This window comes from Thalia democratica, chromosome 3 (assembly GCF_965202585.1).
Source record: "Thalia democratica chromosome 3, ktThaDemo2.hap1.1, whole genome shotgun sequence".
Taxonomy (NCBI): Eukaryota; Metazoa; Chordata; class Thaliacea; order Salpida; family Salpidae; genus Thalia; species Thalia democratica.
The window spans coordinates 28,046,879-28,107,826 of NC_139167.1; the positions used below are offsets into that span (position 1 = coordinate 28,046,879).

General features: G+C 26.1%; 2 protein-coding genes across 3 annotated transcripts; one reads left to right on the top strand and one right to left on the bottom strand.

The window, feature by feature from the left end:
* Window positions 1-5,326: 5,326 nt before the first annotated feature.
* On the top strand, window positions 5,327-11,192 carry LOC145832144 (ectoderm-neural cortex protein 1-like). The gene is made up of 2 exons (XM_082939500.1): window positions 5,327-5,381; window positions 10,303-11,192. Exons 1-2 carry the CDS (start codon window positions 5,327-5,329, stop codon window positions 11,190-11,192), a joined length of 945 nt encoding a protein of 314 aa, XP_082795626.1.
* A 2,004-nt stretch (window positions 11,193-13,196) lies between these two features.
* Window positions 13,197-60,173, bottom strand: LOC145831528 (rho GTPase-activating protein 18-like). Of its 2 annotated transcripts, XM_082938807.1 has the most exons (20): window positions 59,979-60,173; window positions 53,994-54,082; window positions 50,415-50,507; window positions 49,170-49,315; window positions 46,818-46,886; window positions 46,232-46,354; window positions 45,390-45,553; window positions 44,929-45,104; window positions 44,548-44,565; window positions 39,678-39,742; window positions 38,660-38,751; window positions 37,591-37,712; window positions 34,098-34,288; window positions 32,166-32,322; window positions 17,699-17,898; window positions 16,998-17,114; window positions 15,746-15,799; window positions 15,194-15,277; window positions 14,765-14,919; window positions 13,197-13,886 (listed from the first exon to the last, which is right to left on the bottom strand). In XM_082938807.1, the coding sequence occupies exons 1-20, from the start codon at window positions 60,161-60,163 to the stop codon at window positions 13,739-13,741; spliced, it is 2,448 nt and encodes an 815-aa protein (XP_082794933.1). In that variant the 5' UTR covers window positions 60,164-60,173; the 3' UTR covers window positions 13,197-13,738. The 2 variants fall into 2 exon arrangements, with proteins under 2 accessions (XP_082794933.1, XP_082794934.1); XM_082938808.1 differs by lacking the exon at window positions 44,548-44,565.
* Between the last annotated feature and the right edge of the window lie 775 nt (window positions 60,174-60,948).

Genomic DNA, 60,948 nt, shown 5'->3' on the forward strand with positions numbered 1-60,948 from the left:
ACGAAGTGATAGAAAACACAAGTATTTTATCGTTCATTTTTATTTGTATACTTTCTTTCAAAATGGCAATGCTTAATTATTTTAAAAAAGCAACAAAATTAAATTAAGTTTTGTATGACATTTAGAAATGCAGTTAGTTGGAAAACTATCAAAACATTGAAACAAAAAAATTGTAAAATATAGTTATGTTTAAGTTAATTTTAAATATTATGACGTTAATTAATATATGACGTTATTTATGACATAATGATTTTTATTAATTATTTTTGGTTTCAGATACAAACATGTAAACAACTAATTACATACAAGTTAATTATACCGCTTATTACTCTAGTCTTATTAAATTGGTAAAACTTATCAAAAATGTTATGTTAAAAAACATTAAAAGAATGTTTATTCTAGTAAAACATTTAGATTAGTTTTCAATTAGGATAAACCTTACCTGTTACACCAACATCTTGATACATTTGCAAAATGTTTTCTTCACCTACAGAATTCTGTTTACACAAATTCACAAAACTATTATCAGTACTGAGTGTAGAATTGACACCAGAATTGAGTAGTTTTGTATTGACATGTTCAAATTTCATTTTCTTTGAAATGCTTTTGTTTGCATAATTTTCGACATCTAATCTGTTTGAACTCATATTGCTCATGTTTCGAACTGTTTATAAACCTGAGAAATACCATGTGTAAAAATGCTTATAACCATATTAAATTTAGATATTTAATTTTCTAAAAGTTTAGCATACTTAATAAGTTTAGGAGCTTTTGAACTTTATTTTTACAAATAATATTCTATAAACATCTTTAATTCTATATTAAATATTAGATAGAAATAACTAACTTATTTTTGAAATTAACTTCTAGGGGTCTAACATTTTGTATCACTATAAATTTTAAATGGCTCATAAAGGTTTTACTACATAAAATTATATTATATTTTAATCATACTAAACTTAATTCATCCATCCTAAATATAAAAAACTTGTCATAACTAATAATAAATAATGATCTTTTATCACATATTAAAAAAAAATTGAGACAAGTTTCATTCAAACAAATTGTTTTTCAGTAAACAAGTAAAACATATTACAGCTAACCCTTTTTGTGAGCAACTAAGTTTAGAATAAATATTTAGTAAGTAAACAGTTATAGGTTTCGTCAGTAAATAGTCAATTATTAAAATTAGGCAAAATCAGTTAAGATAGATTAACAGTTTAAAATTCCAAATTATAAATTAATTAGTAATTTAACTTAGATTAGCATACGTAAAAAATAAAAACTAAAACATACAATAAGTTAAATGAGTTAAGCTACAAATAACACTCATAACAACTTATTAAGATTATATTTATAAACATAATGTTGCTTGCATAAATTAGGTATTAACATTTTTATTCCAATATTTAATTAATAATTAATAAGTAAATATTCTAAAGCGCTTAGATGATAATCATTACGTGCTTTGCTTATATAATATATTTAACTAACTCACTTGAAATAATATACAGTTTCTAAAAACTTATACTTTTTTTAACCTTAAAAAGTTAAAATAAACTAATTATCTTTTTGTAAACTCTTAGTAAACAGAAAACTGAAAAGTAAATTAAAAGTTTAAAGTAGAATAAATATAAAAGAAACTCACTTTTTGACCGTTTCAACTGTTTAAATATTAATACTAGAATGACAAACATTTATTTTAACAACATTGTTTTTAATCGTTATGTAACTGTTTTTCTAATTTAAAGTAATTTACATTGTCAGTTTACATTTTTCAAAGTTAGTTAATACCTATACATTTGCTTTTCAATATTATTCAAGTTTATTATGTTTAAATTTTTTTTCGATTTTTTACATCTATTGACCAATTATTATAAGTTAGAACACAAATAATATGTTTAAAATTTAAGTAATGTATAAAAAATGTAGTTATACAAATAGTTTGCACTTTGTCACGGAATGAGGCTTGTTTGTTTTTTTTTCTTTAAATTCTTTTAAGTTTTTGCATTTTTGAATTTTACTTTTATCCCTAACCCTTACCCTTATTCGTTTTTTTATTACTTACATTAATTATTAATTTACTTATTAACTAATACTCTCTTTTTTTACTATAACTGTTACCCCTAATTCTTACCTTTGGTCGGTATTTTTTTGTTTATTTTTTCTACCATCTCACCCCTACCTTTTGTCGGTATAGGAAAATTAATTGAAGTTCAAAAGCTTGAATTGAAAAAAAGCAGACCAACACCAGATATTACTATTACTCAAGATTGCAGTTCAAGTGGTATGAAATTTCAATTTCTAGTTTTGTTTATACTTCAGATCTTCTTCAATTGTTACGATTTATTTTTACAGTTTTATATTGTAATATAGGTAAAAATTTAAAAGTTAAAAAAACTAGCTCTTTAGATTTCTTCTACAAAAAATTAAAACATTTAAAACTTTCAATTTTAATACTGAAGATTTAATATTTTTATGTAAAAGATAAAGATAGTATATTAAAAGCTGCAACAAACTAAAAGTATGAGTTATTTTGATTTTAATACCATTCCTTTTTGTTGATATAAATAGATATTGAACATTATTTAGAAATTGCACAGAGAAAAAATGTTTTGAGGTATAAATTGTTATACTTAGTTGACTATTTATTTGTAATTTAAGGCCATAGGAGGGGGGGTAAGCCATGTTTTTTAGAAATTGATCTTATTTAAAAAACTTTTTTAAGCTTAAAGATACTTTTATTGTTTTAAAAATTCGAGTCACTTTTAGAGATATGACCAGTCAAAGTCGGGCCGCATAACAGGTTACCTATGGGAAGGAAAAACTAAAACAGCGAAAAAAAGCTAGTTTGTTTAAAATCTATCTCCTTTTACATTTTTCAAGAAATCTTCTGCAAACTTTAACAGTTTAATCTATATACAGTAACAAAAAAACATTACTTGTGAATTTAAAAATTTGTGGTAAAACTTTTTTTTTTGATAAAAAAAGACTTTTTTTTAATTTTTTTTTTTTAAATTTTTATTTATTTTAATTTTCTAAATTCATAAGTAACGTTTTTCTCTTGTAATGTAAGGAACATTTTCTAAAATTTGATTGAGATTGCTTGAAAAATGAAGTAGGAGATAGATTTTTAGTAACTTTTTAAACTTCCTAGAAAATTTACCCCGAAAATTTTGCGGCCAAACAGTTTTGATTTAGGTGATTTTTTGAGAAAATTCTTGCGCACCCCCTGACCAAAATACCACGCTACGCCACTTGTTTGTACTTAAAATAGTTCAAAGCTGCCTTTAAAACAAGACTAAAACGTATAGAGTTTGAAGATTAGCATCGATTGATATCATATTATCGTAGTTATAATCTGAAACTTGTACATATTTTCTTTCAAAAATTAATAATTTTACCCTCTAGAGGCTTTTTGATGAATCGAATCCTAGTTTAGAGTTTTAGTCAAAAAGTTTTTCTATATAAATAAAAAGTAAACTAGTTAATTTAAAATAAGTTATATGGCTATCATAAATTTAATTTATGTGTTTTCAAAGTTTAAAATTACAATATAATTTTCTATGCCACTAAAACTTACAATTTTCCTTAATATTATTTAAAACTTGTTCGATATCAAAATAAAAAGAAAGCTTTAAATAAAAAGATTAATATAACATATATTCTAAATTCATTATGACTGTTGAAGCAATAATAATCAAAAACTTTCTATTTTCGATTTTTACTTAATGAGTAAAGTAATATTATGTTTAAATACATTTTCACAGTACGAACGATCATTTGATAAAAATTATATTTCTAAAAAGTATGATTAAATTTAACTAATGTTATATTTAGTCGTGTAACTTTGACTTATACAATTCGGTAATCTAAAAATATCTTGTTCAATATCACAGTTTTTTTAGATAAGTTTCATGAAATAATACTTTTTATCAGCTTAAAGTTTTAACTTTATAAAAATAAAAACAACAAAAAAGTTGTACTTCAATAAGTTCTTGAGATTAAAAAATCAAAGAAATTTTTATTTTGTTTACAAAACATATAAAACCTAAGTTAAAGGTGTACTAATAAGCTGAAACATAAACATTCAAAACTAATTAGTCTAGTTACTAGCTCTATTAGATCTGTTTTTAAATGTTATGTAATTTAGAACATATAATCATATTGCTCCTGAACATATTCTTTTATGTTTTATGATATTCTTTAATTTTGACTGATGAGTTTTACGTTTAATTGTTTTTTTCCTAATTTTAGTTTTCAAACACAAAAGTATAAAAACATTTAGAAATTAAAAGCTGTGTATCAAACTTTAAAGATAACAAATATATTTGATTTTAAAATTTTCTAATAAATCAAAATGAAATATAGTTAATATATTTCAAAACATAATTTAAAATAAAACAAAATTAAAAACGATTAAGTCCAATTTTTGGATAATAAATGAATATTTTCTATTAAATTTATTAAACTACTGTAAAAGGTTTGAAAAGAAAATAAATTTTATAAATCACTTATATTTTATTTACAATTAATTTGAGATACAATATAAAAAAATGACAATGTGTATCAAAACATAATACCAAGTGTATAAAAACTTAATAAAATAAGATAATTATAAATACACAAAAAACTTAATTTAAATTATATTAGTTTTATATGTAGTTTACAAACATTTAACACTGTATGGTATATTTGTTATATAAACTATTTGATATAGTTAACTTACAAAAAGTTCATAATCTAAGTTAAAAGAAACAGATAAATTTTACAAACTTATTTTAAACTATTCTAAATTGTTAGGAATGTATTACAGCTCACTATATTTGTCTTAAATTAAACTAGTTCAGTTAAATTTATGTATCGTTTGACAAATATATTCAATTGTTCTAATAATGAAACTTAACTTGATCTAAAAAAACAAGTACAGCTCACTTTAGGTTTCATATGAGTTCTAAAAGTCAATTGTTTTCTACTACGGTACTAAAAGTTTTGTATGAAAACAGATATTGTGATTAGATAGATTTCAGTATATTGGTTTGTGGAGGAAAAGACAAATGTTTTAAGCGTATGAATCAAGTTTTGAAAATCAAAGTTCCTAGTTTTGAAGTTACTGAGTTTCCATCTATGGAAAACTACAATGATATACATAATATAGCTACTTTTAATTCAGATATTTGTGCTAGTGTTGACAGTGTAGGTAGACACATATGCGCTTTACCAAAAAACTTGTACACTTGTTGAAATTTACTTGGATAAAACTAAAACTTCGAGGCAATGTTTCTTTAAATTTTAAGAACGATATTTTTACAGCTTATTTATGTTCATGAATAAGTTGTACGTGATCGGAGGATGGAATAAAAGCGATAATGAAAGTCTTTGTTTGTGTTATAACTACAATGTTGTTAATAATATAGATAATAATGTAGCAGATTTAAATCAAAGAAGGTATGGTGCACCTTGTACAGTTTTTGAAGGTAAAATTGTTGTTGCTGGAGCAGCTGAAAATTGTGACTTAAAATCAGTAGAAGCATTTGATTTCAATTAAAATACATGGGTTTATTTACCTGATATGATTGAAGAAAGATGCAGTAATGCTTCAGTTATTATAATAACCAGTTTTTTGTTTACAAAATAATTGAAACTTAAGATAAAAAGTCTGCTAAATAGCTTGAAGATGAACATACAAAACTAATTAGTCCAGTTCTGTCAGTTGTTTTTCAAAATGTTATGTAGTTGAGAACATTATGAAGTTTAATTTCAAACATTCAAAATTTAAAAGCTTTATTTCGTATTCTATCAAATTATAAGGATAACAAACACATTTTATTTCTTAATTTATATACGTAAATAAAATAGTTTCTAGTATAAAACTTTTTAAATATAATTTAAACTAAAACAAAAAAAACATAAAATAGGTTCTAACAATAAAAAACAATGCTTTATTTTTAAAATGGTTAAAGTTTTTGTAAATAGTTTTAAAAAAACCATATCTGATAAATGTATTTTATCATATTAATTCAACGATGCAAAATCATTAGAAAAATGACAATGTATATCCAGAATTTTGTACTAAGTATATAATAATGTTATAAAATTAGATAATTTATAAAACACTAAAAGTTTAAATTTAAATTATATGAGTATAATGTGTCATTTAAAAAAAACTAAGATTGTACGGTATATTTTTTATTTAGATATTTGATATATTAAAATAAAAAATAACTAATAAATTTTCATAGTCTAAGTTAAAGAAAAAAATAAATCTTACTTACTTTTATAAAACATTTCTAAATTATAAAAACGTTTCACAGCACACTGTATTTGTCCTAAAACCTGTTTAATATCAATTTGTTATGATTATGTATGAATTGAGAATATTATTTATTAGTTCCAGTAATAAAACTTAACTCTAAATAAAATAAAATTTCAGCACACTTTAGGTTTGATATGAGTTTAAAAAGTCAGTTGTTTTCTACAACTGTACCAATAGTTTTGTATGAAAAAAGATATTGTGATCAAGAACGTTTCAGTAAATTGGTTTGCTGAGGAATAGACAAAAGCTTTAAGCGTATGAATCAAGTTTTACAAATTAAAGTTCCTAGTTTTAAAGTTACTGAGTTTCCATCTATGGAAAATTACCACTATAACACTCTATCTTAAAACTTGAAAAAGATGAAAAATACACTTAAACCAACTATTAGTCTACAATCATTTATAACGTTTGTCTGCAACACAATAAAGTTTTAAACTACTGCTATGTAGTAGTTGTATAGTTGAGATCTACTGTGATGTGATAGTTGTATTGTTGCGATCTACTGCAATGAGATAATTAGAGTATTGCTATCTACTGTGATGTGATAGCTGTATTGTTGTGTTCTACTGTAATGTGATAGTCTTATTGTAGCGATGTACTGCACGGTGATAGTTTGAAGATTACACATTTCTGTGCCGTGATAGTTGTATCGTTGCAGTCAACTGTAGTGTGATAGTTGTATTGTTGAAATTTACTGTTATGTAATAGTTGTATTGTTGAGATCTACTGTGATGTGATATTTGTATCGTTGCAGTCAACTGTGATGTGATAGTTGTATCATTGCGACTTACTGTGATGTGATAGTCGTATCGTTGCAGTCAACTGTGATGTGATAGTTGTATCGTTGCAGTCTTATGTGATGTGATAGTTGTATTGTTAAGATCTAATGTGATGTGATACTTTTATCGTTATGATCAACTGGGATGTGATACTTTTATCTTTATGATCTTCTGTGATGTGATAGTTGTATTGTTGAGATCTACTGTGATGTGGTTAATGTAGTGTTTAGATCTACTGTGATAAGTGTGATCTACGTTGCGTACACTATTTTATGTTTAATACTTTTAGTTATAAACATTACTAAAAATTTAAACTAAAAAGTAATAAAACTTAAAAGTTTTAAATATAGTTGTATTACAGTTTTACAACTGCCCTTTACTAAGTTTTAAAAAATACGTATTAGATTAGAATAGGTCGTTTAGGTATTGTTTTAAGTTATAAATTAACTTAACAATAAAACAAGTTTAAGCAGTCTAAAATATTGTATATGACTGAAAACGTCCCTGCTTTTAGTTTGAATGAATTAACGTCTAATTTTGAATGTTGAACGTTTTGTGTTTCGTGCAAAATTTTTTTTTGACTTTTAATAGGCTAATGTTCCTATTATATTCATTAAACTACTTTTTTACTCTTTTCAATATAGCTTCTTAGGTTTTACAAATCTTTTTAAACAGCGTTTATAAAAAGTAGCTTTATTGTTTTTTTTTTTCAATTTATACGGTTAAAACAACAAAAAATAGCTGGTTCGTTACAAAATGAGAGTCTTAAATTGTACAGTTCTGCATAAAAGTTTTGAAAAACATTTGATCAAAAATTAAAAAAGAAGCTACGGTATTTCTAAATTATCAGTGAAAATAACAAATCATGGGAATTCTTAGTAATAATAAAGACTATTTTTTATTTTAAGGAAATATGATGATTAGTATTAATATAAAGGTATATTTATATCCTTAAACAACTTCTAATAATTCTTTTAATTATGCACCGTCAACTTATACTAAAAAACAATAAAAGTTCTTACCAATTGGGTGAAAAGTAATAATTGCAGCTAACTCACAAACATTGTTAAAATAAAATAAAATCGTCTTGAATACGTTAATTTTTTTTAAAGTAGCTTAACCGTATCAAATTTGGTATAAATATACCACGAAAATATGACGATCTCTCAAAACATGAACCGACACAGTTTATCATAACCTATAGTTATAAAGTGTTAATTATTTAACGTCTCAAAAATTAACTTAAGCTTGTAAAACTTTAAAAAGTATTTAAGTTATGTATCTTAAAAACGAAAGGATTTAAGAAAAAATATTAGTTCTAAATTGTACTGTGAATTCATGAACTCGTGGCAGACATGGTAAAAAGCAATTTTTGAAAATCACCAGTAGTAAGAATTGATTTAACTATAGAAAATGCTGTATAATAAAGAGAATATCTGGAGAACAATCAAATATAGTAAATGTTTTTCTTTTTTATTTCCTTATTTAGTGCACACTATAGCGCTTAAATTGTAAGCAGAAATGAAACAGTTGTAATTGTGATTTTACACTTATACCAATTATTATCCGTGGCACATAAAAGCTTAAATTATTTCAACTTGCTTAAATGACAAATAAAAACTTAACAAAAGCGTTCATGCTCACAAAACAGTCTGAAGTCTTTTAATTTTTAAACAGATGTCATTTACGAAAGTTGTATTATGGTATAGATTCAAAAAAAAATCAATAATGCTTACATCAATGGATTAAAAATGTGGTAGAATAATTTAAATAAAAATAGTGCTAAAAAAGATATTTAATACTACAATATACAAAAGTTCAACGAAATTCAAATTCAAATAAAAAAAAGCAATAAACATTTAAAAATTACTAGCAGAAAATATTTTGAAACACAATTACTAATAATTGATTGTAAGTAGTTGTATTTTGTTAAAACATAAAAAAATCAAAAGTAGATTAACTGCAGCTTTAAAAAAAACTTAATCCTATACAGGTATAAATTTTATATTAAACAAAGAATAATTATAGTAAAACGTTTATTGTTTTTAGTATGCAGTTTTAATAGTGTTTAATAGTATTAAGACTAAAAAGTAGTAACATTTTTCATATTGTTTAGTCATTAGTACATTAAAACTACTGAGCTGTTTTAGATTTTTTTCATATTTTCAAGATTTATACTTTATGCTAGTTTATAAAAAGTCTCTTTTAATAGCTTAGTAGAAATTAACATACTACTCATTAGCTTTTTATTGTTAGCTGTTTACTTATTAGCTTATTGCTTTATAGCTGAGTACTTATTAAGTTAATGCTTATAAGCTTAATTTTGTTTATTACTGGTTTTACTTTAATAAAAAGAAGAACTTTTTTTTTACTTTAATTTTTAAACAACTTAAACTGTGTTGACTTGTTTAGCTTTATTAAGGCAGTATGTTTTAAATAATGTTTTTATTACTTTGTCATAAGTAAACTTTTTATTAAAAAAATACGCATATGGCTTGTAAAAATTTACAATGTATACACTTAGTTTAAAAATATACAATTTTATATGCAATTGATATTAAATTTAAATGAAATTTTATAGTTAAACACTAACTTTACCGTTACAGATTGTAATTAAAACAGTTCTCAAAAAAAAATCATGCACAAAACGTTGACTGACAAAATTAAAATTCTTGAAAAAGAGAATTTAAAACTGACGGAAGAAAAAGATGCTTTTAAACAAGAAAACTTGCGTTTAAAACTAGAAATCAAACAATTAAAAGATGAGTGCAAGGATAAAAAAGATTCAGAAACACAAAATAAGAAAATTAATAAGAAATTCATATCAGAGTTAAGTGTTATCAAAGATATAAAACTACTAAATGTTAAAGAGTTTTCCAATGCAAGTTTGTATTTTTTTAATTTAATTTCAATCAATTATTTGTATAAAGATTTTGTTTTTATACTTACTTTCATTAAAAAATTTATATGTAAAATATTTATTTTAGTTTTTAACGAGTCCCTGGTCTTGGTCTGCCAAGATATATTGTCATACCATTAAAGAAATAAAACCTTTTTTTTACCTTATAAAACATGTAAATAAACTATTATTTACATCATAGTTATACTTATAAATTAACTTATAAGATGTGAACCACTACTCATTAAAACTTAAAAAAAAACTCGTTCAAAATTAAAAAAAAATTTTATGTTATAAATAAATCTTAGGTAATCAGATAAAACTGCCAGATTATAATGAAAGTAGAGCAGAATTAATTGTAGTTGTAGACGATCGTTATTATTCGAGCCCAAAGCACTACCAGTATTTGTTGAATAAGCGGAAATGGGTTGAAACTAGTGATTTGTTTAGTAAGCCTAAAATTCTCGATGGCAAAATAACTTGTATTCATGAATTTGAAAACGTCGTTTACGCAGTTGGTCCGTACGGAATTTCAACACTGAACAATGAGCTGTACGAATTTGATTCTGATGATTCTTATGAATACATTACGTCATGTGTGATAAGAAACAACATACTAGTCGTTCGTCAGCATGCTCAGACTGAAGGTACTTTAGAATTCAACGTACTAGACACAAAAAGTAAACAATTAAATGAGTTGATAATTGAAACGAGTAGATATGAATTTGCTGTTGTTGAGTTCCTTAATCAAATTTGGTTAATTGGTGGCTATGGGCACGAAGGAAACTCAAAGTTCGAACAACTCAAAACAGTACAAGTATACGATGTAGTTAGTAAAGGTCTTTTTATGCCAACCATTGAATTGGTGCAAGCGAGATCCGACTGCAAAGTCATCGTTTACGAAAACAAACAGTTCTTGTTTGGCGGACGTGTGGGTCATGATAAACCTCTGAGAAGTGTTGAAATGTACTCTGCCGAAGCAAACAGATTTGTTTTGATGACTCCGATGAAAATCGCTCGTTGGAGTTTTGGTTGCTGCAGAGTCGGTAATCTCGTTTACGTTATTGGTGGATTCAACGGTGAGTTTTTGAAATCCGTTGAAGTGTACAATCTCGATACAGATACTTGGACGGATGGAGTTGATTTACCTGAAGCTGCGTATGACCTGCACGCTTGTGCTGGTACCCACAAACTTTAGTACTAAATAGTTTTTTACTAATAAAACTAATGTTGTTCTCAATATAGCTTTTATTGCAAGTTAAACAACTATGTTACATTTATTTTTAAAAGTTCAAAACAGTTTGATAGTTTTTTATACAGTTTAGCTTAAATAAATATGAAATTTAAGTGAAAATATCTTTTCATTCAACTATTTAAGTAAAATTACAAAATAACCTAATCTCCTAAGTTTAGTAAGTTTTTGCATAGTAACTAAATGAAGAAGTTTCTATCGTTACCTTTTGCCTATATTAAAAACTTTTTGAACAGAAATAATTACAGTTTACCTTCTAGCTAAACTTAGTTTAAGTTTTTAACTAAAATATACAAAGTATTAGTTATTCATTGGTAGTTTCCTTGTTCTTGTTTTCCTTGTTTATCTATTGTTTCCCTGTTATCGTCAAATTACATTTGATGACTATACTACTCTTGATAACTAAACTACTTTTGATGGCTAACTTACCCATAAAAGTTAAGTTATCTTTATTTACTAACTTAACTTTGATAAATAATTTACTTTTGATAACCATTTCACTTTTGATGGGTATTTGAAAAAAAACATTTTGAATAATAAAATATGAATTCGTATTCTATTCTTATTTCAGTTTAAGATAGTTTTTAATAAAAATTTCAAAAATACGAGTTTGCATTTTGAACAAAATAATTTTTACTTAAAAGTTTGCAAACGGATTAATGCAATGTAATTATAGCAGTTCTTCTATACAATATAGCAATTCTACACAATTTTATTTCGTCAGCTATTATTATTATTTTTACTCTCACTGTTACCCCCAACCAACCCTTTGTCGGTAAGTAGTTCTCGGATTTGATCGGGTTAGAGAGCGTACCCCATGGCTTAATTTTCTAAGGTGCATTAAAAAAACGAGTTCAATGAGTTTTACAAAAAGTCAAAACAAATTTTAATATATTAAAAAGCCACGAAATGGGAAAACGCAAAAACTGAGATTTTTTACAAATAAATTTTTTGTTTTGGTTGTTACTTTAACGAGAAATATTGTTTACCTCCAAATGCCTTGTCTCTACAAGTTTGCTTGTAAGCTGTTTTGCTTTGCGCTGTACTTTGTTCATAGATAATTTTAACATAATTTAATATTTTTACAGTAGATTTAATTTATTGTAAGATATAATAAGTCAACAGTAGAGTTTTGTGAAAATTTTAAATGTTTATTACTTTACAATGCACATAACCTAATTTCTAAAAATCCGTTTAATTTTTTTTGCAACTTTTAAAGTCACTTGACCTAGCGTTAATTAAGTTTAATTGAAATTTAATTGCCAGCAAGATTTTAGATTTAAGCTTAGAATCACTGGAGAAAACTTTAAAAAACATTAGAATTTATTTGAAATATATTTTTTCATTAAACACTTTTAAAAGTCAGTTTTTAAGAGGAAATTACTTGGGTGCTGTATGATATTTAAACTATTAGAACCACAATATGAACAATAGTATAAAAGTGAAATCTTTATAAGATTGGGAGTTAAAATTGTTTAGGAATAAAAACTAATTTAAAAAAGGTTTTTTTAAAGTTCAACTGCTATTAGAACATTACATCTGAGGTTATGATTAACAAATGGTTTTTTTTATAAGCAATTAATATTTTTAAATAAATCAAAATCTAAATGAAATTACTACATGTACCGATGGTGTTTTTTATTCTTTAACAAATAAAATCAACAGGAATAATAAAAATACGAAAAAGTCAAAATAAAATATTTCAACAACGAATATCATTTTTTACATTCATGTTCAGTTTAAAATCCAGTTTAAAAATAAAACTTGGCAGGCAATTAGCTAAAAAATTTAATATAATATTTTTGTAACTTGGGTTTATTTTATAAAGTTCAAGTATTTCACGAACCTTAACTAAAAAAATAGAGCAATAAATTTTCACAGAAAATAAATTAAATGAAAAGAGCAAAAAACGACAAAAACGTTTTAAATAACAAAGACCTAATAATTAAACCTTCAAATAATTTATTCACTTGAAAAAAAAATGTTGTTTTAATATGTACTATAAGGTTAATTTTGTTCAAAAAAAAATTAAACATAATTTCTAAAAGACTTTTAGTTTAAGTTTGTAAACTTGTAACTTTGAAAATATAAATTTTTCTATACTCGCTATAAAATAATTTAAATGACTTTTTCTCATACAAGCAAAACCTTTAGTTTCAGTATTAATGTTTATTTAAATGAGCTGGCTTAAAATGTGTTTTACAAAAAAAATCTCACAAACTCTTTTTAAAATCACGTTATTAAGTTTTTTATAATCCATGGGTTCTTAATCCAAAATATAATATTCAATATTTTGTTTTCTTCTGAGCGCTATGATCAAACTTATACAAGTTCAAATATTAAAAACAAACTAAATTCGTCAAATAAAAGACAAGCTCGTTAAAACACAACAAAACGCGATAAAACTCGGTATTAAAATTTCAACCGCTACGTGGCGCAACAAATTCTCTCGCTTCTCTCATATACGAGAGAGTTCTCTCACATCACTTCTCTCACCTTCTTCTCTCGCACCTGAGTTCGAACCTGGTGTGGGGGTTGATGTTTTGTATTCCGTATATGCTCGCGTTGCTGCTCAACCTCCTCAACTGCAAGTTGCCGCCCACCTCGTACAAAAAGTGACATTCCTCGTTTATATAGTGTCTGCACAACAGTGTTCGGTTAATTGAAACAAGCAAAGTTAAGATTTGTGAGTACTAAGATTTAGATGTTATAAAGTGTGGGCAGCTTAGACCTTGGTATAAAGATGTTATAAAGTGTGCATAAAAAGTTTTTTGTCTTGGAGAAATTTAGGATATTAAAATATAATATTTCTTTAATTTCAAAGGTAACAAAAAATGAGCTTCGCCACACTTTAACAACAGTATCCGAGACAACCTACGACCGGTTTCGTCCTTATTACTTATAATTATCACTAAGTCCTTATTATTACTTATTATTACGATTAAGTCCTTATCAGGAGTCATCAGGCACTATGACTCGGATGCTGTTGTTCTTGGTCGTGATGAAGTTTTTATCATTATTATTAGTTTATTGAACGGCAAAATAAAAAAGCTCAAAATAGTTGGTCCTATGACCTGGTGCGCAACAACTTTTCGGTTATCGAGTCGTACACCAAGGACACCTTTTAAAATTAAAGTCTTGTTTAGGAAAATTTAATAATAAATAATCAAACTAGTTTTTTTTTTTTTTTGGTGCGAAACATCTCAACTTTATTCATGATAGCAAAAAAATAATTTAAAAGGTATTTTTATTTTATTTCTTGTTTAAAAAAAAGGTTTTGATTGTTAGAAACCATTTTATTAGATTATATTGAAGATAAAAACAAATTTAACTAGAATTATTGTTATATATTTTTTATTTTAATTTAAAACTTTGGGTTTCTAAAAAAATAAACAAAATATTCGAAGAAAATAAAAACACAAGCTTGAACACAAGCAAATCAAATAACTATTTCAATACTAGTACAAAATTTAATATATAATCTATACTTGAATAAAAAAATATCAAACATTACAAACTTTGTGTTAGCTTTTTCAATTTTCAGTTTGAACTGCTGAATAACGTCTTTCACTAATAAGTCAGCTTGTATTTTAACAGTGATTTGGGTAATTGGTAGTTTTAACGCTAATTCTTCGCTGGCGTGGATTTTGACCACTTTCTTTGTATAATCAACCTGTGAGAATGATTAAGTTTCAAGTAAGACTTCATTTATTCAAATTCCTACGATTGAATTTTTGTATTAAAAGATTTTTTTCAGTATTTACAGTGAAAATTTATAAAGTATCATTGTTAGAGTATTAGTCATGTTTAATTTAAATATACATACATTTTTGCTTTGTATTAGTTTTTTTTTTGAAAACATTATAACCTTAGCCACAATGTGTAAAAAGTTGTGTAAAGTAATCTATAGAAATTATGAAATATTTAAAATATAAGAACAAACTAACCCCTCCCTTGCTAAACTCAATGTGAGTTATTTCTTTCGGTTCTTTCGGAGTTTTGAAATTTGACATGAATTTTCCTATTTGGTTCTGTTTGAAAAAAAGTTTCAATAGAAAATGTTTTACCAACCAATATGGACTTACCAAGGGTTCAAGTGAATACTATTACTAAAATACTACTTTGTTACTTATAGTAAAAAAATATACAAACCTGTAACAAAAATTTTAGCAGGACTTGAAAAAGTTAAAATACTTGATAAAATAACTTCAACAAACATATTTTCCATTCTTATTAAATTTTACTTTTTAACTTAAATTTATTTATACTTAAATAACTCTATAAACTTGTTACAAAAACCAACCTTTTTAAATTGGAATAACTTATTTTTCAAACTTTTTAATTAAAGCTTTTTGAAAAGATTATTTTTCAAAACACTTGAAAAATATTTTTTTTTTAGTTGAGGCCAATTTGATAGTTTTACTTTATAAAAGCATAAAAAAAACTGTGTTTAGACTGACATTTAAAGTTAGACAAATATTAATTTTAATTATACAAACCTTATTAAACTGAGATAACTTTGTGTCTTTTGCTTCATCGTTCATTTTTCGTACCTGTTAATTTAAAAACACATATTTATCAAATATAAAATATACATTTTCTTTTCTAATTAACTTCATATAAGACTGAACAATTCTTTCCCTAAAAACATTCCCTAAAAACAAAAACTTTCCCCAAAAACACTGGAACATGAAAACACTAACTTACATACTAAGAAGTGCGTGAAACATCTAAATTTATAAACAACTGAAAAAAAAAATGAAAATAATTGTGTTTTTGCACAAACCATCGCATTTATTGGGCTTAAAATCTAAAATATATTCAAGACACGCTCAGTAACAACTAACTAAAAAAAGGAAAAGTTTTAAGTTAAAAAAAAAACATTTCAACATGTTGAAGCCGGTGAAATAGATCAAGTTCGGTTACACAACAATTGAAATATGAATTATTAATTCGGGGTAGAAACGTCATAACTTTTAAAAACTCCAAACTGTGACCTACATCCAGTTACAATATAACAACAACATTCATCTGAATTTCAACATACCTTAAAATATAAATTGGGAAATTTCAAAATGTCATAATTTGATGCTAAATGGTTTCCAATGGAGGTTTATTGCATAAAACATGTTTCATAACATTCAAACTGATCAGAATCTATGTTTGCGAATCTTAGAAGGTTTCATTAAATCGAAAGATTTATAAGGCAAGTGTTTGCTGTTATTTAGAAGTTATATAACAATTTAAAAATTATCTTCTATGGCTGCACAAAAATATTATTCTTATTAGTTGTATTGACTTCAACCACATCATTAATTGTATTGTTTTATCATAAACTAAATGTTTAGAAAACATTGGTTTTTCTAATCTGGATTATAAACTTTTGAGTGTAATACGCAAGTGGGCCTGAAACTTGGTTACTGTCATAACAAAAAGTACAAAGTTTTAAATAAATAATGCTGGTAACTTATGTATAAAACTAATCAGGGCAAAACATTTTTATCAATATTTACTAAAATTAGTTTGAAAAGTTCGAAACTACAAAACATGTAAGAAATACACGAAATGATAGTAGTAGACTGCTAAGTCGAAAACACACATTACCCCAAAAAATCCTAGCTGTAAAAAATCAAGACGACGACAGAACTTTTTCTCGAAAGTAGAAAAATCCTCAAATTAATCAAAATAACTTTTAAGATTACGTGAGGCAAATTCATGAATTTATACAAGAAATTTGAGTCAAAAGCGTACCTGCTTAAGTAGTGCGCTGGGCACAGTCCACAGTTCCTTGTGGTATTTGATCAGCATTCTTATAATGTTTGACAAATTTGCTGCTTGCTTCACGTCTCTCTGTTTTGCTTTCCTTGCCTGGATTATAATTTTTTATATCACTTAACTTTGAGATTAATATACTAATAACTGTAGTTTGATTTTTAATTACCACGTATTTAAAAAAGTATATTAAAAAATAAAGTTTTATTACTAACTAAAAATAAAATTTAATAATATAAACAAAATTAAATTAAATAAATTAATTTATGAAGTGAAACAAACAGATAAAATTGTATAATTTTAGTTTCACAAACGAAAGAAAAGAAATAAAGATAAAATTTTACGTGCTAAAAACGTAATTTTAATCAGGAAAGTCAAAAATAAAAAAGGAACAATTTAATACGTGATGGAAAAAAAAATTAAAAATCGTAATGAAAATTGAACAGTATAAAAAAAGTAAACATACTTAACCAGTAGACTAGAAAATGGCAACTGTTAAATTATAAGATGGATCTAATTTTAATTTTAGCAACTATATTGATTGGTAATAATAAAATTCAAATCCTAGCTAAGGACTTGGGTACGAACAGGATAGGGTACTTAAATAACTATTTTTTTATGTATTTTATATAAGTAAAGACATAAACGTTATTTATGCAATTTAAAATTTTAGTACAAACCTTAGCGGAGGACTTGGGTACGAAGAGGTTGGGAGCGATTATCATTGAAACATTGGTGAGCGACATCTTGTTGTGTTGTTCATTACTGACCACTAGTTGCAAGTAAGTGAGCAACCTGTACAACACGCTTCTGTGGGTGCTGTTCATCAGTATCACCAGCAAGTTCAGCACCTGCACCTGCACCAGTCTGTCCGGAATCTCTGTTAAAATGTTGTTTTTATTGTGACGTAATTATGTCATTAAATAGTTAGATTTTAAGATAAAATTTTCGATGGTGTAATTTCTTTTTCTAAATTATTAGCAAGTTAAATATTTGCACAAGTCTGTTTGGAACAAAATGGTTTTTATTGTGACGTCATAATATATTTAAAGCATCTTTTTTTAATTTTGTAAATTTCTTGAAATATTAGTTTTAATAATATACAATAAGTGATTACGATTTGCACTAATCTGTTCAAAACCTCTGTTTGGAAGATATCGTAACGTATAATATTTTTGAAGACAATATACATATATAAGTTTTTAATTGTTTAAATTGAATCTGTTTCTATTACGTTTAATTCTAACAATGATCAACACCAAGATACTACCGTCGGCTGGTATTGTTTATTTAACATATATATTTTACTTTTGATTCAAAGTATTTAAATTTAAGTTTTGGTCTAAACATTTTTTTTTCTAAACTGGAAAAATCTAAACAATAAATCGTAAGATTTAAGTTAGAACAACAGCTTCAATATTTAAAGAAAACAGGTAATATAGACAAACAATTGTTTATTGCCGACTGTAAAGAATCTAAAACTTAAAATTTAAAGGAATAAAAAGGTCCATCTTAACCAAGTTATTTTTGTGCAACAAGTTTTTACTAGTTAATTTATTAAACTGATGGTTCATAGTTTTTGAAAAAAACCAAAATTTAATTTTTAGTGAATTAAACTTTTCATTAATTGAAAATATAAAACATAAAACGCACAAGAAACAAAAATAGATTTTGAAATAGAAAAGTTTACCATTAAAAATATATGATTTACAGTTACCGGAAAATTTTTAAAGAAATCAAATGTTAAAAAATAATACTTATAATTTAGAATGAAATCATTAAAAGTGAAACAAACTTATTTTTAGAACGAGACAGAAAAACAATTGTTTATTGCCGACTGTAAAAACAATAAAATTTTGCAAAAAGTTGCAGAACAATTTTCAATCTATGTGACAATTAAATAGAAATCAATCTAAATTAAAAACACGCGATTATTTACAGATTATTAAAATTACTTTTACCAAAAGTGCTATTTATAAAATTTTAACTCGGTTTTTTTTTCAAACTAAGCTAAAACTAGTTGAATTTTTTATTATTTATTTATTTTATTAACTTGAAGGTTAAAAAAACACAGTATGTTAACTCAAGTTTATTTAAACTTTTTATCGCTAAAAGAGAAGCTTGGTGTTTTTTAATTTAAAACTCATTCAGATACAAAACTATTATGCTATAAACATAATTAAATTTATCGAGCTAATTTAAAGCTAGTTATAAATAAAAGGTTTCAACTTAGTTTAATGACGAAAAATTTTGCAATTTTTAACCTGTCTATACTTATTTCGGAAATTTTCTTAACACAATTTTTTTGAAAATATAATTTCTAGGAACAATTCAACATGATGAACGTATTTTTTGAACAACACACACTACAGCAACAATTTAATTTACTTAAAATGTAAATAAACTTATTACTAATTTATTTAATTTTTATTATCGCACTTAATGAAATCCTATAAGCCAACAAACATTACGAAAATGCAATAATACTAATATATATTTTTTCAACTATTATTAAAAGTTTATCCAGTCTTTACAAGGAAAAGCCTAAAATTTAAGTAAAAAATTTCCTGTGAAATAAACAAAATTACTTTTGTCTAATATATTTGTTTATTAGGTTGAAGCACTACATTTATTTTTTAAGTAATTTAAAATAAATAATATATTAAACATTTTATTATTTAAAATTTTAAACATATGTCTGCTAATTTTAATTTTTATACATAAAACAAGTCTTTTTCAACAACACATATATATTTCAACAATTTTCTTCAGTGTGATTACAATTGTAACAAGGTAAAACAAATTTTAAACTTATATAGCCTTTTTAATTATATGAGAAGTTATCAATCAATTAGCAAAAAAACCCTAAACTATAACAAAAAAAAATTAAAAACAACAAGGAAAACGTAATTAACTGTAACAATTTAAAACAAAACAAAATTAGTCTAATTTAAACAAGGATAATGAGTAATCAAATTCTCTTTGTTTGCATAATTCTGGCTTGTTTAAGTGAATATAAATAGCTTCCATTTTAATTAAATCAAAAATGTTCGTGCAACTTCTTAAAACTTTGAACTTTGTCTCACTGTAATAATTACCACATTTAGGATTTTTTACAAAGTGCTCTGAAGTTGATGATCTTTTTGTTGCGTTTAAGGTTGCATTACTCATTTTCTTCGGTTGATTTTTGATATGGTCTTTCACGCACTTAGGTACGTGCTCTTTTATTCTTGTTTCTAAATGCCTAGAAGTTTGTCCTATATAGCTGTTTGCGCAACAGCATTTATACGTGTATACCACGCAACTTTTGTGTTTGTAGGATATTAGATCTTTACCTCTAGGATTTAGGATAGCAGCAGATGTAAAAATTACTCTTGGTTTAGATGCATGGTAAACTTTTTCTGTCATATTCTTGATATCTCTTTCAACTTGTTTTGATTTTTCACCCACATAGGGCAAAATTAATAGAACAGGACATTTCTCTGGTCCATAAGGTTTTGTGTACTTTAGTCTTTTCAATTCAGTTTTGAATACCTTATCAATCAACGGATTAGGATATCCGTTCTTTATTAGTAATTCTTTTATAACTTTAAGTTCATTCTGAAATACTTCTGGCGAACATATTTTATTTGCTCTATGAAATAGGGTTTTAATCAAACCAATTTTTCTTCTTTTACTGCAATATGATTGAAAGTTAAGGTATTGACCAGTAAATGGTTTTCTGAAAATAGACGTTATGAATTTATTATCCTTTCTTTTGATTAAAACATCTAAAAATGATATTTGATCATTTTCTTCATTTTCTTTTGTAAATTTAATAGCACTATGCAAAGAGTTTAACCTCTCAAACAATAAATTACTAACTTTTACACTATCACTGATAACAAAACAATCATCCACGTATCTCATGTACTTACAATTTGAATCGAATTCTGGTAGAACTTTGTATTCAAGATAGCCCATAAATATGTTTGCCAATGTAGGTCCTAATGGGAAACCCATGGCAATACCATCAATTTGTCGGTATAATATATTATTAAAACTGAATTCAACTTCTTCTGTTGCGAGTCTCATTAGTCGAACAAAATTACTTCTTTTCAGAGTCGGATTTTCAAGGTTATATAACATTTCTGCACAAATATCTATCACTTCATTTAAAGGTACACTTGTAAAAAGACTTTTTACATCAAAAGAACAAAGAAACGTGTCTTTAGCTCCCTGGAGTTTTAAGTCATCTACAAACTTGAAAGAGTCTTTTACAATATATCTAGAAAAATACTTCAACACTGGATCCAAAAGACTATTTAAGTATCTTGCCAATTCATGTTGTGGAGATCTTATCATAGAAAGTATAGGCCTCAGAGGTATATCCACTTTGTGTAGTTTTGGTAAACCATATAAACGAGGTCTTATGGAACCTACCGGTCTTTTTGATTTAATTAAAATGGAAGCTATTTATATTCACTTAAACAAGCCAGAATTATGCAAACAAAGAGAATTTGATTACTCATTATCCTTGTTTAAATTAGACTAATTTTGTTTTGTTTTAAATTGTTACAGTTAATTACGTTTTCCTTGTTGTTTTTAATTTTTTTTTGTTATAGTTTAGGGTTTTTTTGCTAATTGATTGATAACTTCTCATATAAATAAAAAGGCTATATAAGTTTAAAATTTGTTTTACCTTGTTACAATTGTAATCACACTGAAGAAAATTGTTGAAATATATATGTGTTGTTGAAAAAGACTTGTTTTATGTATAAAAATTTTATTATTTGTTTTTTTTTTCTTTTTTGCAAAAAAAAAACGCTTTGGTAAGAATCTAATAGTGTATATAACTGTATCAATATTCTTTTAGAGAAACCTAATAAGTTTCAAAATTTAATTTTTATTATAAACCGCTTCTTTCTCCTTTGTTTTACTATATATATAGAAGCACATAATTTATAAAGTTAATTATACACAAAAGTATGTATATATTTAACTATATGAGCTTAAATAATTAACCAAAATTTTATAATAACAGCAACTAAATTGAAAACAAAACAAAAAAGTAATTTAAAAAAATATTTCATAGAATAAATTAGTTTTACACGGTAAAAAAAATCTTCCTTTTTTATCATTAACCTACTGGCTGAACAAAACACGAAGGTTGCGACACCGAATGAAACACATAAAAGTGTTATTTTTTAATAAAACGAAGCTGATGTCGATTGAATTTACAACAGAAATAACTAACAACAAAAATTTGCAAACAATTGTAGTAAAAATTTCACTGAAGCTGCAATAAGAATAATCAGTCAAGTTTTAAAAACAGCATTTTCGTGTCATATTTAAATCAAACAGGTTTAAACGAGTTGAAATTTCAATGTTTTAAATTACAATTGATTATAATTTTTCTAATTTGATATAATTTGCCTAGAAAAATTTCGAATAGATTCTAAATAAGTATAATTCTGAATGACAACTAAATTTTAAATTGATACTAGCAGGATGAAAAACTGAAAACAATGTATAAAAAAATATTAAAAATCTAAAGCACTACATTTAATTAAATAACCACTGAAAAAAATGTTTATATTTGCAGAACAAAAACATTTAACTGGTTCGAATGTGAATACATTTTACTCAACTATTTAAAGACAGTAAATCAAATTAAGTTGATGAAAAAATCTTCAACTCGTGGAAATAAAACCAGTTTCCAAAAATATTAATTAAAAAACTGCAGAAAATTTGTAAATTCACTTCTAATGAATCTTTGAAATTAATTTAAACTGACGTTCCAAAGTTTTTAATCTAACTGAAAATACCTTTTTTGGTGATAATTAATTATTCTACGTATTTTATACATTCGTTTCATCTATAAATGTTTCGTTTTTTAGATCAATGCTGGGTTCGTTTCATACCAATTTAGAAACAGACATAATTAAAAATGAAAAGTTTTTTTAAAGTAAAACAGAACGACTGTAAACATATTGCTTAAACATACTTTTTTTTGCTTTTTTTAAAGTATTCAAGGCTATTTTTTTAACTTTAATTTATTTAAGATTAAGTTAAAAATAAATTTACGAAAAAATTCACACATATATATATAAATAAATGTTTAGTTATAAATGTTATCTCTCTGAAAATAACTTTAAATAGTAATTAAGAATAAGTTAAGGCCATAGGGGTGTCCAATATTTTTTTTTACAAAAATTAACTTCGGCTTTTATATGAAAGCTTTAAGTACAAACTACAAGCCAGTATTTATAGAACTCAAAAGCGTCATTTAACTTTTGAGATATTTAATTTTTTGTAAAAAATTTCTGATATAAACGTATGGACCGCAAATTTTTCAGGGTCAATTTTCTCGGAAATTTTAAAATTCACTAAAAATCTATCTCCTCCTTCATTTTTCAAGCAATCTTCTTAAAATTTTTAGGAAACGTTCCTTACAATAAAAGGAAAAAACGTTACCTTAGAATTTAAGTAATTAGAAAAAAATTTATCACAAAAATTATTAAAAAAAAGTGTTTTTTTTTTAAATATATTTTTACAATTTTTTTTTTAATTCCAAAGTAAAGTTTCTTTGTTTTTGTATAAAGATTAGACTGTAAAAGTTTGCTTGAAAATTGTTGGAGGAGATAGATTTTAAATGAAATAGTCTTTTTTCGCTGTTTTAGTTTTCCCTTCCCATAGGGAACCTATTATGTGACCCAACTTTGACTGGTCATATGCCAAAAAATAGTTTGAATTTTTTAAAACGATAAAAAGCATTCTGAAGCTTAGAAAAAACTCTATAAAACATGTAAAAATCAACATGTAAAAAACATGGTTTACCTCCCCCCCTATGGCCTTAACATAAGTTTGAAATAAACAATGTCAAAAAATATTGATATTACTTAAGTTTTGTTGAGGATGATTTTTTTTCAATTAAACTTACTCTGAATGCAATATAACAACAACAATAGTGGAGTTATGATAATTAATTATAATGCTTATTTTATATTGTTTATTGAAATTTTTTAACTTTTAATTTACCAATTTCAACTATTAAATTTTTTATCAATACTGTGGAAAACAACATATGCTATAAAGAAAAAATTTACAACTTTTTTAAATTAGTTAAAATAAGATTAAAATTTATTTTGTATACAGTGGACTTTTCCAAGGTAAAAAATGCTTTTAATTGAATTCATTAAACTGACATATTTTAGCTTACATACAAGCTAAATGAGTTAAAACAACAAAAATATCAATTAGAACCTAAAAGAATAAAAAGTCATTATTTATTCCTTCTATGACAAAATGGTAGTTATAATTATCTTATTTTAAACCGTTTTAGCAAGTAAAGCAACTTATTTTAAGTAAATATATGTAAACACAAACTAATCAGATTCCTTGGAAAGTAAGATTATCAATTAAAATCTACATTACTGGAAAAACAACATTCATAATTAATTATTTCAGATAGAAAACAAAAAAATAGCAGTCAATAAAACCATTTGCCTTGTTTTATTTTAACAAGCAAAATAATTTATTTGAAGAAAACATATTTAAATTAAGTTTTTAAATACGTCATCTTTGTATTAAATCTCATTTAAATCATCAAACCATATGTTACTATCGGGCCTTGATTGAATATACTGATTTAAGTTCAATGCTTGAATTTTTATTAGAAAAATTATAAATATACAAACTTATACACAAAAACATACAAATAAATTTTACAAATTAAAAAATTAATACTTTAATCAAAACTAAAAGTTTTTTTTCTTAAAATTTTTTAAGTTTTAGTGGTGAAATGGAAAAAAAAAATTTATTGATTATGTTTTAAAACATTATGAAACAGAAACATATGTTAGGCTTTTGAATTTAGAGGATAAAAATCGCATTATTTTCTTAACAAAATAGTTTTGAATAACATATTGCGCTTTTAAATAGATTAAACAAGTCTTGTACAATTTTTAAAATGTAATCTTTTTGTTTTCTCCAGCAGAAGTTTTATCATATGACTCAGAGTTAGTTAAACTATTTAGTTTTATTCATTTTTCTAGCAATAACCCGAGCATTGACTTTTATCTAAACATAACAACTTGATATCAAAGCATTACAGGAGCTTGTTTAAACTAGATACCTGCATATTTTAGAAGTTAAGTACTAAAAATAGTAATAAATATTTTTACTTCAAAAAAATAAAAATATTAGCAAGTTACATACTAAAATTTGTTGATTTATAGAAAACTACAATTTTATGGATAGAGGTATATTTGTTTACAATGATAAGCGAACATAAAACAGTCATCATATAAGGAAATCAAAATTTAATAGTTTTTTAATGTTAAAATTTTTAAATAACCTAAAAGCTGTAAGGCAAAAAATAATACAACAACCTTTATTACTAATTTTTGACTAAAAAGTTAATGGTATTTAAAATACTTGGTTTAAAAAAAGGTAAAAAGCTGTATTTCACAGTAAACAAATAAAACAACCACTATTTTAGCGGGAACATAGTAGATTGAAGTGGGTATTGTTGCAACTCAAGTGGTGCTTATATTGAATTGTTACTACCAAGTTTTCACTTGTTAATTAGCACACATTCACTACTGGTTTTGTAACTTATTTTTAGAAAGTTTGAATTGGAACTCTTAGAATGAAAAAAACTTCAAAGAATTAGCGACGCTACTATTTAAAAGTTCACAGAAAATTAAAAGTGAAACTATGTTTGTAATGATGTTTGCTTCAGTTTGAAACCGAATATATGTCGTCATTTTGTCCAAAATGCCTGAAATTATTCAAAACTTTCTAAAACTGCCTAGAATTATTCAAAATTTTAACCACACGAAAAATTAAGCATTTTTCTTATATCGCATTAAGAATTTACATCAGCAAAATAACTTTTTGTCAAAATAAACTAATTCAAGAGCTGCCAAAAAGTGTCCGTTTTGTCTAGACGGTTGGTGAAAATACGAATCTGTTTTGACACAAGGGTTTCATAATGCAGTGAATCATAGTATTATCCGGTCGATAACTAATAAGTTTTATTTGTTTAGACCAGGGTTTCCCAAACTAATTTACGAAATCGCCCCCTTTGAGAAATTTGAAAAAAAAAATGCCCCCCAGTATTTTAAAAATTAAAGTAATTTTATTCTCGACTACGCACTTTTTAGCCAAAAAAGCTGTGTTCGAAATGTAATTTAGTGTGGTACTTCTTATGCATGCACTTTTGGGCTGTGGTAAAAGTAGTCAGGGCTTGAGAAAATAATTTACAGTTGTTTTTTTAATAAGCCCAGTAAAGTGTATTAAAATACTTAATTAATAAAAAGCCTATGTATTCTGTAATCAATTCTCTTTAAATATTTATTGTTTTGAAACTAATGAATCCTTAGGTTAGTGGTAGACAACTTTTGTAGTCAGCAAGTCATATTTACTAAAAAATCCTTTTTAGTTTTGAATTGCTAAAAAATGTACTTGCGGGCAGCGTAATTTAAAAACTAACATACAAGAAAATTAAAAAACTCGAGCAAAATAGTAATAAAATGATTAGTACTATTGTGATCTAAGAAGTACTACTGTAAACTAAAAACCAAAATGAAAGCGTTTTTCAAAATATTAATTATCAAAAAACTAAATTTTATTTGTGTTGCACAAGTAGTTTTCAAGTTATTTAGCGGGCCGAAATTTGACTGTATCTCGACCGTAAGTTACCCATCTAAAATCTTAACTGAAACCTGACATTATAATAATCTCTCATATAACGACTTTCGGAAATTAGAAGTCATTTACTTATTTAAGCCGCACAATATACTTGAACTATTTTATAAATAAGCATATTTAAATATTTGTATACCAGAAATTAAAAAAACTATAAAAGAATAAATAGTTTATCTGACACATTATGGAATAAATATTAAAACATCATTGCTGATCTAGTTTGAGGAAGATTGACCGACTGGTCGATTGTCTCACATGAAAACTGGTTTCATTACTAGCTTCTGTTAATGCAGTAAAATTATTAATTTTAATACTAAGAAATATTATAGGCAAGTTAGTTGTAAAGTTTAAATTTAATTTTAATCTTTTTTAACTATATGTTTTATAGTAGAATACCATTAAATAGTGTTTTATTTGAAATAACCTTTGAAAAATTAAACCTTAACTCTAACAATTTTATTTTCTAACTAAAGAAAACTAACTAAAAAACGAACTTAAGGCTTTACAGTTATTTCTGTGAATAGGAAATAATCAAATAAAAAAACTTTTTATTAGGTTAAAAATTTGTTTTGTAACTGTAGCAGTCTTTTTGATGGCTTATTTAATTCAGTTCAGAAATGAATTTTTAATCTAGCTGTCAGCCTCTAATAATTTAACAGTGAAAAATTTAAAGCTAGGATTAAACTGTTAAAATAAATTACACATCTTAACTTTCAAAATATTATGAACTAAGATAAAACAAAAATAGTTGTACTAATTGTACTAAACCGTTTATCAATGTCACCTTTAAACTGTTTCATATGAAATGAAAGCACTTCTACATCACCTTCACTTATTTAAAGTTTTCAGTTTTCCAAACTTGCAAACTGATTATTTTTGAATTTTTTTCCGTACAGTTCAAGTTGGTTTCTAAAACTGGTTATCTTACTTATGACATTCCAAAGGTTCAAGTTTTTACCTTGTAAATTTTTGTTCAGATGGTCGAACTTACCATATAAGTCTGACATATAAGCATTTTTATTTCTTTTATTTTTCTTTTAACAAGATTGTCTGCCAATACCTTATCCTTTTAAGAAAATAATCAATAACTGAATTAAAAACAGCTAAAAACCTTTCTAGACAGTTTCCTTTTTATAACCATCTCACTTCTTTAAGAATTATCAAACATAAATAAGAAATATGTGAATACATGATAATCAAAAGTTACTTTTTTTAAATTTAGTAGTGCAAGCTTAAAAACAAAATTTATCTTAATTTATTACAACTTTTTTATTCTATTGCAAAATTGACTTTAATACAGTTTTTTTTGTCTAACTAAGTGACTTTTCAAGAAACAAATTGGAAATATCATAGGGTGATAGTTTATAATCGATAACATAGATTTTTACAAAGCAGTTATGATCACAAATGGCATATATGTCAGGTTATGAAATGGTGAGAGGATTTCCATTCGTCTATGACCTATGTAATTGTTAAATGAGAAAAGATATGAATGGAAATATGTAAATTACTTGAAAAGAGGAGTCCTAAACTTTTTGATTTTTCTCTAAATTTCACGTAAACGAAATGGACTTATTTTGTTTAAGTTTTACCTCAGGGTCAAATATTTGATAGCAGGCTAAAATAAGTAAAAAAGCAAACTAAAAAGTGAAAACTAAATGTCTGCAAAAAATTTAAAATCGCCCCCTTTTCGCCCCCTTACTAGTTTTCGCCCACCCTTTCGCCCCTTTACTATTTATCGCCCCCCGACATACCAAAATCGCCCCCAGGGGGGCGATATCGCCCACTTTGGGAAACTCTGGTTTAGACACTGGATAGGTTTGATCATGCAACTTTGCGTTTTCTAACACAAAATACTGTAAACATGTTTTGATGGTTATTGAACTGTTTTAAAGTTGGATTTTATTAAAATCAATTCTATATTACAACGTGTTATTATTATGAACACTGGGTAACACTAACAAAAATTTATTAAAAAAAATATTTTTTCAACCATCGCTTTGCACAAAACAAATAATAACTAAATATTAAATATAAAGTTGACATCTTTTACTTAACATAACCATTGAGATAAGTATAACCATCATATCTAAACTAAATTGATCAGGATATAAACTTTGAAAAGGATAATTTGCAAAAACAAAACTTAAAAACCTTAAACTTTACTAACTAAATTTAAGTGCTTTCACTATTGGTTTTTAGATCAACTTACAGATAAAGAGCTTACAGAAAAAATTAATCATTTAATAAACTTTTACCCATAGCATTTTCAATTGAAAATTGTTTGTTTTAGAGGTCAAGTAACCTCTAACACTCAGAACTTTACAAGAATTTGAAACTTAAAACCATAAATTTGCATTAGACTGCCTGATGTAGACCTGTTAAAACAAACACGAATTATTACCGTCAATTTATATTTATTATTTTGAGTACCATGCAATTTATATTCTTAAACGCAGCTTTAACACATAATTCACAATAATTCTTCATACTTCGGAAACTAACATAAAAATTTTATAAAACGTTTACTAGTTGTAATTGAATATTTTTATGAAAAATTTAATTCGTGTAAATTAATAAATTACCATTTAACAATAACTACGAAATTATCAATAGCAGTTCCTACAGTTGGTATTTTTTAATTGATCATAATTTTAAACAACATTCTTTAAGTTATTCTTTTTTTAGAAAACCCCTTATCATTAAACTGTCTAGATATAAAGCATGCAATAATAGAAAATACTAAAGCATTTCGCAAAATAATTAATTGAAAAACAAAAAAAATCCAAAATGTTTATTGCAGATTATAAAAAAGGAGCTTTTAAAATTAACTGAACTCTTTTATAACCTTTTTTTTAATTTATTGTTCAAGGGAAATTTTAAAGATAATTAGATTAAAATAAAAAATAATCCTCAGAAAAAGACTGTAGACCATCATAAACTATTAGCAAAAAAAAAGCATTGTTTTAATACTAACTGATAATATTGATCTAAAATCGTAAGTTTTAATTTATTGCCTGGTTTACTATCTCGCACACAGAAACAAAATTCCAAAAAAACTGACATTCAAATTGTTATTTATCACCAGTTAATTGTATTTAAAACAGTTTTCTTTCGATTAAAAATAAACGAGTTTGAAATCACTCGTAAACTTTATCAAATCACTTTTTTTATAACAAATCAAATTTAATTATCCGCTATTTTTTGTAGCTTTTCCAAGCACTTTTGACGTTTTAGCCTGAACGACTTTCCATTACACGCAGAAAAATGTATTAATTATTCATTTGGATTTGAATGGTCGCAGTTTAATTATTAACAGCATCGCTTTTACTAAATACGTGTTTGGATTCCAAATTGATATTTTATTTGCGCAGTTATGAAACAACAATAAATTTAGAGCTTCTTAGCTGGTTAAGCTAATATTTTTCAACAATTTTGACTCTGATTCGAGCGTGATTTTATTTGCTTGTTTCGTGTAATTGAGTGTTAAGGTCAAGTAATTATTTTCAGAACATTAATACTTTGCACGAAAACAACTTTGACATTTTGTTTTCCTTATGAAATTAAAACCTGCGCAATCTAATACTAATACAACGCGTATCACCACACATTATTTTCATATCTATACACTGGCAAGACATAAATGAAAAGAACAGCTTTTTACTGATTTTAAAGAATTGTCTTGTTGCATATACATATTACAAAAAATACTTTTGATAGTTTATTTCTTTTTTGAGCTGAATAGTCAAAACTACTTTTTTAAATTTTTCGTTTGGTGACACGAAATTTCAAACAAGTAAAGTTAAACTTTAAAACAATTTAATTAAAAGCACTTGCGTATTTTGTGTGCGCAAGAATTGATTTTTTTTTTTTCCAAGATCGGCACAATTGTAATTAAAATGGAAGGATTTTTATTCTTAGAACTTTAAGGTCGCCCAAACTTAACAAACAAGTAATTTGAAATTTAAAAAAAACGTGAAAAATCAGAAACTATTTAAACTGAGCCGATTAAATTGTACGGTCCAAACTGTGTAGATTTGTATTAGAGAATTTTGTTATCATTAGAAATACGACAATAATCTAAACGATTTTGCTTTTAACTGTTTGTTTTCATTGTGAAAAACCGTAAATTTGTAAAGATCCTTGTTTAATTAAAACTGCAGTGATCGAGTGAAATTAAAATGCGACAAATTATTTACAAGCTTGTATTTCTTTAGCTGATGAAATCTAGTTTGAAATTCAACCTAGTAGTTGTTTTTTATCCACAACTTTATAAAAATATTAACATGAAACAAACCAAGAAAATTCTCTGAAACTTTATTTAGATTAAAAGTATAATTAGATGTTTCGAACAGCTTGGTTATTCCTTGAAATTAATTTTGGAAAAACATCAAACACTAAAGATACTTTTTACATTAATTTTCAGTAAAATACATACAACGCCTGAAATTAGGTTAAGAACCCAAAGTCATTGAAATATAAAAATATTTTCTAAGAAGTTATCTATTACTAACATAAAATAAAAACGACAATTATTAATAATGCAAGAAACAATCTTTAAAACTTTTGCATATTAGTTTCACTTTAACATTACCAATATTGAATTTTTTTATATTTAAATAACTAATAAACAAAAATGTACATAAATAACAAAATAAACACATATGGAATGCTTATTTTTTAATTTTAACAGGTTTTTATATTCAAAATAGTTAAACCTTAAAAAAACCTTTATTCATTTAAAATTTTTATTCAATATTCTAAGTTAAAAACAACATGTATAACAACACTTTAAAAAAAAACTTCAGTTAATTATTTTATTTCAAATCTTATTAAATTTACTGATCGTAAACATTTTAACGATTCTTATTTTTCGTGTGCTGAAAAGTAATTTGTGTGTAAAAATTTGGCTTATATTCACTCTGCATTAAATGCAAACGTGCTGTTATCTATAGAGAAAGTGTGTACATATTTAATTAGCTAATTTTTTTCTTTTAATTATCACTTAATTTTCAAAAAGTGTCAACAAAGGTAATTTCTAAAGTTTTAAAACAGTTATATAATTTGTATTTTTCAAAACAGATTTTTTTTTGCAATAAATAACTGAAATATTAAATGTTTATTATCACTTTTTGATAAACCAAAGATGCTTATTCTTTACTAAATCTTTTGTTTATTACAAGTTAACTAAAATTTACCTATTGAACTTCAATAACTCTGTTTTTTATAAATTTCAAAGGACTAAACGAAATTAAATATTTTTTCGTTCAGTTTAATAATTTTTATCAATAATATAAATAATTTAACAAGCAACTGACTTTCAACTTAATGAAAAGCATCAATGAACTTATTAATTAACAAAATATTTTTCGTTTAAATAATATAACAAATAATAAGAATGATTAATAATTTTTATAAGTAATATAAATAATATAACGATATAAAACAACTGACTTTCAACTTGCTGGAAAGTGTCGATGAACTTGTTAGTGAGTAGTGGGTTGGGAAGCTGCCTCAGAAGTTGTTTCAACAATGCGGCAATATCGTGCGGCTGGCAGCTTGAAAGATCTACTATGTTGTCGCAAGGCTGGCTCAATGTTCTGTCGAGTTCCTGCGAAAATATTCAATAATTAAACTGTTAATAGATCCACTATGTTGTCGCAAGGTTGGCTCAATGTTCTGTCGAGTTCCTGCGAAAATACATAAATAATTAAATTGTTCATAGATCTACTATGCTGTCGCAAGGCTGGCTCAATGTTCTGTCGAGTTCCTGCGAAAATACATAAATAATTTTTTTAAAGATTACTATGTTGCGGCAAAGTTGGCTCAATGTTCTGTCGAGTTCCTGCGAAAACATGTTACTTGAAAATTCCTGCGAAAATATTCGATAACCATTTTACTGGTAGATCTACTATGTTTTCACAACAATGAAATGTTTAGAGTTTCTGCGAAATGTTATTATATACTAACTTTTGTTATATTCAAAATTTATCCAATGCACAATGTAATCCTTTTTTTGAAAAGTGTTGGATTTTTTAATTATTTTGACTAAAAATTTAATGTCTATTAGTTTAAAAACTTAAATCAAGAAATAAAACTTTTGTATAAATTGAATATCTTATAAATACTTAAAAAGGTAATTTAGTTAAAAATTTAAAATAAATATTGTTCAATTATTTTCTATAAAAAAATCATAAAAAACATATTTGTTTCATGAAAACATGTATTACAATATCAACTTTGACTACAAATAAAGTTTTATTTTATTATTGAATGCCGCTTAAAATAACTTGTTAGTATAAAAAACAATAGAACAATGATCCAAATTATCAATAAAATATTAAAAACAACAGTATTTGTTAATAATACGATAAAGGAAGGTTTTTAATATATTTTTTTCACAGATAATGAAAACTCAACTTATTAGCTATATTACTACAGCAGCTGTTAAATAATACTTTTTTTCGTCATTGTAGCCGTAAATAATTTATTTTCAAGTTTTTACTGTAAATCAGGGTTTCCCAAACTTATTTTTCAAAAGGCCCCCTTCAAAGAAATCAAAAAAGCCATGACCTCCTCCAACAATGATACTCCGAAAACTACCGACAAAAGCACATAAGATTTATTTTTCTATCAGTCATCAACTCAAGTATGTCTAGTGTAAGCTTCAAATTGTGACGTCATGACCCCTCTGCGGCCCCTTTACTGCTCATGGCCCACTTTGGGAAACCCTGCTGTAAGTTTTAGCTAATACAAACAGCGTATAGTAAATACATAGCTTTAAAATAAATCTCCATAAAATGTTAAAATCTCATAATTTCAGTGAGTGTGAAAAAATTTCTTGGTAAAATAGCATTTCAATTAGACAAACTGAAATAACTATGGACTAAAACACGAGCAATTTAAAAAAATTAACCATCACAAGAACTGTTCAAAATATAGGTTTAATCGTTTATTAACAAAAGATCCTAGTGAAGTAACTTCACTAGAATATAAATAAAAACAAATTATACAGTAATCTTCCTTTATTTTACCAACATATGTTTCAGTGTGTTAACTAATCAACACACTTCAACTGGGTTTTGTAAAAAAATAATTGGTGTAATGAGAGAATAGAAGCATAGAATAAAGTAGGTGTATACATGCTTTCATTAAAATAAAATATTTTCTACAGATAATAGTTAATGATAGGGATATACTTAATATAACAGTCGGAACTAATATTAAGTATTTTACCTATCATTAATTATTATCTGTAGAAAGTATTTTATTTTAATGAAAACATATATACACCTACTTTATTCTATGCTTCTATTCTCTCTTCACAAGAACTAAATAAAAGAGCAACATAAATTAAAATTAAAATTAAATCAAACTTTCACAAACCTCCACAATATTCCTCTGCCTGCTCTGACTGCCGCTCTTCCGCAGCAGACCTTCGGTCTTCAAACAATCGTCACTTTCCAAATATTCGAGCAAATGTTCCACCACCCTCGGTATTTTCACCCTGTTGTCTCCCGTAAGTTGCCTGTCCCTCTTAACCAAAGAGGTTAGACTGCACCCGAATACTGATTTGTCTGTGATATTATACATATATAAATATAGTTTATTGAAATTTATGATTTTAAAAATACTGGAACATATGTTTCATAAAGACAAAAAAAAATGTCTTTAATCTTCAGCCAGTTCAGTAGAAGGTGTTCAAGTTTAAATAATAACCTTATTATATTTATATATATGTATATGTACATGTTTTTTTGTATTGAAATGCAGCAATTTAGTTCTTACATTTATCTATTTTTACTAGTGAGGCTAGTGAACACCCGAATACTGATTTGTCCGTGTAAAATAGTTTTTGTCAATCTCATTTTATAAGCTTTTAATGATAAAAATTTTTTTTGAAGGTTGATAGCAAAAAAAAAACAATTTATGCACAGTAATAAATCTAAAACACTATTATTATAACATCATGTTTATAGTATTATTATTATTTAAGGTCTATTTTTGTTGGAATTCTGCTTATACCGAAAAGGGTTTCTAAAACTCATTTCTAAAACTCACATCATTATTTGGCGGGAATTTTAAAAAATATATGACATATTGCTCCTTTACTAGTTAATTACCTTTAAAAACATTATGATATTTAAGCTTCTCAAATCGTATGTATGTCAACTATTATTTTTTATGTCTTTATTGTTTTCATTTGCTAGCCAGTTACTCATTTACTTTTGCGGCCCTGTCAACTCCCACTTTTGAAACCCGTGAAACAGAATTATATTTTTCTAAATCATTTATATTTTTTAGACTCCGTTGAAACGTCGTCAGTTTAAACTAATTAATTACTTTAAAGATGTTTTATGTAAAAAAAAAAATACCGAAAATGTTTAAATTCTAAGAACAAACGTATGTTTATAGTTTTACGTAAGATAAAAGGACCTTTTCAAAATAAAATACAAACAGACGCATGGGAAAAATAGCTAATAAAATTATTATAAACATATACGCAAGCTATTGTTATTCAACAAACGTAAAAATACCTATTTTAAAAATACGCTTACGAATTTTATTTTTTAATTATTACCGTCTGTGAGCTCATTTAACCTGCGCAGTATGCATTTTGTAATAAATCAATTTAGAAAATATTGAACAAATACGTTTGTTAAGCAATGGGTATTTTTATACACGTAAGTATACAACCAACCCAATTAGCATCTTGTGTGAAATAAATGTAAAAATTCCAACTTTAAATGTTTACCTGTAAATGTAAATAACATTTGAAAATCCCAGAATTTTTGTATTATTACGTGATAAATGAGTATGATGTGCTAAAATAAATAAAACTGTTGAAGCTGATATTGAAGTAAATTATATATTGATTAAGAAAACCCTTAGTTAACTTTTCAGAATAAAATAACATTTTAAACTTAACACATTATTACAGAACAATCAAAAATTTATAAATTAAGAAACTCCGTAAATTTCCTTTTATTAGTTTCTTACAACCGAAGTTATATTAAATAATGAACAGTTTAAAATCCCAAATTAAATTATAACCTAAGATTTTATCAATTTTTATTTCTTTAATTCTTTAATGGAAAACTCCATATAATAAAATGTTGATCAATTACTCAAATTTAATAAAGCACTTATGCTAGAACAAATAGTAAAAAAGTCCAAGTTAAGGTAATACAGATATTAGAAAAATAAAAAGCCAAAAGTAAGCTAATTTTGACCAACTTAACGTTTAATTACTAGTTAGAAAAATTAGGTATAAAAAAACCCATTGCGTTATTTGATCGATACAAACAAAAAGTATTACAAAATAAACACCAAATATACAGTTTGCGGAAAATATTATAACTTTTAACTCAGTTATAAGCAATCTTCTAATCTTGTTGTTAATTTCTCGAGTTGGTAGAAAACTAATTTAAAAACTAAAATGTAATAAAAGTATAGTTTACAGCAGTTTGTATAAAACGACTAATATTTAAAATATTAATAACTGAGTAAACAAATTACGTTTATAGTGATAAATGGACCAAAAATCAAAACAAACTTTTACAAAAAAAAGTTTTAGCTTTTAGATAGTTTGATAGGATTTAAATTTTAATTACTACATATTACTAAGTTTTGAAAATAAAACAACATAAAACACAGTAACAAAAACTCATATTGAAAACAAAAAAATTAAAAGTTTAAAACTAACCGTAAATTTAAAAATACTAAACATTAAAACATTTTTAAACGTCACAAAAAACAAACATATCATAGTTTTAGCAAGACAATAACATAAAAACACAACTTATGAAAGACTCGAGTATGATAAAGATTTTTATCCGGTTCGATAATAAGTGAATTACGAATTCATGGAATTCTAGCAAGCCTCCTAAATCAATACTAATTTGAATTTCACTTTCATTTTTTAAGTTAAAAATACATATTATGCATGATAGTTTATTTTTAAACTTGCATTGATATCTTGAGAAAAATGTTTTTTTTTTTGTTAGAAAAGCTTATATAAATAAAATTAAATAAAAGCTTTAAAAAAGACCCGTGCTTACATTCAAAATTGGATTAAACCTAAATAAATAGAGTTACAGTTTCAAATTCTCAAAACTTTAAAAGTAAATTTCCGTAAACTTGTTTCTTGTAAAAAGGTTTTTGTAAAAATTGATTTTAACTTTTCTTTTAAAAACGAGGCAAACTTTGACTTTAACAAACTCAACTATGTTCTTTCTACAAGTCTAACTTTAAGTTTAAAACTTTTTGCTTTCGATGTATACTAAACAGATTACAAAAATCTCACAACTGTTTTATTTTTTAATCAATTCGTGATATGAAAGTTCGGAACGTGAAAAGTGTTAAGCTCAAGTATTAGTAAAAAAAAAAATCTGGTTTGTTATTTGTGTTACTTTTTTTTGTTTTAGTAAATTTTTAAATTGTAATTTAAAAAGAGAAACTCAGCTATATTTATTAACAAAAAACTACAGGACATGTATTAGTTTTTACTTCAACTCAGCCTAACATTCTCATTTCATAAAAGCTTATTGAGAAACATGCTTACGAAAATAGCTTAAAGGTTTTTTTTCAGTCTACAGAGTTCTATTTAAAACCAACATGGGCGGTTTAGACTTAAACTTATCATAAAAAATGTTTTTACTTAATTACTTGTTGTAAAATCACTAGTTATAGTTGTTTTAAGTATTATAACATAAAACATAATTAAACAACAAAATAATCTTAAAAATGCTAATTCGAATCACTTCTTTTTAAACAGCAGAAGTTTTGCAGCTTTCGACAAAGTAGTAATACTCTTTTTTATTTTTGAAATTGCACACTAGCGTATTACATTACAAATTTTTATCTTTATTTTACAAACCTTTTAATTTGGATTTATCCGATTTTCTTTCCTTGATGCTAACTCTGTAATAATCGAAAAGATTGGCGAGTTCTATCCATGCTACGCGCTGCAGTTTTCTTATATCCTTCAGGTGCAAGTCTCTGTTTTGTTGAAATCTTATTTGAAAACTTTTGGAAACAACATGAATCTACATTCAAGAAAAAATATTTATAAATAATGCTACTAAATTTCACCTGCTTTCAGAATGAAAAAAAAATGGTTAAGGGTAAATTTTAAAATAAAAATGTTTTTTTAATAAAAAAATAAAAACTAAAAAAGCTTTTAGTGAAGTAACTACATTCAAAAGCAATGTAGTAACCTATTCATAGTATAACCTTATAGTAACTTATTCACCATACCACTTTTTATCTCTACTCACTTTCTAATGAATTTTTAAACGCCCAGGGATAGCTAAAAAGTCCGAGGAAAAATCAATTAATTACATTCATTGCAAAAGCTTTACTTTCTTCCTCTTTGCCATGATAAAACTGGTAAGCTTAATTGTAATTTATCTTGCCACGTACGCTTCTTTGAACGTCGGTGGCAGAAACACCGCAAAAATAATTACCGAAAGCGAAACTCCAATCTCACGGCGGAAATTTTTTTAATCATTTTACTGCCCCGGATTTTCAGCCAATGAGCGATCCCTATCACGCATTAATAAAATCGAAAAGAGATAAAAATTTGACAGGAGATTTTTTGTTGGTTGTTATTGAATCTGCAACGAGCAGAATGGAAAATAAAAAGTTCACGGAAAAGTTTGCACCAACTTGTGCAATATTTGTTGCTGACAAGCATATGTGCATTTGTAAACGTTTTTTGCAACAAAAAGGTGCAAAACATGTTGAAAAGTAATTTAAAAAGTGATTTGTAGGAAACAAATGGAAGAAGTGCAATGGGTAACTTGTACTTTAAATGAAATAACTTTTTGCGTTTCAAAACGAACAAGTAGAGTTAGTAGACCAATGAGTATTAACATATAAAATATAACTAATGACTTAATATAACTAAAATATATATAATAAATATTGATTTTTTTGTAACAAACCTGATATAAGTGATTCCTAGCATGTCGTCTTTGGTCCTCAGTTCTGGTAAGTCGTCTTTGCAAACCAACTTGTTGTAACTCAATTGTCCTTCCTAAATATTTTAGTCACATTTTATTTTTTACATGCTTCTACTTCTAAGTATTAAAACTTTTGTGGTGTATGAGACAATAATTCGAGACTTAGAAAGTTCGCAAAAAAAACCTAATAGTTTTCAAAACAATTTCTTAGAGCATTTAGTTAATATATTCATGATTTTGTTTTTTCCAATTCAAATGTAAATGTTTACAAACTTCAATTTAAACTGGAACAAAATTGCTCATGCCAAAACAAAGTTCAAACTAGTTAATTTATTTACAATTGACTGCTTAAGTGGTCTGAAAGTAGAACGACTTCAGACAACTAGCTTGGACCGCCTTAAAATCTTTACAAAATTGATTTTTTCATTTAAAGCCGTTTGGTAATTTCAAATGCTGTCAGCCGAAATAAAATGTTGTTAAGTATCTACTTGCAAAATATTCCAACTTTAAATATTGCAACTTTGTACGCAATTACGTACTATACAACTAAGTTCATTATTTGATGTAAAACAGCTAAAAAAAGTAAAATAAACTAAGCTGATTTCAAATATTACTATAAGAAATAAAAGTAATTTTCTTAATAACATAATAAAATATGTGTGACACATTTGCTTGGTTTGAAAGCAAAAGTGTTATTCATTTAATTTACAAAAAACACAAGATATAAAATACAGCGTTTATAATCTTAACAAACTTCAAAAAAATCCTTTAAAGTAAAGATAAGTGAAGTACATATTGAACTACTTTTATTACGAAATCGTATCAAATTAAACCAAGCTAACATTTACATGTTTAGATGAACTGTAGCAATATCGCATGTAACAAAGTACAAAAATAATAGTTTGAACATAAACTGCCGCAAAAAAAAATCCAAAAAGCACGAATAACAACTTTATATAAACAAATAAAACTGACTGCAAAATAAAAAAAGTAAACTGACCTGCGCTTTCGCCGTGTTTTTGCTTTTCTGTTCCTTCCTCGGCGTGAAGTTGAGAATGCTCACGTCTGAATACATATTTGTATATATATATAGTTTGTAACTGTTCAAAGTATAGGTTTAATTGTTTGCTAACAAAAGATCCTAGTGAAGTAACTTCACTGGAATATAAATAAAACCAAATTATAAATAAAAACAAATTATACAGTAATCTTCCTTTATCCTACCAACATATGTTTCTATGTGTCAACGAATCAACACACTTCAACTGGGTTCTATAATAAAATATTTTATTCGTTGTTGATATATATATATATACATATAGTTTGTATTTAAGCATGCAAACTAATTTTACCACGCTAGATATAATTAAATGATATCTTTAAACATTAGTTTAAGGTTTAGCAGCAGTAGGTAAGAGAAAAAATAAAATTTTTCAAAAAACGCCAGCACATAGCTGGAAACATCATTCTCGAAAGCGCATCTGCTTAATAATAAAACTGCAAAAAATTAGATTACAAATGAAATTACACAAATGTTAATTTAGTGGAAACAGCACGCGTTTTAAGCGGTAACGAGGCATCGAAAAATTTTCGCAAAATTATTTTTTCGGCTAACGAGAATTTGTTGTTGCGTATGTAAAACTTTTTTTTAATTTTAAACATGCCAGTTTGAGTAATTATAAAGGTGAGTAATTATAAAGTTTTTCGCTGATTAAAAAGAAATTGGTTAAAATGAAACGCTTACAGTTATCACATTTTGTGTTTTTCGTAAAACAGTTTTTATTTAATACGACTGAAATCCGGATGGTAGTAATCTTAAATTTACTTAACATTAACAACATTTTACTTAGGCGTAGTTATATGCACATATAAACATGTTCATTTTACTACATTTTCGTTTCTACGTAAAAAACGTTTAAAAATAAAAATATAAGGTTGGTAAGCTACTAGGATAAAATACAAACTAATTATTTTTTTTAAGTTAAGAAGTTAAACTATACTTAATTTAAAAACAACTTAAAAACGTTTTAAAGCTTTAAAAAAATTAACGTATTTTTTTAAACCTTTTTAAAAACTACTATTTACACAAAAACCATGCTTTTTTACTACAAAAAACAACAAAGTGAACTTTAACGATCAACAGTCGTAAACACATATGAATAAACAACAAGCAAAAAATTCAAGTTCAAATTTCAATAAGGTCATTGAGCAAATATTAGATGGCATTTTTATTATTTACATTACAAGTGAAATTACAGTAAATGTTTTAAAATTTACAAGTGAAATTATAGTAATATTTTTAAAGCTTAAATTAAAAGCTCTACCTGATTAGTAATGCTGTTTGTGAGTAATTTGATAAAAAAAGCTGTAAAGCTTTTATTTATAAATAAAAAAGTGGTGATAAAAGATTTTAAATTTGCAGTGTTTGAAACAAACGTAGTTAAATGTTTTTAACTGTAAAACTGGTAACCATAAAATTTTAAAACAAATAATAAAAACACAATGAATTTTAACATCAAAAATAACCTTCGTTTTTACACACTGAAATTGTATATTAATTATTTAAGTTATTAACTTTTTTTCATTAAAAGTTCACGTAGTAATTAAAACAAGCAACTACAAATTAGATTTTGTTGGTAAAATAAAAAGAATAACACAACTATTGAAATAATAAAATATTGCAGTTAAAAATTGTGACATTATTTTGTAACACTATAAAGTATTTTTTTTAATTCAATTACTTTTAGAAAAAGATGTTTAAATACTTGTATTCAACATGCTATTTCATACCATGTATTAACATAAGTAGTAATTTGAAATGTAAAAATAACACAAAACCATTATTTTTTGATAAACATTTACTTATTTTACAAATGCAATAACTTTAATATAAAAAATATATAATTAAAACTTTTCGTTTTTCTAGATGCAAATATTAACATTTATAGTTTAACGTTTTTAATAGTCAATTAACTTATAAAAAATAATTATGTCCAAGGTCAAAAAAGTTTATATTTAAAAAAAAATTATTAACAGTCTTAGCAAATAGATGAATTCAAAGCATTCTTCAACAATTTCTTTTAACCCCAAAAATGTATCAAACAAATTTTTAACTCGAGGAGTAAAATTCGAACGAACAAACTAAAACCCTTTGATGTGTGTGTTTGCCGAAGAACTAATAAAACTTTTTATTGTTGTGAAAATTTGAAAATTTCGACCGCAAATAGAGAAGGGCAAATAATAATAAAATTTCAATGAACTTCACTGCAATAAACGTCAAGTTTATTTATGGCCGTTCAATGACATATGTTAGTCACAATTGTTAATTTTCATCTTGGTAATTACCAATGCTCACAACTTTTTGTGAACAACTAATGGGAAAACTAAATTTCAAAATTTCATCTTTTTTTTTTATTATAAATTTTTCTGATTAACAAAAATATTGATAAGTATCAGAGATAAGTATTGTTAAACATTCACTTTTAATTTTCTAGTTCATCTTAAAGTAGTAACACAATTTAATTTGTCATGCTTTATTTTATTTCAGTTATTCCTACGGGATAAACCAGGTAAATAATACCATAGCAGAAAAAAATAAAACAATTAAACACACGGAATGTAAAAACCAACATTTACAAGCATAACACAATAAGCTTAATAAATATTACAAATATCAATTGAATCACAATTTGAAAAAGTATAAGTTACAAGATAAACACAACGAGGCAAAACTTGAAAAAAGTTACTAGTATTCATATAAAAATACAAAAGTAAACGTAGTAAAAGCCCGTTTTATTGAGAAGCTCTTTAACATCTTACCACAAAAGGAAACAAACAATAAAATTTACAACAATACAAATTTTAAAGATGTTTGACCTAAAAAATTCTTTAAAGCAACTAACCCATAAACTAAGTATTGCAATTGGTAAATATTCAATAAAAAAGTTTTAATTTTTCCAAGCGTCTAAGCATGCATTATCAAATCGTAAAGTAAAATCTACGAAACCATGCAAAATTAACAAAAATAAATAAACATTTAAACATTACCCCAGGGGTCGGCAGACAATTGCACTTTTATTTAAATCAATTAGCCTTTATCTCGAAAGGCATTTTTTAAAGTAATTTTTCGAAAATAAATTAAGTATAAATAAATTTGTGACCGATCCCCTGGTCACAAAAACATCATGCGTCAGTTTAGAAGGTGTATAAGTTCATTTTGGTTTTCAAACCAACCAACAGATATTTAGATAAAAAGCATGCAACAACTGAAATTCAGATTCTCAGAAATAATCAATAATTATCATGTCAACAACAGAATGTAACACAACAAAACATTCTCAATAAACAGAAAATCAAATCACCCTCATCGCCAATGACGAAATGATCCTGCTTGGCGACCTTGACCGCCGCGACCTTATTGCCATGATGGTTCCTGTTGCCGTGGTGATGGCCCTGGTGGCCCTGGTTGGAGGATATCCTCGAAATGTGGCTCTTGGCCCTCCTAAAGCTCCTCCTGAAAATCCCCTCCTTCCCCGGGCTCCTACCCCCGTGGTCGCTAGGGGGAGCGAGACTGTCGCCGTGGTTGCTAGGGGGGCAGCTTATCGGGAACAGGGAAGCCTTTGCCAGCTGCCGGGCCATCTGCGAGTCCTGAACGTCGATGGAGCTGGTCCTGGTCCTCTGGTGCTGGGGTTCAGTTTCGACGTTGGGGATTTTTTGTTGCCGCCTGTTCACCTTCATGGAAGCCGACTTTCTCAACGGCCTCCTGGGCGGAGGGATGTGTTGCATGAGAGGGGATTTTTCCGGAGAAATTTCCTCCGACGAGCTCAACGTTGATTGGCTTGTTTCGTCCACGTCTGCAAAATTGTAATCTGAAAAACATTTCTCAATACTGCCCACCATGTCGTCAATGAGTTCCCTGATGATTGTTTTATCTGACTTTCCTGAAACGTTTTTAAAAACTTTCTCAGTTAAACTATCCTCACTGTAGTCATAGTCGATGCCTGAAAAACTTTTCTCAAAACTAATGTCATTTAAATTACAATTTACTAAAGTTTCCTTATCTATATTAAATTTGTTTGAGATGTCCTCAGTAAAACTGTCGTTATATGTGCTGATTTCTGAAATGCCTTCAAGAGTGTTGTCAAAACTTTTGTTTTCAGATTTCCCCTCCGTAAGATCGTAATCGATGCCTGAAAAACTCATGTCATTTGAAACGTCACTAACTGTTTTCTCCCCAGTTGGAATGTCACAAACTAGTTTTTTCTCAGTCAAAGTGTCATTATTACACATCTTTTCAGTTAAAGCGTCACTATTTACTTCCTCTTCGGTTAAATTGTCATCACTGCATTTATCCTCAGGCAAGCTGGTACAAGTAGAATTGTAAAAATCTATACTGCACTCAGAGACATTTCTACTCCTGCAAACACTTGAAAACATTTCCTCATTTGAAATGTCATTAGTAATATTTCCAATATAACTATTGTTTATTTTCTTGGCAGCAGGACTTTCGTCTGCGAACAATTTTCTCCTTATGCCACGCGTGATTTTGTGAGAAAAGCTTTTTTCAGTTGAATTGTCAATTTTAATCTTTTTATAAGCCGGGGTAAAAATGTCTTCGTTGGAAATTTGTCTCTTACAGCAATTCATCGTTAACAAGTTCCTGATTTCTGAATTTGACAAGTGGTACAAAAATATTCGGTTAGCATTTTTTTTTCTAGACTTTAATTGCATTACATGCTTTTATATATAGCTTATTAAATTAAATCGAGTTTGAAATTAAAATTGATCGAAAAGTATAATGATGAAAATTAAAACATGTTTAAATTAAATGTGCATCCAAAATTAAAGCTTAAAATTGAATTAAAACTCACCCCTAAGAAAGTTGAAAGCTACAAAGCGTTTAATATTTCAAGAAAGATAATTAAGTGTCTTAATTATTCATACGCAAAGTTCTAAAGCATTTTGTTTAAAACAAAAACTTTGGCAAATTAAAAAAGTGCAAACTAACATATAGCAAAATTAAAGCCTACCTAATCTACTAAAAGCAAAAGCCAGTAACTTCTAAAATTAAAAATTTATTTGAATTTGATAAAATTAACATTTTCATTTTGCACTAAATTGCACTAAATGGAAACAATTATTAAAAACAAATTATAACGGAAAATGTTTTTAGAATTTTAAATTTATACAGAGACTTTAACATCGAAATAATTATTTAATTTTATTGACCAAAACAAAATAAACAAACTAACTTTTCAGCGACGAATCTGCGATCACTCCCCTGTTTTTAAACTTCCTCCCAAACGGGGTCCCGCCCTGCTTGGCAACCACGCCCAGGTGCTTCTTGTTGCTAAGCGACGAGCTTCTCGCGGTTGCTACGGAAGGTTCGACGTCCATCCTCTTTTTAATGGAGGAGGCCTCGGAGTATCTGTAAAAAGAAAGTACTAAAAATTCAAATACGAAGGATAGTAAAACGTGTCAACGTATGATTGGAGAAATTTAATTTGTTGTGTAACCTTAAATTTAAAAATTTCAATTTTCACTATTGATTTAATCATAGCACTTTACGTGTTGCTTCATAATTTGTGAAGACTTTACAATGTTATTACAGTTCTGCTTGTATTCGTTAACAACTAAAGTCAGTAAGCTCTGAGTTCGTTTGCACTTGGTATTTTAATTTTTTGAAGACTGAACAAATTAAAAATACTCATACCTCCTAACGCTCGACGATGTCGATTCGATGGACATGCTGTGCTGCAGTTTCTTTTTGGGGATTTTCCCCAACGCGCTACTGTCGGTGTCCCTGGGCAAGCTCAAAGACTTTTTGGGGTTTTTCTTGGCGGGATTTTTCATTGTTTCGCTGCTGAAGTCCGTTATCTGCGAATATAAATACTGTTATAATTAAACATATAAACTTTTTAAATCATCATTTTGGAGAATATGGTGTTTAAAGATATACAAAGCTTCAAAACTTGACCTTTTTTTGTTAAAATTTTCACTTACAATGATTGGACAAGAACACTAATTCAGATAAATCTCTGAAAACTTAAACTGTTTATTTTCCAGCACAACACTTTCGCCATTTGAAAAGCTTATTGAAATGCTTAAAAAAAAAGGTCTCTGCATTTAGCAAGATTCATGAATTACATCAACAGTATAACCGAAAAATAACAATTTTAAAAACTTTTCAAAAGGAGGACTAGATGGGAAATGTTTATTAAATTGTGTAAAACCATTATCCCTGCATTTAACAAAACCCCTGAATTACCTAAACAAATAAAACATTCACCGTAAAACACAAAAGATAACAATTTTTTTCTTTTCAACGTAAGGACTTTTTGGAACATTTATTAAATAATTCAAACCATAATGATTTAAACTAAACAACTTCCTAACGAGCAAATAAATAAAAACACTCATAAACCTTTTCAGCAGAAGGTCTGGATAAAATATGTTTATTTATTTTGTGAATAAGTATTTTACATATTTTCCACTTAAAACACAGCCTTTTCATTTAAGACTCAGTAATAATACAACACTAAACAATTTTTTTACCTTTTCAACGGAAGGACTGGAGGGAATAGTCGAGCTGTCGTCGGAACTGTCAGAAGAATTTTTCATCTGAAATATTTTCGCGATGTCCTCGATCGACACTCGCTTCGAAGGCGACATTTCGTTCTGAAAAGTCAAAATAAGTAAACGCTAGGTGCGAAGAAAATAAACATACACAAATTACTAAAAATAAAACTAACAACAATTAAAGCATTTACTCTCTTTAGCACATTGGTAAATTACAAAATAAATACACAAATTACTAAAAAGAAAACTAACAACATTTAGAGAATTTACTCTCTTTTGCATACTGGTAATTTATAAAATAAATTTTAATTAAAAATGAAACTAACAACACTGAAAGAACTAACTCTTCTCTTTAGTACATTGGTAATTTGTAAAATAAATATACATATTATAAAAAAAAGACTAACAGCATTAGAAGAATTTACTCTCTTTAGCACATTGGTAATTTATAAAATATAAATACAAAATTTACTAAAAAGAAAACTAACAATATTTAAAGAGTTAACTCTTCTTAGCACATTGGTAACTTGTGAAATAAATTCAAATTATTAATAAAACTAACAACATTGAAAGAATTAACTCTTCTCAGCACCGCTTGCCTTTGTTGGTGCGTCAAAGTTGAAATCATCACCTGAACATTTATATTATTTTATAAATATTTTTATAGCTATTTTATATATACTGTTGTTGAAATTCTGTGTTTTAATTAAAACCACCACTTTACTTTTTTTTCTTTTTACAGGGTTGCCACTCTTTGAGCCAAAAAATCTTCCCTGAGTGACCAAAAATTTCCCTGAGTAACCTTAAATTTCCCTGAGTTTCCCTGAGTATTTTTCAAATCTTAAAAAAAAAATTTTCTCTTCTAACACAAATTATTAATACCTCATTCTCATTTTTCTTCTTTAATAATAAAAGGAAGGTTGTATGTGAATGCTTCTGCATTAAATTTATGAAAAAAACTGTTTTCAAAAACTCAATCTTAAAAGGTTTAAACCAATTAAAAATTAAAAACTAAATTTTTGCACAACCCTGTGTAAACTTGTTAGTTAACTTTCTACATAAAAGAATAAAGTTTAATTTGTTTGACATTTTAATTGACAAAATTTAATTATACTATAATAAGAGTTTCACTTAAAGAACTCACTTAAATGCATACATAATAACTTCATTATGACTTGTATGTCTTTCCTAGCAACTGTTCTGAATGCAGTAAATAAAACTTAAAAGCTTAACATTATTGTAAAAAAACCTGCAAAAAGAAAGTTTAAAGAAATATCTCATATCAAAGTACAACTTAATACCTAACAACTGATACATAATAATCTAAAATTATTTTTTTTTATGTCTTTTAGATGTTCATACACAATCTATTTTAAATAACTGAAAACATAATTTTGATTTTAAAATAATTTCACATTACCTAATAAAAAAATCTTAATACTGTTTTTTTAAGTATGCAATTTCTAAATCAATAGTTTTAATTTTATTTTCAAGTTTATTTGCGTTGTCCTTAGCAGCTATTCCTCTTGCTAATAATTCTTTCATTGCTTCTAAATCAGACTGTTTGTTGGCATCTGCAGTATATTTGTCATAGTCTTCATTCAAACATTTGAGTTGCTTTGTAAGTTTACTTTTTTGTTCTCATAACTTGCTCAAAGCATCACCTTTATTTGGAACATTTTTAGCAAAGCGCTGTTGCTCAAGATATGCCAAATATTGGGCCCTAGAAGATTTTACAAATTACAACAATTCAGAACTTAGTTCAACTGTGCTTGGTTCTAGACTGTTTGCATATAGATGATCTTTGATCATTCTTCGGGACCTTATTGTCATCTCTCCCATATTAGTTGATATTGCTTCCTTATTTAAGCTAAAGCCCCGTTCAACACTTGCCTGGCCATTGTGAAGCACAAAAACAGCCTCAAGGACTCTTGTTAAATCTTTATACTTGCTTAGGATATCGAGTGTGTCAAAATAAAAGGTGTCTAAACTGTGACTTTTTTCAAAATAATTTTCAAAAAGTATTTGAGTGTTAGAAGAACTTAACAAATCAATGTATTGATTAATGCTGTCATCACCCTCTTTTGCTTTTAGTATCTTCATGCTGACAAGTTGTTGGACCAACCTTGTAAAGTTTCTGACACAACGGTCTTTACCCATTCCAATTAGACATGCCGGATTTAAATTTTCTCTAAACTGTTTGATTTTACTTAAGTAAATATAAATTTAAAACTTAAAAAACTACAATGTTAATACTAATAATATTGAAGAACTAGCCGCAAGGCTAAAAAAATTCTAAATAACCACTTAAATAATAAAAATTACTACTTTTGAACAAAATATTGAAACTGGATTAACTAAACCTCATTCTAGATCTAGAAAAAAATTTCCCTAAGATTTTCAAAAACTTCCCTGAAATTTAGAGAAAAAATCAAAACTTCCCTGAGTTTCCCTGAGTTAAAAGAAAAATGCCAAAATTCCCTGAGTTTCCCTGAGATTCCCTGAGTTTCCCTGAGATTTTCTACAGTTTGAAAATTCCCTGAGATTCCCTGAGTTCCCTGAGTGTGTGGCAACCCTGTTTTTATAACTTGTTAAAATTTTAGCGTTTTGATTGAAAACATCACCTAAATTTTGAACAGAGAAATATTTTTTAATACAAAATATTTATTTTTTAATTCAACCACCTCCACTGAAATTACCACCTGAATTTTTTATAAATAGTTTTTTGAAACTCTACACATTAATTTAATTTATAATCTAATCACCTCTGCTGAAACATTTACACAATATTTTTGTTTATAAATGAAAAAAATTATTTTTAATTAAATCACCTCTGCTGGAATTTCAATACAACACATATGATTTTTTTATAATTTTTTTTTTTAATACAAAATATTTTTTTTAATTCAACCACCTCCGCCGAAATGTGCTCTTCGTCTTCAAGCTCGTCGTTCTCGTCCAATGAGCTGCTCCTGCTCAGCTTCTCCTGCTCCTGATTGGCCAACATCGATCCTAACCCCGCGTTCACCAGCCAATTGGATTCGTCCGAGGTCAGTTCTCCTGTTTCGTGCAAAATAACAAAATGTTTCCTGTTATCTTTTTGGAATTAGCAAAAAAAAATAATAACAAACGTATGTCAATTACGGTGTCGGCTCTTCTGATTGTTTTATATTTTCAATGTTAATTAATAAATAAATTGTAATGATGAAAAACTTTACAAGTTAAAATGTATATAAATACTTAAAGAAGAAATTTCTCAGTAAATTGAATAATTTTTATAATCAGCACAAACTATCATATTTATATTGTTAAAAATGTTTTAACTAGTTTGTTGTTACTATTTTGATTGCTAAGAATTATTTTTTTCAACAAACTTTTGTACAAATTTATTTACACACTTGATATGGTTTAAAAAAAATAGTTTTTTTTAATAAATGGAATTATTGCTCAAATATTAAAATTTTAAAAGTTTCAAAAAATAAAAACCTACCTTTTTTATCAAAGGCTTTATAAAAAATGAAAATTTATGAACAACTAACCAGGATAAAACAAACGTGAGATTTTATTCATCAAATGTTAAGTGGTTTGATATGAAAAAAGTTTTATTTTATGCAGTAAAAATATTTTTCTTTTTTCTGATTGAATAAAACAATGACCTTATTAGTTTTTTTTAACAAATTTCAGTTTACATAACATAATAGCAACTAGGTTAAGAAGTAAGATCATTAGTCATACTATGTAAAAGTAGTAAAAAAATTGAGTGGCTTATTACGTCTAGTCAAGCTTTTAAGTCATGCTTTACAATGTTAATTTTTTTTTTAAATACCCATGAATTTGTTTATAAAGTGTAACAAACATTATAATTTAGTTATGTATTTATCAAAACATAACTAGCATACTTAAATTTAAAGTCATACACTTTATATATATTTTTAAAATCTCATAAATTTATTTATTTTAAAAATCTTATATACTTTTTTTTCAATAATGATTTTGGGGTTATTTTAACTATAATATGCAATAAAACTAAGAGTCGCAAATTCAAATATTTAACAAATATCTAACCATTTGGTCTAATTTTTGACTATTTTATTATCACTAGTATTACCACACAGCAGTATTTTAAAAGAAAATATCTTTCCTATTTAAAACATCTAACCGTCGGGAGTTTGCGGGGTTATTGAATTTTCAACTTGCTCGCACTCCGTGAAAAAGTCATCGTAATCCGAACTCTTGAAACTTGTTGTTTTACCTGCGAATGAAATAAATTTCTAATAATCATTTAAGTGCAGTTTAATTAGATAGCTAAGCACTAGCGAAAACTTGAACTACTGTACAGGAATTAGTTTTGTTGTATCCGATTACATTTGAAAGACATTGTCACCAGTTGAAAATAACAAATGAAAGCTCATGCTTTTATCACATATGAGTTCCAGGTCAAAATTATATTTTTCAGGTCAAACACATGACAACTCGGTTTGATAAATCACACTTAACTGTGTTATATAATTTCACATAGAAAGTACAAGTGTTCATGTGACAGTGTGAGAAACAAACTTTGTTAAATAAATAGAGTAAGTATATAGATGGTAATAAACTCACATTGTAGCATTTTTTAAAAGATTTAGCAAACATATGATAGTTTGTTTTTGGCACTAGTTAGTATTTGTTAGTTTCACATAGTGTGATGTGTAAATATTTACTACTGTGACGTCACAAGTCACAAAGAGTCAACATGTATCTTCAAATAAATAGAATACTTGAGGGGCGTCTGATAGTAAACTCACATTTTGATACACAATCATATGCTTATTTAAACATTTGGTTGTTTATATTTGGTACTACATTAAGCTAGTTTGTAAACATATGACATTCTACCATAATGTGATAAAGTCATATAAAGTCAACACGTGACTATATTAGCAGCCAGTTATACATAAACACCTATCACAACTGGATCCGACACATTTGCATGTAAATAAAGCATATGATGTAAATCACATTGGTGAAAAAAGTGTGAAGGCAAACATATAACAGTCTACTATAGCGTGATGTGTAAACATTTGACTATGTCACAATTCACACAGAGTCTACATGTGACAAAAGTAGCCAGTTATGACATAAACATGTATTACAACTGTATCCGATGCAATTTGCTTGTAAACAAACCACATAGTGTGAACGTAACTTAAAATCACATTGGAAAAAGTGTGAACGCCGCATATGATTTTACAAACTCACATTATAAACTCACCTTTTTATTTCAGCATATGATTTTAATTTAACAAACTCACATTTGTATAAGAACTCAGCATTAAGGCCATATGATTGTATCAAACTCACATGCATTAATATCACGAAACTCATGCAATCACGATTTTAAAGTGAGTTGTATCATTTAAACGGATATTGAAACAAATTATAAGTGCTTGCTAATTACTATTAATTATGTAACTTGACATTATGGTATGTACATTGTTTTTTGTACTTATTTCAGGGTTTAAAACAATTGAGAACTCAGCAAAGAAGTCTATAATACAATTTGGCAGTAAATATTTGAAATTAAAAAATGTTAATCAGTGTTAATAGTTATTAAGACTTTTATAAGAAACCGACACATTTTTTGATAAACACACTAGACTAATATTGAATTGCAAGTAAAGCTAAATCAAGAGCAGCTTAATCTTTGGTAATTAAAATTACACTTTTCAAAAGTATTTAAATACTTTTTTTAAACAAAGTTTTTAAAAGCACTGCTTAATACAAACAGTAAATTCCTGTAAGCAACAAAATTCAAATAAAGTTTTTATATAAAGAAATTTTTTTATGTAATTTAGCAGTACATCTGTAATTATTTTTTTCAATATTTAATAAAAATAAGTACAAAAGTTTCTTTCTTTTTTTATTAAAACCTAAAACAGGACCTTTTGTTATTTAAAAAAAATAAATTTAAACATATAGTTAAATATTAAATATAAATAGTGAAACAGTTACAAGCATGACTTAAAGTTAAGCACTATCACGTAACGCAGTGCGACGTCATAATAATATGAAGCACTGAATTTTTCGTTTCCGTTTTCACAAAAAAAGCCATTCAATTTGCAATGAGGTATGCTGGTTTGAAGCTGAAGGTTAGAATAACATCAAAAAAAAGTTTAGATATACACATATACATATTTTTTTCAAACTATAATATTAATAATTCCCTCCGTTAATGAATTTTTACAAAAAACTGTTCAATTGTGATGAAATGCTATGTTTTTAAGCAAAGTTGTGAAAACATATATTATGCGATGAAAACATAATGTTAATGTTTAAAATTTATACTTACAATCAAATAATATAATTCTGAAACAAGTTTACATAACTGTAATGTGCCCTTGTGTTACTGTTAAATTCTGTAATTCTAACTTGTACTGAGTAAGTTCAAATTTAAAATTAAAGTAGTCAATATATATATATACATAACTACAGCCTAAAATGATAAAAAGATAAGGAAACCCAAACAACATTGTTTATAAATAGGTTTATAAAGCCTCTACAAAGCTAAGTAACTAGAGAAACATCATTAATAATTAAAAACAGTGTGAAATTTTCAATACTCTGAGCAAAACAAGTTCTATATCATTTTGAATTTTGAATTGAACTAGTTCACAAAATTAATTCAAAATCATAAAAGTATTTTTATTTTTATACTTTATAATCACATTTATTAAGTAAAGTCATCTTGAATTTAGAAGTATAATATTTGACTCAAATTAATATTATATGCTATTAAATAAGCATAAAAATTTTTAAATAAAAACTTTTGTCTTTTTTTCAAAATCGAAACGAAGACAATAGCATGTTTTACTTACAAAGAACAAAACTTTGAAATCAATACAAAGCAAAAAACTATTGCTGCATTCTTTTAATTAAAATAAGTACGGATAAAAACTAATACAAAGAAAACAAAAATACTATGCATCGTATTTTTATACTATGCATCGGTTTGTAAACAAAAACATGACATTGTTATCAGTGTGTGACGCAGTAGGCACGTCACAATTAAGTTAGTTTATTCAACTTGCGCTTCCGAATTGGATTTTGTTGAAAAAAAAACTCGTTACTTGACTTTTTTGGTTTCATGAACGAGTGTGTTTGAAAACAGGCTTAGCAATTTATCGAGAAAGTATTTTAAATACGCGAATTCAAACTGCTGTTGGTGTTTGTAACTACACTTGTTGTAAAATAGAATTAAAACTGTTTATATTTATCATCACACTTCATGACAAATTAAAAATGTTAAACTCTTATTGCAAACATTCTTTGAAACAATCAAATATCAGTTTTTTAATCTTTAAAAACCAAGTGAAAAAATTAACAATTAAAACGGCTATCTAAAAAGACTCTGCACAGTATAAAGCCAATGCTTAATTATCAAAGTACAGTATTACTTTAGAATTATCACAACTTTTTAGTTTGTTTGTATATTAAAAGCAATAAAATGCATTTAAATAAAACTAACTAGTTGATTATTTGGTTCCGGCAAGTAATTATTTCCATCAACAAATATTATTAAAACAGTTTATTCAAATTTAAACAAACAAAACTAATTAGTTTTAGAAAAAAGTTTTTTTTTTAATGAACAAATTAGTTCTAGTGTGATGACTATTGATTGCAACATAATATGACCACTAGTATCAAAAATAACACTACACAAATTTATTAAACTAATGCTTAATTAAACAAAACTAACTGTTTTTTGCGTGGTGATTGTTCGGTTCCGACAAGTAGTTGTTCCCATCGGCGCTGTCAAGGCTGTCCATTGAATCGTACGACTTTTGCCTGTTCACAAATATATACATAATTGTAATACGATGACGTAACAATGACTGCAAAATTTTAACAAGGGGTTTCCCTAAATAGGGCGATATTACCCCCTGGGGGCTATTTTAGCAAGTCGTAGGGCAATAACTAGTTAGGGGAAATTTTAAAATTTGGGGCAGTCATAAAAATTTGCAACTTATACTAGATATTCTTGAGTTGTAGATGAAAAGCAATAAACAAAAAAAAGTCTTAGGTGTTTTTAAGTGGTAGTTTAATGGGGGCAATAGCCTTTTCAATTTCTTTAAAGGGGGCAATTTGAAAAAAAGTTGGGGAAACCCTGTTTTACCACGTTTTGATTTACGTTTTGTAAATGAGACAACTGGCGAACAAATTTTTGAACCTTATGATTTTTGTCAGTCCACAAGCACAATACAAATGTAATGCTGTTGTAAATTATCCTTGCTTGTTTGAATATAAACTGTTTTTGGTATACTATCAAAATCCACCCCATTTTTTTTTGTTTATTAATTCATTTTACATATTTTTTTGCATTTTTTATTTATTTGATACTCATTATTCACTATCACTGTTACTCCTGAACCTTACCCTCGATCGGTAAGCGGTTCTCGAATTCGACTGGGTGGATTATGAACGTGTGCCCTATTTTTATATGCTTTAAAAAAAAGCTTGCAAAATATAAATTGCATTAATGTCAAACATAGAACTTGTAACAATTACAATAGGAAGTAAACTAAATAGATTTTTTACTCAAAGTTAAATCAAGGGCATAGGGGGGTGAACACCTTTTTTTGAAATTTGATCTTATTTTATATAGGTTTTACTAAGCTACAAAATGCTTTTTACAGATTTAAAAGATTCAAAATAATTTTTGAGATATAGCCGGTCAAAGTCAGGGGCAACAATAGGTTCCTTATGGGAGGCACAAACTAAAACGGCAAAAATAGACTATTTCACTAAAAATCTATCTCCTCCTATGTTTTTTGAGATAACTACCTCAAACTTTCATAAAATGTTCCTTGATATATTTAGAAATGTTTTTCCGACAAAATTTTCTAAAAATATCAAGAACATTTCATGAAAGTTTGAGGTAGTTATCTCAAAAAACATAGGAGATAGATTTTTAGTGACTTCTTGTTATTTGCTGTTTTAGTTTTTGTCTGTTCACAAGTATGAATATGATGTAAATGTGATGCAATAACTTAAAACTATCCCAAGTTATTCCAGTTTGCTTCCTTATTTTGCACAAAACAAACTTTTATACGCTTTGCATGTTTTGAAACTGCACCATTACTGCATCAAACAAATACACTAGTATCAAATTATAAATTGATTATTCTGTTTAAACTTTAAATAATTATAATTTTGTGCGAATAAAAGTTTTTTTTTTAGAGTTAGAAATACATTAATTAAATGAACACACTTTGATAATAAATACATTAATATGAAACATGCAGTCTGCAATATATTTTGTACACAGTGTTGAAGTAAAATTTATACAAAAGTAATTTTTTTTGGTTTCCAGGACTGATTATTAGTTTTTTACGTAAACACTAAAGTACTATTCTTTTTAATTACAAATCAAAACTATTTAAACTGAATATATATTAAAATAAAATGTATTCAAAATTTTTTTCAACTCACACACTCGAAAATATGAATGACTGATACAAACAAACTGAAGATACTTTTGATGTAATAGAAAAATATTATAAAATACGTTCTTACAAACTGAAAACCGATCTATTTATAACATTTATTGAAATATGTCAAATTGTAAACTTCATTCTTTAAATATGATAAACAAAACAACTAAAATGTGAAAAAAAAAAACACTTCTCTACACTTAACAAGTTGAATTTCATTCGGTTTAACTATTTAGAAAACATAAAAAACAGTAAACTTATATTTAAAAACAATAAACTTATATTCAAAAACAATATTTTTTTTATTCAACACCAGTTAAGACAGGAACATTTAAATGAGTTAAAACCAATTTTTTTTTTCGTAAGAGAGCCACTTTCTTCAAAGGAAATAAAAAAAACACATTGATTTTCAGTAAACGAGTAACACGAAAGCTTTTAAGGATTTTAGAATAATCGAATCAAATGAACATCATAATTTGTTGCCTGGAACGTAAATGAGTTGTAGTATCATAATTTAATTTAAGCTTCTCACCGTTTTATTAAACTGTCTTAATAATTCAGTTAAAATTACAATATTGTGAAATTTTTCCCACATAGTCCTAAACTCATGACAGACATATTTTTCAACTGGAAAATTTAACAAACTGTATTTGGCTTTTGTCAAACAAAACTTTTGAGTTTGACATTTTTTATTGCCTAAACAGGTTTACCTTGTTTTTTTTTTAGTTTACAATACTGGAGATACACCCTGATATACTTTTTATCTACGGTTCGTTTTAATTAACAGTTTTAAATTTTATTTTATTTAAAATGTAAGTTTTGAAGCAGCAGTCTCAGTTTTTTGTTTTTTTTTTACTTTGTAAATAAGTCAAACAAAATGTAGTCATGAACTGAAATTGAATAAAGTAAAAATCTTTTCAAGAAACTATGTGACGGTAAAAACCAACATAGAAATAAATTAAAACTTTATATTAAAACTTAACAGTATTTGCAAAAATAATTTAAGTTAGTTTTAAACAATTCCTCACTTTTGCAAAATTAGACAAAAATACAATGTTATGAAGACTAATGGATTTGAGTAAATATTTTTATAGTTTTTTGTCTTTTCTAAATAAGCTTGCTCGATTTACTGAAATGTAAAGAGCTTATTCAAAATCAAAATTAAACATTATAATAATTAAACATTTTCTCAAAGTTAAATATTTAGTTTGCACATTATTATTATTAGTATTTATAATCAGTTTTAGCGATTTTTCAAAAGAATTATTATAAATTGTAATTGCAAAAACTGGATATAGAATGTACAAATTAAATGTAAACTTATTATCCTAATAACAATTATTAAAAATACTTTTCTAATTCAACTTAAGTGATGTGTAAAATAATTTGAAACATACAGTAACATTTGTATAAATCGTTTTAATAACTTTTACTATTTTAATTTTTCTTTTACTGTAAAGTTTTAGTTAACTTTATATGATCAGATCGTGCTTTATTCTTTATTTTTTACAAGTATCATAAAAAATACATATTTATGAAAAATTTTATTTTTAAAAAGTTAAATTTATGTACAAAATAGCTCACTAAATTTAACGTTAGCATGTTTAAAAATTACTAAAACTATCAAAAAATAACAAGTTTGTATTAAACACCAACAAAACAAAAAGTATAAAGGATCTTACTGGTTAAAACGAAAAGATTTTAAAAAATTAAATGTTTAAATTCAAGTAATATTATAATGACCTAAAAATTAGTTACAGAAAAGTTAAAGTTAAACTTACAATATTATTTGAAAATAATATAAAAAAATTTAAACGTTCATTAATTATTTATGTTAATTTATTTATGTTGATGTGTTTAACAACTAATCTACTTAGAAAACTTTTTTTAATTTTCTATGTTTTAGTGCCTAATATTTTTATTGAGAATAGACCATATTTTAAAAGGGGTTGTAAAAATAGCTTACTGTAATTCCTACAAGGCCAGACTGTAAAAAAAACTGTTATACAGTAAACCTCAAGTATATTTAATTTAATTTATTATATAAAACTATATCAAATTAATACAAAATTACAATATATAATTTAATTTAAATATAACGCAATTAAACTTCCGACACTAGTTTTTTAAAACAAGTTATAAAAAACTTACAATACATAAAAAACAATGTTAAAGCCATAGGGTGCTAAAGATTAATTTTGCATGAATCAAAATAGGCTTATATTCAAAAGCTCAGAGTGTATATTTTGAGATGCTTTTTGCACAGCAAAATTATTTTAATCAACTTTGGTGATACAACCAATTTTGTAAAAAAAATCCAAAAGAACTTGCTAAAATAACAAAATTTCATGGCCTATTCTTTTAGATTAAAAAAAAATGTTAAAAATTTATCTCCTCCTTAACTTCTAAATAAATTTACTTTTAATTTTTAAGAAATGTTCTTTTTAATATTGTTAATAACTTGTAGGAAGCAAATTAAAAAAAAACATCCCATGAACATAACAAATTAAATCTTTTTTTTATTAAAAACAACTTAGTAGTAAATAAAAAAATTGTTTCCTGATTTTTCTTAAAACATTATTCTGAAATATTTTTAAAACCAATTGCTCATAAACTGAAGGAGAGATAAATTTTTGGTGAACTGGTTTACTTTTGATTTTGCCCCTCCCATAAACAATCTACTGAACGTCAACTTTGATTTCACATACTTCAAAACTTATTTTGAATTTTTAAAACAGTTTAAAACAACTGTTACTCTTAGTTTTTTTTATGTGAAACATAAGACTTGAATAAAAAGTGACTTTTCCCCATCCTTTGGTCTTAAATGTTAAATCAAAAACTAAACTACTACAAATTTCAATTTTTCAAAAAAGCAAGCTACAAGAATTTTTCACAAAATAACAGTAATACATAATAATTATATACAATTTGCTGAAAACGCAACTATTATAAATAGTTTTGTATACAGAGTTAGTAAAAGTTTAGGAATCTAATAAAAAAATTAAGAAACAAATTTCAGTTGTTAATAAAATTCACAAAAAAAACAGGATGTCCCAGGTTTTTGAAAGTAGACGCTTTTGGGTCTATTTTTAGTTAAAACTTCTAGTACAATACTGTGTTTAATAGCACAACAACTATGAGAAGATAAACTTGAGCTGTAAAGTTAAACTGTAAAGCAACTTTAAACGTGTTTTTTAATTTAAAATAATTTATGATGACTAAAAAAATCCATCTACATGATAGATATTTATGTAAAATTAAAATTACACTACTTAAACTTGTAAATATTGTTAAAATTCCAAGTTTTTCCAGGTTTTCTTGGGCCAAAACTGTCAAGTTCCAGGTTTTTCCAGATGTTTCCAATACTCCAGGTTTAGTTGCCATCCCGAAAAACTGTCAGTGACATTATGATACTTTAATCAAAATAATTAACATATATGATCTTATCTTGTCTTGGAGTGTTACCAAACTTACAAAAATTTTCAACTGCTTAACAAAATTCAAAGTTACTTTGGATGGGATCAATATTAGCAAGTTTAATTGGATCCTTAGAAAATGTGAACTAAAAATAATATTTTATTTAAAATATGAGTTTTTGTTGATACTTTAACTTTTTTTTTCTTTTTTTTTTTTTGTTTTTGGTTAAATAATTAGAACAAAACTACATGGGTTATCATTTCAAAAAAACCTCAAATTTTTTTTTTATCCAAAATTATATACATTTTTTTCTTTATTTTTTAATATAACAAATTATTTATAAAAATAGTTTAAGAAATGTTTCTTGAAAACATAGAGTCTCTATTAAAAATAATTAAAACTTTATTGAGACTTAAAACTTCTGAGAAAGTTAAAAAGGATAAACTGTGGTCCACACATTTGTATGGGGTTTTTTTTACAAAATTGACTATCTCAAAAGTAAATATAAGTTTGATTTTTATAAAACTGACTAATAATAGTTTATAATGTAAAGTTTTAAATAAGAGTAGTATTTTATATGAACTACCTTTACTTTCTCTATACTCTTAACAAAAAAAACATGTTTTAAAATATTTTATAACTACAAACCTGTAGTTATAATATAGTTAATAAAAAACTAAACACACGAGTTTAATTCAACCAAGAAAGTAAAAACTAATAAGTTGGTAGTTGTATAAAAATCACTACTCCAATGAACAAATGCATAAGCCACAAATAAGTGAAGCACAAACATTAACACTAAACTTTTTTTTAACAATTTTTTATCATTATACCTGCTGTAAATTCCACTGTCAAGACTGTCAGCAGACTTGCTGGGTTTCATCAAGGGCTCCAAGGCAGTGGGTCTCAGATGCTTGTTGGCTGATATTTGTGATGTTTGCTGTTTGCTGGCTGATGTTTTGAATTTGCTCAGTTCACTTCTGCTTGGCGCTTTTTCATTTTGAATTGACTTTTTCATTGTTTAAACATAAATCTTAGATGGCAAAAAAAATGTGTAAACTGATCGTAAAAAACATAGTACACATGAAGTATATAAATTTAATATATTTACTTTTACTACAATTTACTTATAAAAATTATTTGCATCCTAAGTAATTACCTAAGTTTGTTTTTTACAAACTAAAATATTCAATTTATCTTACTTTACTATATTATTACCAACATAAATTTTTGTTTTGATGTAGTTGCTTTATATTGGAAAATAAAAGCAACCAAATGTTTATAAATTATGAATTTTTAGCCTATAATTATGGCATATTTAGCCGAAAATCATATAATTTCAACTTGATGTTGCACCAATATCAAACTAAAAATATACTATATCTAATATATTTTTTAACTACAATTTTAGTCTAAAAATCAACGTTTTAGGCTAATATGTAAAATTAAAAAAATACTTTTTATTAAAAAAGCTATATAAATACATAGTTAGAACAAATTTATTTGTGATTAACTAAAACATTTAATTGACTATTTTCACAATATTGTAATCAATATAAATTATTTTGTTGATATAATTGCTTTATATTGTCAAATAAAAGCAATTAAATATTTAAGTTTTAATAGCTTATGACAAATAAGTTTATTTTTATTTATATATTTATAAAATATGAATTTTTAGCCAAAAAAAATGGTTAAAAAAATATCATATATTTTCAGTGTCATATTGGTGCAACATCAACCTAGGTAATTACCCAAATTTAATTCTTATTATGTATGTCTATATTTTGTTTAAAACAAAGT

What these genes read in the sequence shown, in the direction of transcription:
- LOC145832144 (XM_082939500.1), top strand. Translation starts at nt 5,327, where the DNA reads ATGAATAAGTTGTACGTGATCGGAGGATGGAATAAAAGCGATAATGAA. An exon ending in AAGCGATAATGAAAGTCTTT is followed by an intron (nt 5,382 to 10,302) that starts GTTTGTGTTATA and finishes AATAAATCTTAG; the next exon opens with GTAATCAGATAAAACTGCCA.
- LOC145831528 (XM_082938807.1), bottom strand. Translation starts at nt 60,163, where the DNA reads ATGAAAAAGTCAATTCAAAATGAAAAAGCGCCAAGCAGAAGTGAACTG. An exon ending in CAATCACCACGCAAAAAACA is followed by an intron (nt 50,508 to 53,993) that starts GTTAGTTTTGTT and finishes TTTCATTCGCAG; the next exon opens with GTAAAACAACAAGTTTCAAG. An exon ending in TTGAGTTTAGCAAGGGAGGG is followed by an intron (nt 14,920 to 15,193) that starts GTTAGTTTGTTC and finishes TCATTCTCACAG; the next exon opens with GTTGATTATACAAAGAAAGT.